Source organism: Oncorhynchus kisutch, linkage group LG15 (assembly GCF_002021735.2).
Source record: "Oncorhynchus kisutch isolate 150728-3 linkage group LG15, Okis_V2, whole genome shotgun sequence".
NCBI lineage: Eukaryota > Metazoa > Chordata > Actinopteri > Salmoniformes > Salmonidae > Oncorhynchus > Oncorhynchus kisutch.
The window spans coordinates 82184348-82256436 of NC_034188.2; the positions used below are offsets into that span (position 1 = coordinate 82184348).

Below are 72089 nucleotides of genomic sequence, written 5' to 3' on the forward strand. Positions count from 1 at the left end.
ACTTTGATACACTGTAAATGCTTTGTAATTACCCGTGCCTCACAGATCCTAACTGTGATTCATACTTATCTATTAAAACCCTGAAACATGGTGTACACTGTTCCCTGCTGCTCTCCCCCCTGACCCACCTCTCTCCCCCCTGACCCACCTCTCTCCCTCCTGACCCACCACTCCCCCTTCTGAGCCTCCACTCCCCCGCCTGACCCACCACTCCCCCGCCTGACCCACCACTCCCCTCCTGAGCCTCCACTCCCCCTCCTGAGCCTCCACTCCCCCTCCTGAGCCTCCACTCCCCCTCCTGACCCACCACCCCCCTCCTGACCCTCCACTCCCCTCCTGACCCTCCACTCCCCTCCTGACCCACCACTCCCCTCCTGACCCTCCACTCCCCTCCTGACCCTCCACTCCCCTCCTGACCCACCACTCCCCTCCTGACCCTCCACTCCCCTCCTGACCCACCACTCCCCTCCTGACCCACCACTCCCCTCCTGACCCTCCACTCCCCTCCTGACCCACCACTCTCCCTCCTGACCCTCCACTCCCCTCCTGACCCACCACTCCCCTCCTGACCCTCCACTCCCCTCCTGACCCCCCACTCCCCTCCTGACCCACCACTCCCCTCCTGACCCTCCTCTGCCACGTCACCCTGCCAAGTGCTTCCATATCCCTTTAACTCCTAAACATGTTCCTCAATAAGCAATCAGTCCGAGTGGTGGTCTAATGTACTGTGTGTGTGTGTGAGAGAGAGCGTATGTATATGTGTGTGTTTAAGTGTGTTGGAACACGTTTGAATCCATGTACGATTATTTGATTGACATTAAGTGATCCTGCTTTAAGTATGACTTTGTGTGTATTTATGGGTGTATATGTATGTATGTATGTATGTATGTATGTATGTATGTATGTATGTATGTATGTATGTATGTATGTATGTATGTGGGTGACTGTGTGCATGAACACATCCTGTACACACAGCTATATAAATATATTAACATTTTATAATTTATCAGTTTAAGCTAAATGACAAATGGCCTCTATATTGAGATGAATTCAGTAACTGGTAAGTACTGTGACCGTGTGATGCTGCATACCACGTCTTTACAGCCACACAGCAGATCTAGTCGTTACAGATCTAGTCAGATAGCGTATCTAGTCAGACAGTGGATCTAGACGTTACAGATATAGTCAGATAGCGGATCTAGTCAGACAGTGGATCTAGACGTTACAGATCTAGTCAGACAGTGGATCTAGATGTTACAGATCTAGTCAGATAGCGTATCTAGTCAGACAGTGGATCTAGACGTTACAGATCTAGTCAGACATTGGACCTAGATGTTACAGATCTAGTCAGACAGTGGATCTAGACGTTACAGATCTAGTCAGACAGTGGATCTAGACGTTACAGATCTAGTCAGACAGTGGATCTAGACGTTACAGATCTAGTCAGATAGCGGATCTAGTCAGACAGCGGATCTAGTCGTTACAGATCTAGTCAGATAGTGGATCTAGACGTTACAGATCTAGTCAGATAGCGGATCTAGTCGTTACAGATCTAGTCAGACAGTGGATCTAGACGTTACAGATCTAGTCAGACAGTGGATCTAGACGTTACAGATCTAGTCAGACAGTGGATCTAGTCAGACAGCAGATCGAGTCAGATAGTGGATCTAGACGTTACAGATCTAGTCAGATAGTGGATCTAGACGTTACAGATCTAGTCAGACAGTGGCTCTAGTCAGACAGTGGATCTAGTCAGACAGTGGATCTAGACGTTACAGATCTAGTCAGACAGTGGATCTAGTCAGATAGTGGATCTAGTCAGACAGTGGATCTAGACGTTACAGATCTAGTCAGACAGCGGATCTAGGCGTTACAGATCTAGTCAGATAGCGGATCTAGTCAGACAGTGGATCTAGACGTTACAGATATAGTCAGACAGCGGATCTAGTCAGACAGTGGCTCTAGTCAGACAGTGGATCTAGTCAGACAGTGGATCTAGACGTTACAGATCTAGTCAGACAGTGGATCTAGTCAGATAGTGGATCTAGTCAGACAGTGGATCTAGACGTTACAGATCTAGTCAGACAGCGGATCTAGACGTTACAGATCTAGTCAGATAGCGGATCTAGTCAGACAGTGGATCTAGACGTTACAGATCTAGTCAGACAGCGGATCTAGACGTTACAGATCTAAGAAACAGCTAGCAGCTGGAAGACAACCCTTGTTATCAGAAGAGGAAGATGAAGTGCAGATCAGAAGGAGAAGTGGAACAGAGATTGTGAACAGAGAGAAAAGAGGTATACTGTTCCAAGACAGTGTGCTTTGTTGGAAAAGGGTTCAAACAAACAGAAATCAATGAAATCAAAACCCTGTGCTGACATCTAATCCTTAGAAAATTTGGCAGCATAAATTGATGATGATAATGGCGTGATGATGAAGGTGGTGGTGGAAGTGTCCAGTACATTCCCACCATTGGATCTGGACCACACCAACAGAACACGGACCACAAGCAGAGCAACAGACACCCATGATTGGTCAATCACTCTGGAGTTCCAATGACAATGGGAAAATTGAAATGATGTAAAAAAAATAAACAAATAAAAAAAATGAAATAAATAAAACCAACAAAAGGAACCAGCGTAATAAATGGACATATTGGCAAATCAAAGAAGAAGAAAATATTTGTGTAACAAAAAAATCAGCTTTTATAAAACACTACAGAATGCAGCAAGTGTCCGTTGCTCTTTAGTTTTGTTGTTGCAGACAGATGTGAGGTTGCCATGGTGACCATAAGAAGCCCGTGTAAGACTGGAGTAGTTGCATACCTTGGACTCCAGATCTGAAACGACAGAGACGGGACCCAGAGAAGGAGTTTAAAGACATTGGATTGATTGCGAGCGGAATGTGGACATTTGGAATTCTGAGATGACTTACCTCTCGGGGGGCGGGGTCTACCAGTGGGGAGGGACATAGCTGTAACCAGGTGTGCCCTGGGACCGGTACTGTGGCATGGTGACGTGTTGGTGAGCACCCAGCTGAGCGTGCTGAGGCGTGGTCAACAGGGTTCCTACAGGACGACACATGCATCATCAGGGTAACATGTCATTTTGTCACTATTGTTTGGACCGTAACATTAGGGCCTATATGACGCAGACCAAACTAATTCAACTTACACCAAAAACACAATCATTTTAGCATAAGAATAATCCATTTTGCATAGGAAATTAAATAGAATAATTTTAAAAAGGTGTTTAATATGAAAATATATGTAATGTTCACGTGATGTCAACATGATGTAGCCACACCAGCTTCCTCAGTCATCCGTCCTACCTGCACTCATAGCCATGGTGGTCCCGGCAACCATCCCCATGGCAGCCATTCCGTTGTTTCTAGGGGCTTGGACCGGGGCGGGGTAGAGGGCTGAGGGCAGGCTGTTTGGCTGAACCACTGTGGTGTGGTGGATTACATGAGGCTGAGGCTGAGCAGCAAACACAGGCTGGGTGTAATACGCCTACAGACACAGAGACAGAGGTTAGAGTGTGACTGTGTTAGTGTGTGTCTGTGTGTGTTGATGTGTGTGTGCATGTGAGTAGTGTGTTGATTTACATAGGGCTGGGCCGCATACACTGGCTGGCCATAATACGCTGCTGCCTACAGGGAGACAGAGAGAGAGGTTAGGGTGTGTGTGTGTGCTTATCAGTACATAAAGGTCCTACTGAGGGTAGTAGACGTTGAGGGAGTAGGATGTGTGTGTACGCTGAGGTTAGGATTGTATATAGGTGTGTGTGTGTGTTTGTATAGAAGTTGCTGAGGGTAGGGGTAGGAGTAGGGTGTGTGTGTGTGTGTGTGTGTGTTTGTGTGAAGGGTATGTTGGCTTACCTGTGCATATAAGTTCTGCAGGTTCTGCATGCTCTGCAGGTTCTGCATGCTCTGCATGTTCTGCTGGGGGTAGGCACTTCTGATGGGGTACATGGCTGTTTGGTAGGGGTTGGGGGAGGGGGAGTATGGCGGAGGGGCTCCGTTCGTCTGGGTGGGGGGCACTTTATACGGAGTACCCGCTGTAGTGTATCCTACACACACACACACACACACACACACACACACACACACACACACACACACGCACACACACGCGCACACACACACACACACACAGAGAAAGAGAGAGATGAAACATAGATCCACCGGCCAAGACATGTATAAGAGTAACAAATCCTTCCACTCAGTCCTAATGTAGTACCTCAGCAGTGTTCATTTCATCAACAACAATAGTGACTCAAATATTTTTGAAACGCCTATTTTTCAGTGGCAATTGAGGAGACTTTAACTGACTAAATAGACCAAACTAAAGTAAAATGATTTCAGTTGACTAAAACGTGACAAAATCAACTCTGTGACCAGAATCAGACTAGTAAATATGGACAAGAGGTTATGGAGAGATTGACTAGTAAATGGACTGGACAAGAGGTTATGGAGAGATTGACTAGTAAATGGACTGGACAAGAGGTTATGGAGAGATTGACTAGTAAATGGACTGGACAAGAGGTTATGGAGAGATTGACTAGTAAATGGACTGGACAAGAGGTTATGGAGAGATTGACTAGTAAATGGACTGGACAAGAGGTTATGGAGAGATTGACTAGTAAATGGACTGGACAAGAGGTTATGGAGAGATTGAGAGCTTTTCAGAAATGACCCATAATGACCCAAAATAACCCACTGGCTCTATGTTTTTTTTCCTATCGTCCATTCATGAAGCATATTGTGGTCCGCTCTAACACTGGGCTACTTGCAGACCAGACCATTAACCATATGTTCAGGATACGCCTTGTTCAGTCATGTTACCTCATTAGCTAGCTACAGCTAACAACCTGCATTCAGCAGGATGAAACGTTCTGGAACGTTCAGATAGACATATGGTATGTAGAACAAACATGCCTCTGACATGTTGAATAAGGAATAAAGTTAGAAATTCTGATAATAGACCTATCTTCAAATATGTTGGTAGGACAAGGCTATGTATGCTTGTGCACATGGAAGTCAGTGATTTATGTTTACTATAGTTTAATGAGGCAATACAAATCTGATGTGACTAAAATGAAAGGGCATTTTGGCCCACTGTTTCTGTCATTTTGACAATAACTAGACTAAATCATTATTCAAATAACAAAACATGTGAATAAGACTTGATAATTTAGTCAAAATGACTACAACTAGAGAAAATAAAAAAAATAGTGCAAAAATGAACACGGCAATAGAATGCAATCCAGTCAGAGTATGACTAGTCAATGTCTCCCCCTAGTGGTAGAGCCTCATCATTTCAGTCTCCTCCTAGTGTTAGAGCCTCATCACTACAGTCTCCCCCTAGTGGTAGAGCCTCATCATTTCAGTCTCCTCCTAGTGTTAGAGCCTCATCACTACAGTCTCCTCCTAGTGGTAGAGCCTCATCACTACAGTCTCCTCCTAGTGGTAGAGCCTCATCATTACAGTATCCAAGTGGTAGAGCCTCATCATTACAGTCTCCTCCTAGTGGTAGAGCCTCATCATTACAGTCTCCTCCTAGTGGTAGAGCCTCATCATTACAGTCTCCTCCTAGTGGTAGAGCCTCATCATTACAGTCTCCTCCTAGTGGTAGAGCCTCATCATTACAGTCTCCTCCTAGTGGTGTAGCCTCATCATTACAGTCTCCTCCTAGTGGTAGAGCCTCATCATTACAGTCTCCTCCTAGTGGTAGAGCCTCATCATTACAGTCTCCTCCTAGTGGTGTAGCCTCATCATTACAGTCTCCTCCTAGTGGTGTAGCCTCATCATTACAGTCTCCTCCTAGTGGTAGAGCCTCATCATTACAGTCTCCTCCTAGTGGTAGAGCCTCATCATTACAGTCTCCTCCTAGTGGTGTAGCCTCATCATTACAGTCTCCTCCTAGTGGTAGAGTCTCATCACTACAGACTCCTAGTGGTAAAAGCCTCATCACTACAGTCCCCTAGTGGAAGAGCCTCATCACTACAGTCTCCTAGTGGTAGAGCCTCATCACTGCAGTCTCCTAGTGGTAAAGCCTCATCACTACAGTCTCCTCCTAGTGGTAAAGCCTCATCACTACAGTCTCGACGTAAAGTAGTAGTTTATTGTGTTTTTACACCACTGAGTATAGGCATTAGGCATCTAACATATCGCTTCCTCCTGTCCAGTGTTGTCAGATTAGAACAGGGAAAGGAAATTAAGCCACTGACATGATTTAGATTCACCACATGAATTACACAATATCTTATTAGCTACTTATATTGCTTTATGCTACATACATTAAACGTTTAGGCTATATATAGTGGGTTATTGAGATGTGCCTATGGTTATCCTAGGACTGCTCTATAGACCTCTTTCTGTGTTTGCAAACAGTGCCGCACGAGGCCGATGCGCACAACTTGGAAGGCAGCAACAAAAGCCTCTATTTACATGTTGCTTTTGAGTGCATTTCTCACTACTTTTGGATTATAATTGGATATTAAGGCTCGTATGAATGTCCTGCTTAATATAATGTTTGTGTCATCATCGCAAATCAACTGCATTATACTTAAAAAACAACTTCAACCAGTAATATTGCTCTTTGGCTAGCTTTTGCTACAGCCTATATCAATGAACGTTAGCATTCTAGCTAACAACCGCTGCATCCAAAATAGTTATTTTGAAAAGATCACAACCAAATATAATCTTCAAGCAAATATAATCTTCAAGCGAAAACAAAACATAATTGTAAGTGTACGAAAACCCAAGAAAGTTATTTTGTTTTGAAGTAAATGAGCATAAATTTAGGCTGTTGTTGAATGGCCGCAGAAGGCGATGGCTTCTTACTGCCACCATGAGTCGCACACATCTGTGCATGACGTCAGTGTGTGGTGTGCTGGAAAAGGGTCTCTTTGTGTAGTACTCTGCTAGAACCACCAGGGGATAGCTGACTACTCTATACCAGGGGTCTCCGACCTTTTCTAGCATGAGAGCTACTTTAATATAATGAAATATGTTGAGAGCTCATTCAAATAGGCACATTATTCTCTTCTCTTCTGGGTCCTTAGCGTACAAGAGAAAGTAGTGCAGTGTTTTCTGTCAATATACCTGTTCAAATAAAGGTTAATAAACAACTCTAAGGGGGTCCTATAAAATCAGTTCTATATATTCCCAAATGATGTTGTTTTCTCAGTTGTACATTTCCTGGTTTTAGATCGATTTTATATTTCACTCTCAAAATTACAATTGTTTATAGAGAAAATATGCAATTGGAGTCCATGTCAATGCTTAAACAAAACAAACACGTTTAGATTTCAGTGTAATTCCCCTTTAATTGCTCATCTAACGAGTGAGGAATGTGCCGGTCTAGCAATGGTTCAGTACTGCTGCTGCTCATTTCATGGCAAAGTGTACAAATAATACACAATAGATAAATGATTAACACTGAACAAAAATTGGCAATTGGCATGCTGACTGCAGGAATGCCCACGAGCTGTTGTCAGACAATTGAAGGTTAATTTCTCTACCATAAGCCGCTGCCAATGTTGTTTTAAAGAATTTGGGAGTATCCCCAACTGGCCTCAAACCGCAGACCATGTGAATGGCGTCATGTGGGTGAGCGGTTTGCTGATGTCAACGTTGTGAACAGAGTGCCCCATAGTGGCGTGGGAATTATGGTACGGGCAGGCATAAGCTATAGACAACGAACACAATTGCATTTTATTGATGGCAATTTGAATGCACAGAGATACTGTGACGAGATCCCGAGACCCATTGTTGTGCCATTCATCCGCCACCATCACCTCAGGTTTCATCATGATAATGCATGGCCCCATGTCGCAAATATCTGTACACAATTCCAGGAAACTGAAAATGTCCCAGTTTTTCCATGGCCTGCATAGTCAACAGACATGTCACCCATTGAGCATCTTTGGGATGCTCCGAATTGATGTGTACGATAGCGTGTTCCAGTTCCCGTCAATATCAAGCAACTTCGCACAGCCATTGAAGAGGAGTGGGACAACATTCCCCAGGCCACAATCCCTATCTTTTTATAAGGTATCTGTGACCAACAGATGCATATCTGTATTCCCAGTCATGTGAAATCCATAGATTAGGGTTTAATGAATTTATTTCAATTGACTGATTTCCTTATATGAACTGTAACTCAGTAAAATCTTTGTAATTGTTGCATGTTGCATTTACATTTTTGTTCAGTGTACTTATTATATAATTCTGCCAGGTAAGCCTACTTTGCAGTTAACATTTAATTGAGAAGGTGAAAGTATTTCTGTCAACCTACATCAACTGGCTACAGACATACTGATAGACAAACGTGTGCATCCCAGACAGACAGGGGCAATATTTATGGAAATGTATTGGCAGATTTTGAGTTTAGTTTGTTTTGTTAAGCAAATAGCGGCTAACCGGGGTTGGGATAAAAGTCAATGTTGTGTTGATTAGATAAAAGCTGGAAGCTTGCGTTGTCTGATACTTGTGAGATTTGATTGACAGTTTGCAGGGGAAATCATCAAATTGCCTGTACTTTCAGAATTGTTTGGTGAGCTACTCATATGTGGGATGCGAGCTACTGGTGGTTCCCGATTGACCTGTTGGGGACCCCTGCTCTATATGGTTTTTGTAGTACACAAGTAGTACTTTGTGTAGTAATCTGTTAGAACCACCAGGGGGCAGCTGACTTGTGTCGTACTTTGTGTAGTAATCTGTTAGAACCACCAGGGGGCAGCTGAAGATCATGCTGCGCTGCTGAGAGTATTATAGAACACAAAGCCAAGGACACAGGAACAAAGAGAGCGAGAGATGCTGAGGAGCTCCACCGTGCATCACCATTAGCCAGCTCTGAATGGCAATTACACAAGCATCAGCGTGCAGCCGATATCAGTCTGTGTTATTGTGTCCAGTCTGAAGGCCATGGGTGAATGAATATTATGTGGACAATATATTAATCAAGATGTTGCCCTCTAAATATGACCTGAGGGGGGTCGGCTATTCAGAACGTTGTAGTCTAGTGTTGTAGAAGAAAACATGTAGTCCTCAAGTAACCCACCAGAGAGTCACTAGGGCCGCAAGGTGGAGATGAGACAAGGTTGTTAGCTACAGATTACGGGAAAAGAAAATGAAAAGCCACTTGTAGCTTCGGATGCAATCATTTATTCGCCAACGTTTCAACAGCAAGCTGTCTTCTCCAGGGTAGCTTTACATTTCTACCAAACAATGGAACATCATTCGCCAAACCTTGGACACAATCACCTGAACTCTACATGGGGCGGCAGGGTAGCCTAGTGGTTAGAGCGTTGGACTAGTAACCGGAAGGTTGCAAGTTCAAACCCCCGAGCTGACAAGGTATAAATCTGTCGTTCTGCCCCTGAACAGGCAGTTAACCTACTGTTTCTAGGTTAAGAATTTGTTCTTAACTGACTTGCCTAGTTAAATAAAGAGCTACAGTAGTAACTACCTCCTCGTTAGCTGACAGCTACAGTAGTAACTACCTCCTAGAGTTAGCTGACAGCTACAGTAGTAACTCCTCTACCTCCTAGAGTTAGCTGACAGCTACAGTAGTAACTACCTCCTAGAGTTAGCTGACAGCTACGGTAGTAACTACCTCCTCGTTAGCTGACAGCTACAGTAGTAACTACCTCAGAGTTAGCTGACAGCTACAGTAGTAACTACCTCCTAGAGTTAGCTGACAGCTACGGTAGTAACTACCTCCTCGTTAGCTGACAGCTACAGTAGTAACTACCTCCTAGAGTTAGCTGACAGCTACGGTAGTAACTACCTCCTCGTTAGCTGACAATTACAGTAGTAACTACCTCCTAGAGCTAGCTGATAGCTACAGTAGTAACTACCTCCTAGAGCTAGCTGACAGTTACAGTAGTAACTACCTCCTAGAGCTAGCTGATAGCTACAGTAGTAACTACCTCCTAGAGCTAGCTGACAGCTACAGTAGTAACTACCTCCAAGAGTTAGCTGACAGCTACAGTAGTAACTACCTCCAAGAGTTAGCTGACAGCTACAGTAGTAACTACCTCCAAGAGTTAGCTGACAGCTACAGTAGTAACTACCTCCTAGAGTTAGCGGACAGCTACAGTAGTAACTACCTCCTAGAGTTAGCTGACAGCTACAGTAGTAACTACCTCCTAGAGTTAGCGGACAGCTACAGTAGTAACTACCTCCTAGAGTTAGCTGACAGCTACAGTAGTAACTACCTCCTAGAGTTAGCTGACAGCTACAGTAGTAACTACCTCCTAGAGTTAGCTGACAGTTACAGTAGTAACTACCTCCTAGAGCTAGCTGACAGCTACAGTAGTAACTCCTCTACCTCCTAGAGTTAGCTGACAGTTACAGTAGTAACTACCTCCTAGAGCTAGTGGACAGTTACAGTAGTAACTACCTCCTAGAGTTAGCGGACAGCTACAGTAGTAACTACCTCCTAGAGTTAGCTGACAGCTACAGTAGTAACTACCTCCTAGAGTTAGCTGACAGTTACAGTAGTAACTACCTCCTAGAGCTAGCTGACAGCTACAGTAGTAACTCCTCTACCTCCTAGAGTTAGCTGACAGTTACAGTAGTAACTACCTCCTAGAGTTAGCTGACAGTTACAGTAGTAACTACCTCCTAGAGCTAGCGGACAGTTACAGTAGTAACTACCTCCTAGAGTTAGCGGACAGCTACAGTAGTAACTACCTCCTAGAGTTAGCTGACAGCTACAGTAGTAACTACCTCCTAGAGCTAGCTGATAGCTACAGTAGTAACTACCTCCTAGAGCTAGCTGACAGCTACAGTAGTAACTACCTCCTAGAGTTAGCTGACAGCTACAGTAGTAACTACCTCCTAGAGTTAGCTGACAGTTACAGTAGTAACTACCTCCTTGAGCTAGCGGACAGTTACAGTAGTAACTACCTCCTAGAGTTAGCGGACAGCTACAGTAGTAACTACCTCCTAGAGTTAGCTGACAGTTACAGTAGTAACTACCTCCTAGAGCTAGCTGATAGCTACAGTAGTAACTACCTCCTAGAGCTAGCTGACAGCTACAGTAGTAACTACCTCCTAGAGTTAGCTGACAGCTACAGTAGTAACTACCTCCTAGAGTTAGCTGACAGTTACAGTAGTAACTACCTCCTTGAGCTAGCGGACAGTTACAGTAGTAACTACCTCCTAGAGTTAGCTGACAGCTACAGTAGTAACTCCTCTACCTCCTAGAGTTAGCTGACAGTTACAGTAGTAACTACCACCTAGAGTTAGCTGACAGTTACAGTAGTAACTACCTCCTAGAGCTAGCGGACAGTTACAGTAGTAACTACCTCCTAGAGTTAGCGGACAGCTACAGTAGTAACTACCTCCTAGAGTTAGCTGACAGCTACAGTAGTAACTACCTACTAGAGTTAACTGCCAGCTACAGTAGCAACTACCTCCAAGAGGTTGGGTGTGTGTTCTTACCCGGTGGGTACCCTGGACTACCTGTTTGGTAGAGGTTGGGTGTGTGTGTTCTTACCCGGTGGGTACCCTGGACTACCTGATTGGTAGAGGTTGGGTGTGTGTGTGTTCTTACCCGGTGGGTACCCTGGACTATCTGTTTGGTAGAGGTTGGGTGTGTGTGTGTGTTCTTACCTGGTGGGTACCCTGGACTACCTGATTGGTAGAGGTTAGGTGTGTGTGTGTTCTTACCTGGTGGGTACCCTGGACTACCCTTTTGGTAGAGGTTGGGTGTGTGTGTGTTCTTACCTGGTGGGTACCCTGGACTACCTGATTGGTAGAGGTTGGGTGTGTGTGTGTTCTTACCCGGTGGGTACCCTGGACTACCTGATTGGTAGAGGTTGGGTGTGTGTGTGTTCTTACCCGGTGGGTACCCTGGACTACCTGATTGGTAGAGGTTGGGTGTGTGTGTGTTCTTACCTGGTGGGTACCCTGGACTACCCGTTTGGTAGAGGTTAGGTGTGTAGGTGGGAGCAGCAGTAGGGTAACCTCCTGGGTAGCCTACAGACACAGGACAAGAGAGAGTCTTAAGGTGCCTGCATGCTTCCCATCTGAAACAGTTTGTACATATTGTTTGTTTGTTTTGGTCCCCGACGAGTTTTTTCCCCGGCTGTTTTTTCCCCGGCTGTTTTTCCGGAAGTCCACGCCCTTTCATCGATGATTGGTCACCAGTAGGGATTCTTCAATTAAGTGTTTGTTAAATTGAATCTGACTATTTTGAGGAAGTGCTCCTGGTTATGTTGTTGGTACGGTGTCTCAAGGAGGGACACACAGTATTAGTACCCCTTTCTTCTTGTTTTTCAGGGGAACATATTTTAAGGGAGTATGAGAGCACAGATGTTCACTTCGCCTAGCCGAGTTCTGCTAGGAGCAAACCCAACCTATGTATGCTGACGCCTTGAGAGAGACACCAGTAGGTAGAGAGTGGGTAGTTACTGAGCAGGATGTGCACAGATGGTGATCATTACACATTGTCTGTCTCAATAACACACACTCGGATGAACGCAACACACAGACACTGGCATTCAACACACTCTGGGGTGAATGTACAATTGTAAACGTTGACATAGGAATAGATGCATACAAAGAAACCCCTTAATCTTGGACACACAGCTATGACCTGTAGGGAGGGGTGTGTGTGTATATAAGGTCTCGGTCTTAATGTATGTATGCATATGGCTCTAAAACACAGCAGGAGGGGGAGAGCTCTCATGCTGAGTTAACACCTGGGTCGGTTTCTGTGTGTGTGTGTGTGTGTGTGTGTGTCTGTGTGTAGACACAACATAGTGCCTGTGTCACAAAGAAAAGAAATGCCACACACACTAGGAGCTCAGACGCAATAATTGAACAACCTAATATCCAACTGTCTTCATCTGGGTATTATACCCTGATGAAGACAGCTTGTCTGTCGAAACGTTGGATACTAGGTTAGTCAACTATTGCATCTGAGCTCCTAGGGTGTGCGGCTCTCCTTTCATTTCTCGAGTGTTCTACTTCGCAGGTGTGCGTTTATCACGCCTCCAGATTAGTCTGTGTCACAAAGAACACACTGCAAAGTGCATAAACACATGCAGATAGTGTCCTGATGTTTTGTTCAGCAGTCTACAGCAGGTAGAATAGTGTCGGTTGTAACTCTTCATTACACACACAAACACATATGGTTAACACACTGTCTGGTCCCAGTTGTCTGGTTGTGTGAAACACCTAAGTGGAGACAGCTAATTGTTTCACCAATTAGCAGACATTACAACCCCCCACTCTAACCACTAACGAGACACTGTGTCGGGGGAGGGTGAGAAATGAGAGGAGGAAGGAGAGGGAACGATGAAGAAAAGAGTGTAAATGAAGGAAGTAGACACAGAAGAACAGGAAGAGAGAAAGAGGATATATAGTATGTACACTATATAGACACAAAGGTAGGTGGACACCCCTTCAAATGAGTGGATTTGGTTATTTCAGCCACCTGCTGACAGGTGTGTTAAATCAAGCACACCCAAGCACATGCAATCTCCACAGACAAACATTGGCAGTAGAATTGCCTTACTGAAGAGCTCAGTGGCTTTCAACATGGCACCATCAGAGGATGCCACCTTTCCAACAAGTCAGTTCGTCACATTTCTGCCCTGCTAGAGCTGCCCCGGTCAACTGTAAGTGCAGTTATTGTGAAGTGGAAACGTCTAGGAGCAACAACGGCTCAGCCGCGAAGTGGTAGGACACACAAGCCCACAGAACGGGACCATTGGACTCTGGAGCAGTGGAAACGCGTTCTCTGGAGTGATGAATCACACCTCACCCTCGGGCAGTCCGACGGATGAATCTGGGTTTGGCGGATGTCAGGAGAACGCTGCCTGCCCCAATGCATAGTGTCAACTGTAAAGTTTGATGGAGGAGGAATAATGGTCTGGGGATGTTTTTAATGGTTTGGGCCTCTTAGTTCCAGTGAAGGGAAATCGTAATCTTAATGCAAAACACCAGTCTCAACGTCAACAGTGAAGAGACGACTCTGGGATGCTGGCCTTCTAGGCAGAGTTGCAAAGAAAAAGCCATATGTCAGACTGGCCAATAAAAATAAAAGATTAAGATGGGCAAAAGAACACAGACACTGGACAGAGGAACTCTGCCAAGAAGGCCAGTATCCCGGTGTCGTCTTCACTGTTGACGTTGAGACTGGTGTTTTGCGGGTACTATTTTAATTAAGCTGCCGGTTGAGGACTTGTGAGGCGTCTGTTTCTCAAACTCATTCTATTCTGGTTAGAGCCAGTTTGCGCTGTTCTGTGAATGGATTAGTACACAGCATTATACAAGATATTCAGTTTCTTGGCAATTTCTCGCATGGAATAGCCTTAATCTCTCAGAACAAGAATAGACTGACGAGTTTCAGAAGAAAGATCTTTGTTTCTGGCCATTTTGAGCCTGTAATCGAAACCACAAATGCTGATGCTCCAGATACTCAACTAGTCTAAAGGCCAGTTTTATTGCTTCTTTAATAAGCACAACACTTTTCAGCTGTGCTAACATAATTGCAAAAGGGTTTTCTAATGATCAAATAGCCTTTTAAAATGATAAACTTGGATTAGCCAACACAATGTGCCATTGGAACACAGGAGTGATGGTTGCTGATAATGGGCCTATGTATGCCTATGTAGATATTCCACTCAAAATCAGCCGTTTCCAGCTACAATAGTCATGTACAACATTCACAATGTCTACACTGTATTTCTTATCAATTTGTTGTTATATTAATAGACACATTTTTTGCTTTTCTTTCAAAAACAAGGACATTTCTAAGTGACCCCAAACTTTTGAATGGTAGTGTACAGTACAAGTCTAATGTTTGGACACACAAGGGTTTTTCTTCACTTGGACTATTTCCGACATTGTAGAATAATAGTGAAGACATCAAAACTATGAAATAACACATATGGAATCATGTAGTAACCAAAAAAATGCAGTCCAACTCATCCCAAACCATCTGAATTGGATTGAGGTCAGGTGATTGTGGAGACCAGGTCATCTGATGCAGCACTCCATCACTCTCCTTCTCGGTCAAATAGCCCTTACACAGCCTGGAGGTGTGTTGGGTCATTGTCTTGTTGAAAAACAAATTATAGTCCCACTAAGTGCAAACCAGATGGTATGGTGTATCGCTGCAGAATGCTGACATATATGCCTGGAATCTAATTAAATCACGGACAACTCTTCCTCCATGCTTCACAGTGAGAACCACACTTACAGAAATCACTTGCTCACCTACTCTGCGTCTCACAAAGACACGGCGGTTGGAACCAAAAATCTCAAATTTGGACTCGTCAGACCAAAGGACAGTTTTCCACAGGTCTAATGTACGTTGCTCATGTTTCGTGGACCAAGCAAGTCTGTTCTTCTTATTGGTATCCTTTAGTGGTGGTTTCTTTGCAGCAATTCGACCATGAAGTCTAAGGACCCTGGGACTAAACATCTCCCTCTGCAACTGGATCCTGGACTTCCTAAGTGTAGATAACAACACATCTGCCACGCTGATCCTCAACACGGGGGCCCCTCAGGGGTGCATGCTCAGTCCCCTCCTGTACTCCCTGTTCACTCATGACTGCACGGTCAGGCATGACTCCAAACCATCATTTAGTTTAACAATGACACAACTGTCTCAGCCTCCAGTATTTATGCTGCAATAGTTTATATGTGTCGGGGGGCTAGGGTCAGTTTGTTATATCTAGAGTATTTCTTCTGTCTTATCCAGTGTCCTGTGTGAATTTAAGTATGCTCTCTATCTTTTTCTCTCTCTCTCTTTCTTTCTCTCTCTGAGGACCTGAGCCCTAGGACCATACCTCAGGACTACCTGGCCTGATGACTCCTTGCTGTCCCCAGTCCACCTGGTCGTGCTGCTGCTCCAGTTTCAATTGTTCTGCCTGTGGCCATGGAAACCTGACCTGTTCACCGGACGTGCTACCTGTCCCAGACCTGCTGTTTTCAACTCTCTAGAGACAGCAGGAGCGGTAGAGATACTCTGAATGATCGGCTATGAAAAGCCAACTGACATTTACTCCTGAGGTTCTGACCTGTTGCATCCTCTACAACCACTGTGATTATTATTATTTGACCATGCTGGTCATCTATGAACATTTGAATATCTTGGCTATGTTCTGCTATAATCTCCACCCGGTACAGCTAGAAGAGAACTGGCAACCCCTCATAACCTAGAGAGGAACCAGGCTTCTTCCTGGTTCCAGCCTTCTTCTTGGTTCCACCTGTTGTATTCGGCGCATGTGACAAATCAAATTTGATTTGATTCACACAGTTTCCTCTGAACAGTTGATGTTGGGATGTGTCTGTTACTTGAACTCTGAAGCATTTATTTGGGCTGCAATTTCTGAGGCTGGTAACTAATGAACTGATCCTCTGCAGCAGAGGTAACTCTGGGTCTTCCTTTCCTGTGGCGGTCCTCATGAGAGCCAGTTTCATCATAGCGCTTGATGGTTTTTGCGACTGCATTTGAAGAAACTTTTAAAGATCTTGAAATTTTCCGGATTACTACTTTGAAGAATATAAAATATATTTTGTTTTGTTTAGAACTTTTTGGGTTACTACATGATATGTGTTATTTCATAGTTTTGATGTCTTCAGTATTTGATCCCCTGCTGATTTTGTACGTTTGCCCACTGACAAAGAAATGATCAGTCTAGAATTTTAATGGTAGGTTTATTTGAACAGTGAGAGACAGAATAACAACAAAAAAATCCAGAAAAACGCATGTCAAAAATGTTATAAATAAATTTGCATTTTAATGAGGGAAATAAGTATTTGACCCCTCTGCAAAACATGACTTAGTACTTGGTGGCAAAACCCTTGTTGGCAATCACAGAGGTCAGACGTTTCTTGTAGTTGGCCACGAGGTTTGCACACATCTCAGGGGGGATTCTGTCCCACTCCTCTTTGCAGATCTTCTCCAAGTCATTAAGGTTGAGGCTGATGTTTGGCAACTCGAACCTTCAGCTCCCTCCACAGATTTTCTATGGGATTAAGGTCTGGAGACTGTTTAGGCCACTCCAGGACCTTAATGTGCTTCCTCTTGAGCCACTACTTTGTTGCCTTGGCCGTGTGTTTTGGGTCATTGTCATGCTGGAATACCCATCCACGACCCATTTTCAATGCCCTGGCCTGGCTGAGGGAAGGAGGTTCTCACCCAAGATTTGACGGTACATGGCCCCGTCCATTGTCCCTTTGATGCGGTGAAGTTGTCCTGTCCCCTTAGCAGAAAAACACCCCCAAAGCATAATGTTTCCACCTCCATGTTTGACGGTGGGGATGGTGTTCTTGGGGTCATAGGCAGCACTCCTCCTCCTCTAAACACGGCGAGTTGAGTTGATGCCAAAGAGCTCCATTTTGGTCTCATCTGACCACAACACTTTCACCCAGTTGTCCTCTGAATCATTCAGATGTTCATTGGCAAACTTCAGACGGGCATGTATATGTGCTTTCTTGAGCAGGGGGACCTTGCGGGCTCTGCAGGATTTCAGTCCTTTACGGCGTAGTGTGTTACCAATTGTTTTCTGCCTTGAGATCATTGACAAGATCCTCCCGTGTGGTTCTGGGCTGATTCCTCACCGTTCTCATGATCATTGCAACTCCACAAGGTGAGATCTTGCATGGAGCCCCAGGCCGAGGGAGATTGACAGTTCTTTTGTGTTTCTTCCATTTGCGAATAATCGCACCAACCGTTGTCACCTTCTCACCAAGCTGCTTGGCGATGGTCTTGTAGCCCATTCCAGTGTAGGTCTATAATCTTGTCCCACCGTTCTCATGATCATTGCAACTCCACAAGGTGAGATCTTGCATGGAGCCCCAGGCCGAGGGAGATTGACAGTTCTTTTGTGTTTCTTCCATTTGCGAATAATCGCACCAACCGTTGTCACCTTCTCACCAAGCTGCTTGGCGATGGTCTTGTAGCCCATTCCAGTGTAGGTCTATAATCTTGTCCCTGACATCCTTGGAGAGCTCTTTGGTCTTGGCCATGGTGGAGAGTTTGGAATCTGATTGATTGCTTCTGTGGACAGGAGTCTTTTATACAGGTAACAAACTGAGATTAGGAGAACTCCCTTTAAGAGTGTGCTCCTCATCTCAGCTCGTTACCTGTATAAAAGACACCTGGGACCCAGAAATCTTTCTGATTGAGAGTCAAATACTTATTTTCCTCATTAAAATGCAAATCAATTTATAACATTTTTGACATGCGTTTTTCTGGATATTTTTGATGTTATGCTGTCTCTCACTGTTCAAATAAACCTACCATTAAAATTATAGACTGATCATTTCTTTGTCAGCGGGCAAACGTACAAAATCAGCAGGGGATCAACATCAGCAGGGGATCAAATACTTTTTTCCCTCACTGTATATAACACACATACACACACACACACACACACACACACACACACACACACACACACACACACACACACACACACATATATATAAACATATATATTTTGCATTATTTAAACCAAATTGAACATGTTTCATTATTTATTTGAGGCTAAATCTTTATTGATATATTATATTAAGTTAAAATAAGTTCATTCAGTATTGTTATAATTGTCATTATTACAGATAAAATGCAAAAAAAAATGTTTATTTTTTTTTATCACCCAATTAATCGGTATCTGCATTTATTGGTCCTCCAATAATCGGTATCGGCGTTGAAAAATCATAATCGGTCGACCTCTAGTCATAACATCCCTGTTATAGTGAATGGCTGTCATACTATGATTGTAGAGGAGACGGTTGTATAGGAGAAGGTTGTAGAGGAGACGGTTGTAGAGGAGACGGTTGTAGAGGAGCCTGTTGTAGAGGAGACGGTTGTAGAGGAGACGGTTGTAGAGGAGACGGTTGTAGAGGAGACGGTTGTAGAGGAGACGGTTGTAGAGGAGACGGTTGTAGAGGAGACTGTTGTAGAGGAGACGGTTGTAGAGGAGCCTGTTGTAGAGGAGACGGTTGTAGAGGAGACTGTTGTAGAGGAGCCTGTTGTAGAGGAGCCTGTTGTAGAGGAGACGGTTGTAGAGGAGACGGGTGTAGAGGAGACTGATGTAGAGGAGACGGTTGTAGAGGAGACGGTTGTAGAGGAGACGGTTGTAGAGAAGACTGATGTAGAGGAGACTGATGTAGAGGAGACTGATGTAGAGGAGACGGTTGTAGAGGAGACGGTTGTAGAGGAGACGGATGTAGAGGAGACTGATGTAGAGGAGACGGTTGTAGAGGAGACGGATGTAGAGGAGACTGATGTAGAGGAGACGGTTGTAGAGAAGACGGTTGTAGAGGAGACTGATGTAGAGGAGACTGTTGTAGAGGAGACTGATGTAGAGGAGACTGTTGTAGAGGAGACTGATGTAGAGGAGACTGATGTAGAGGAGACTGATGTAGAGGAGACTGTTGTAGAGGAGACGGTTGTAGAGGAGACTGATGTAGAGGAGACGGTTGTAGAGGAGACGGTTGTAGAGGAGACGGTTGTAGAGAAGACTGATGTAGAGGAGACTGATGTAGAGGAGACTGAAAAGAGGAGACGGTTGTAGAGGAGACGGTTGTAGAGGAGACTGATGTAGAGGAGACTGATAGATCAGAACGGGTCACTTCCTGAACGCCTGCTGTCGGCGTAGGGATTAGGAGTGTGAACGTTTAAATGTTAGCGATGCCAGTGTGTGTTCAGTCTGTTGCGTATAGAATACCCTTGCCTATTCAGTAATGATAAGTTTTGCTTTACTGAAGTTGCGAGACATTACAAGCCAATAAATGGCAAAATACAACATTACATTGTGAGGTAAAGCTTTTGATTGCCGAAAAGATCGGCCTAGTGCTGGGTTCTGCCTCCATCTGCCTGGTGGCCTGCCTGCCTATACCGTGCCCCTCCTCTCTCTCCGTCCCTTGCTAGCTCTCTATGAAAGATGCCAGGTTTGCGTTCATGGAAGTACGGCAACCAATCAGTCTCCTCCGTTCCAAAAATACTGAATATTAGGATTCGCACCCTACCGGAAGATGTGTTTTCGTTCTGCTACATGTCTTGGTAAATCACGGTATTTAACAAACTTTAAAGGACTTTTTTTAGGAGACAGTGGTCAGAGTACAGGAACTGTCATTCCTTTACAGACAAGCAAAATAACCATTCAGTGGCACAGAGTTAAATAACCATTCAGTGGCACAGAGTTAAATAACCATTCAGTTGCACAGAGTTAAATAACCATTCAGTGGCACAGAGTTAAATAACCATTCAGTTGCAAAGAGTTAAATAACCATTCAGTGGCACAGAGTTAAATAACCATTCAGTGGCACAGAGTAAAATAACCATTCAGTTGCACAGAGTTAAATAACCATTCAGTGGCACAGAGTTAAATAACCATTCAGTGGCACAGAGTTAAATAACCATTCAGTGGCACAGAGTTAAATAACCATTCAGTGGCACAGAGTTAAATAACCATTCAGTGGCACAGAGTTAAATAACCATTCAGTGGCACAAAGTAAAATAACCATTCAGTGGCACAGAGTTAAATAACCATTCAGTGGCACAAGCCGTAGCCTACGCGCTTTCAAGGGTATAGGGCCAGGGTAGATAGAACGTCCTTGGGTTAGGGTTAGCCTAAGGGTTAGCCCTAACCCTAAGGCCCTAGTGGTCATACATACGCAACAGGACCATTATTCTTATCGTTTTAACAGAAAGACCATAATAAATGGCAGTTTAAACGTTAAGCAAAATTGTGCATTTGCCACATTCCTAATAAGGATCCAGCATGGCACATCTTAGACCAGACAGATCTGTTTCCTTCTGTCCACCGTTAGCTAGCACAACCACGTCGGTTTGATTAGAGGGTGCTGATTGGTGTATGGGAGCAAGGTAATGTATGTGTGTGTCTCACCTGTGTAGGCCATGTTCTTGGGGTTACCGTACGGAGCTCCAGGCTGAACAGGACTGTAGACGGGATTCATGCTGCTGGATAATCTGTTCTTACTGGGGGGGGGGGGGGGGGGGGGGGGGGAAGGGGAGAAGGACATATTAGAGTGTATAGAAGGAAAAGACAACAGGACAAGCAGTCTCTTTCTCACACAATCTACATTGATAGAGAGGAGAAGAACAGCGTGAATCATACAGTTTATAACACCTCGTCATAATGTGTGTACTTACCTCTTTCTACTAGATAGGTCTTACTGGTGTGTGTGTGTGTCTGGTTGGTAGGTGTCCATACCTCGTGTGTGTTTGCTTGGTGCATAGAAAGTATGAGTGGGGTGCATGTGTTTGTTTTACCTCTCAAACATGTCTGGTGTGTGTGTGTTTTTACCTCTAGTACATGTCTGGTGTGTGTGTGTGTGTTTTTACCTCTAGTACATGTCTGGGGTGTGTGTTGTACCTCTAGTACATGTCTGGGGTGTGTGTTTTACCTCTCGTACATGTCTGGTGTGTGCGTTTTACCTCTCGTACATGTCTGGTGTGTGTGTGTGTGTGTTTTACCTCTCGTTCATGTCTGGTGTGTGTGTGTGTTTTACCTCTCGTACATGTCTGGTGTGTGTGTGCGTTTTACCTCTCGTACATGTCTGGTGTGTGTGTGTGTGTGTTTTACCTCTCATACATGTCTGGTGTGTGTGTTTTACCTCTCGTACATGTCTGGTGTGTGTGTGTGTGTGTGTTTTACATCTCGTACATGTCTTGGGGGGTGTGTTTTACCTCTCGTACATGTCTGGTGTGTGTGTGTGTGTTTTACCTCTCGTACATGTCTGGTGTGTGTGTGTGTGTGTGTTTTACCTCTCGTACATGTCTGGTGTGTGTGTGTTTTACCTCTCGTACATGTCTGGTGTGTGTGTGTGTGTTTTACCTCTCGTGCATGTCTGGTGTGTGCGTTTTACCTCTCGTACATGTCTGGTGTGTGTGTGTGTGTTTTACCTCTCGTACATGTCTGGTGTGTGTGTTTTACCTCTCGTACATGTCTGGGGTGTGTGTTGTACCTCTCGTACATGTCTGGTGTGTGTGTGTGTGTTTTACCTCTCGTACATGTCTGGTGTGTGTGTTTTACCTCTCGTACATGTCTGGGGTGTGTGTTGTACCTCTCGTACATGTCTGGTGTGTGTGTGTGTGTTTTACCTCTCGTACATGTCTGGTGTGTGTGTTTTACCTCTCGTACATGTCTGGTGTGTGTGTTTTACCTCTCGTACATGTCTGGGGTGTGTGTTGTACCTCTCGTACATGTCTGGTGTGTGTGTTTTACCTCTCGTACATGTCTGGTGTGTGCGTTTTACCTCTTGTACATGTCTGGTGTGTGTGTTTTACCTCTCGTACATGTCTGGGGTGTGTGTGTGTGTCGTACCTCTTGTGCGTGTCTGGTTGGTACATGAAACTGTATTTGTCAGTGGGGTGCCCGCTCGCCATTCTCGCTGTATGCAAATGAGGAAGAGGTGGGAGTGGATATGCAAATCTGAAATTAAAACAGCGACAGAACATGATTATAATGAACACAGCAAAGTAAACACATCAATCACAGTCATGGTAGAGGTATGTGTTTGTTTACGTTGAGGGATCTTATGCTGAATGGTTGTACTGGTGTGTGTGTGTGTGAGAGAGAGAGAGAGAGAGATACAGAGAGAGTGAGAGATACAGAGAGAGCGAGAGATACAGAGAGAGAGAGAGAGAGATACAGAGAGAAACAGAGAGAGAGATACAGAGAGAGCGAGAGATACAGAGAGATACAGAGAGAGAGAGATACAGAGAGACCAAGAGATACAGAGATACAGAGAGCGAGATACAGAGAGAGAGAGATACAGAGAGAGATAGAGAGAGCGAGAGATACAGAGAGCGAGAGATACAGAGAGAGCGAGAGATACAGAGAGAGCGAGAGATACAGAGAGAGAGATACAGAGAGATACAGAGAGAGAGATACAGAGAGAGATACAGAGAGAGATACAGAGAGAGATACAGAGAGCGAGAGATACAGAGAGAGAGAGAAACAGAGACAGACAGAGAAACAGAGAGAGAGATAGAGATGCATGTTCATGCTTGTATGTGGTAGGAATGGTTGTCTTAATTGATGCGTGTGTATGTACACCTGAGTGTACAAAACATTAGGAACACCTGCTCTTCCAAGTCACTGACCAGGTGAATCCAGGTGAAATCTATCATCCCTTATTGATATCACTTGTTAAAACAACTTAAATCAGTGGAGATGAAGGGGAGGAGACCGGTTAAAGAAGGATTTTTAAGCCTTGAGACAATCAAGACATGGATTGTGTATGTGTACCATTCAGAGGGTGAACGGGCAAGACAAAAGATTTAAATAACTTTGAACGGGGAATGGAATTAGGTGACAGGTGCACCGGTTTGATTGAGTCAAGACCTGCAACGCTGCTGGGATTTTCACGGTCAACACTTTCCTGTGTGTATAAAGAATGGTCCACTGCCCAAAGGACATCCAGCCAACTTGACCCAACTGTGGGAAGCTTTGGAGTCAACATGGGCCAGCATCCCTGTGGAACGCGTTAGACACCTTGTAGAGTCAACATGGGCCAGCATCCCTGTGGAACGCGTTAGACACCTTGTAGAGTCAACATGGGCCAGCATCTCTGTGGAACGCGTTAGACAACTTGTAGAGTCAACATGGGCCAGCATCCCTGTGGAACGCGTTAGACACCTTGTAGAGTCAACATGGGCCAGCATCCCTGTGGAACGCGTTAGACACCTTGTAGAGTCAACATGGACCAGCATCCCTGTGGAACGCGTTAGACACCTTGTAGAGTCAACATGGACCAGCATCCCTGTGGAACGTGTTAGACACCTTGTAGAGTCAACATGGACCAGCATCCCTGTGGAACGCGTTCAACACCTTGTAGAGTCAACATGGGCCAGCATCCCTGTGGAACGCTTTCAACACCTTGTAGAGTCAACATGGGCCAGCATCCCTGTGGAACGCGTTCAACACCTTGTTGAGTCAACATGGACCAGCATCCCTGTGGAACGCTTTCAACACCTTGTAGAGGCAACATGGACCAGCATCCCTGTGGAACGCTTTCAACACCTTGTAGAGGCAACATGGACCAGCATCCCTGTGGAACGCTTTCAACACCTTGTAGAGTCAACATGGACCAGCATCCCTGTGGAACGCGTTAGACACCTTGTAGAGTCAACATGGACCAGCATCCCTGTGGAACGCTTTCAACACCTTGTAGAGTCAACATGGACCAGCATCCCTGTGGAACGCTTTCAACACCTTGTAGAGTCAACATGGGCCAGCATCCCTGTGGAACGCGTTAGACACCTTGTAGAGTCAACATGGACCAGCATCCCTGTGGAACGCTTTCAACACCTTGTAGAGTCAACATGGACCAGCATCCCTGTGGAACGCATTAGACACCTTGTAGAGTCAACATGGACCAGCATCCCTGTGGAACGCTTTCAACACCTTGTAGAGTCAACATGGACCAGCATCCCTGTGGAACGCGTTAGACACCTTGTAGAGTCAACATGGACCAGCATCCCTGTGGAACGCGTTAGACACCTTGTAGAGTCAACATGGACCAGCATCCCTGTGGAACGCTTTCAACACCTTGTAGAGTCCATGTCCCGACGAATTGAGGCTGTTTGCAGCTCAATATTTGGAAGTTCTTAATGTTTTGTATTCGTGTGTGTGTGTGTGTGTGTGTGTGTGTGTGTGTGTATGTCCATGCAATGCACAGGAGGCAGCAAAGCAAACACACCACCAGCCGGTGAGAAGGCACAAAAACACAGAGAGAGACAGAAGGAGAGAGAATATAGGGGTTTGCCAAATCATCCACCAAGCAATGGATCAATACACAGATGAGCTAATCAAAGCAAATGTGTTGCGAGTCAAGTGTGTGTGTGTGTGTGTGTGTGTGTGTTCGCCTGTCAGTCAGTGTGGTGCTGTGTGTGTGTGCCCATCTATATTTTACTGCATTGTGTAGACTGCGTAAATGTTATTTAGTGTTGAGTTATTGTGTGTCTGTTGTGTGCTATTCTGCGGTGTGTGTGTTGTTCCACTCTGTGTCTGATTAATCCTTGACAGGATCACCTTGTTCTGCTGATAGAAAATGAAGGTGTCCCCGAGTGCTCTACATCCCTCCCTCCCTCCATGTCACTCCCTCCCTCCCCCATATCTCTCCCTCTCTCCCTCCCCCATATCCCTCCATGTCACTCCCTCCCTCCCCCATATCTCTCCCTCTCTCCCTCCCCCATATCCCTCCATGTCACTCCCTCCCTCCCCTTCCCTCTCTCCCTCCCTCCCTCCCTCCCTCCATGTCACCACTCTACCATTCACTAGCTCTATTGTTAGTGGGCCTATATTTCTACTTTCTTTACTGAAAATGTGTTGTGTTTTCAATAAATAGGCCTATGGTGTTGCATGTTCAAATAGAAAAAATATATATTTTTTAATGAGTGCATTAAATTTAAGCCTGATACTTCCCATAAACAGACAATTAAAATCACACTTAACCCTACCAGGTGGCAGGGTAGCCTAGTGGTTAGAGTGTTGGACTAATAACCGGAAGGTTGCAAGTTCAAATCCCCGAGCTGACAAGGTACAAATCTGTCGTTCTGCCACTGAACAGGCAGTTAACCCACTGTTCCTAGGCCGTCATTGAAAATAAGAATTTGTTCTTAACCAACTTGCCTAGTTAAATAAAGGTTAAAAAAATTTACATGTGAAAAATCCTGCCATTCACACCTAAAATCATACCATGCACACTTGTAAATCTACCATTCACACCTAAAATCATACCATGCACACTTGTACATCTACCATTCACACCTAAAATCATACCATGCACACTTGTAAATCTACCATTCACACCTAAAATCATACCATGCACACTTGTAAATCTACCATTCACACTTCAAATCTACTATTCACACTTAAATCCTACCATACCATAATAGATGAGCTAAAGGAATGAGATTGCTTTTCTTAAACTGCTTGTAAATGTTGTGTGTTTTTATTACGTTGTCTTTGTATAGTAAATGTTTTACAATGTGTAGATTCCATTAGCCAGACAAGTTTCAGAGAAGAAGAAAACATGTCTTGTGAAATGATGTTTTTCCCCCAAGTCATTGATGCAGACACCAGTTGATGTAAATGCATTTGACCGGGCACGCTTATCGATGCTTATCGATGCTTATCGACGCTTATCGACGCGTATCGACGCTTATCGACGCTTATCGACGCTTATCGACGCGTATCGACGCTTATCGACGCTTATCGACGCTTATCGACGCTTATCGATGCTTATCGACGCTTATCGACGCTTATCGACGCTTATCGATGCTTATCGACGCTTATCGACGCTTATCGATGCTTATCGACGCTTATCGATGCTTATCGACGCTTATCGACGCTTAGCGATCTACGGGTTCATTTGCATAATCTTGTGTCATTAGATTGTATATATTCTTTAAGTATATTATTTATCACATGTGCATATCATACAGAGCCTACAGATTGGGGATCTGTCAGCGGTTTTAAGCCCAATCATTGGGCAACAATTACAAATGCAATCGTGTGTTAAAAATAGTTTTTGGGCCACGATTAAAAATACCTATTATTTTTTATTTCTCAACTTGTAATTGAAGCGTGCTTCCCATTCGCCATTAAAATGGATTGTCAACAACAGGCAGGCTTCATCAGCGAGTCACACACCAGTTTGCAATGAGCTGGAGGCAGTATACATTTTGAAAACATACAGCAACTTAACGTTTTAATACATATTATGAGGCATGTTTAACCTGGCTTCAAAATAGCCTTGTCAAAATCAAACCAAATCTGTGGAGGCAATTGTTTTATAAATACTTCCACGTGTCATTGATACTAGCAGCCTGTTTTATAAAGACGTCCACGTGTCATTGATACTAGCAGCCTGTTTTATAAATACTTCCATGTGTCATTGATACCAGCAGCCTGTTTTATAAATACTTCCATGTGTCATTGATACTAGCAGCCTGTTTTATAAATACTTCCATGTGTCATTGATACTAGCAGCCTGTTTTATAAAGACTTCCACGTGTCATTGATACCAGCAGCCTGTTTTATAAAGACTTCCACGTGTCATTGATACTAGCAGCCTGTTTTATAAAGACTTCCACGTGTCATTGATACTAGCAGCCTGTTTTATAAAGACTTCCACGTGTCATTGATACTAGCAGCCTGTTTTATAAAGACTTCCACGTGTCATTGATACCAGCAGCCTGTTTTATAAAGACTTCCACGTGTCATTGATACTAGCAGCCTGTTTTATAAAGACTTCCACGTGTCATTGATACTAGCAGCCTGTTTTATAAAGACTTCCACGTGTCATTGATACTAGCAGCCTGTTTTATAAAGACTTCCACGTGTCATTGATACTAGCAGCCTGTTTTATAAAGACTTCCACGTGTCATTGATACTAGCAGCCTGTTTTATAAATACTTCCATGTGTCATTGATACTAGCAGCCTATTGTTTTATAAAGACTTCCACGTGTCATTGATACTAGCAGCCTGTTTTATAAAGACTTCCACGTGTCATTGATACTAGCAGCCTGTTTTATAAATACTTCCATGTGTCATTGATACCAGCAGCCTGTTTTATAAAGACTTCCACGTGTCATTGATACTAGCAGCCTGTTTTATAAAGACTTCCACGTGTCATTGATACTAGCAGCCTGTTTTATAAAGACTTCCACGTGTCATTGATACCAGCAGCCTGTTTTATAAAGACTTCCACGTGTCATTGATACTAGCAGCCTGTTTTATAAAGACTTCCACGTGTCATTGATACTAGCAGCCTGTTTTATAAAGACTTCCACGTGTCATTGATACCAGCAGCCTGTTTTATAAATACTTCCATGTGTCATTGATACCAGCAGCCTGTTTTATAAAGACTTCCACGTGTCATTGATACTAGCAGCCTGTTTTATAAAGACTTCCACGTGTCATTGATACTAGCAGCCTGTTTTTATAAAGACTTCCACGTGTCATTGATACTAGCAGCCTGTTTTATAAAGACTTCCACGTGTCATTGATACTAGCAGCCTGTTTTATAAAGACTTCCACGTGTCATTGATACTAGCAGCCTATTGTTTTATAAAGACTTCCACGTGTCATTGATACCAGCAGCCTGTTTTATAAAGACTTCCATTCTATTACTCTCAGGTTCTATGTTATACCTGCTCACATTAGATTTCGCTTCACAATGAGCTTTTTTTTAATCATCGTGATTTATTCAAACGGTAATGTGCAACTGCCAAAGATAAACCAACTTTCTGAAGAAAAATCCTGAAATAATAAATATCCTATAAATCACATTGGATAAGCATGGCCTGTCCGCAAGGAACTTGAAACAATGTTACAACTATAAACTTGGTCCAGCTCAATTGTACTAGCAAACTTGCAGAACATATTCTGGGCACTCAGTGTTTCCCGCGCCAGTGAGCTTCAGACAGACAGACAGTGCTGTAGACTATTTGCGCAAGGGACAATAAGTAATCAGGTAGGCCTATTTTATGACGTTTCCACTGGATCAGAGCATGACATTTTTTCCCATTTCATGATGACTGGTTATGGAAAGGGAGAGAGCTGGAAAGATTTTTCAAATAGGCTACGTTGAGGAACTATTGTTATTCTCAATGGTTGTAAAAACAGACTTTGTTTGCTTGCCGAAATAAACCAAAACTGCCTCCTGAGTGACACAGCGGTCTAAGGCACTGCATTGCATTTCTTGAGGCGTCATTACAGACCCGGGTTTGATCCCAGGCTGTGTCACAACTGGCCGTGACCGGGAGTCCCACAGGAGGGCACACAATTGGCCCAGCGTCATTCGGGTTGGGGGAGGGTTTGGCCGGGGGGGGGGGCTTTACTTGGCTCATCGCGCTCTAGCGACTCCTTGTGGCGGGCTGAGCGCCTGCAGGCTGACCTCTGTTGTCAGTTGAATGGCGTTTCCTCAGACACATTGGTGCAGCTGGCTTTCGGGTTAAGCGGCCAAGTGTTAAAAAGCACGGTTTGGCGGGACATGTTTCGGAGGACGCATGAATTGACCTTCGCCTCCTGGGCCCGTTGGTGAGTTGCAGCTATGAGACAAGATTGAAATTGGGGAGAAAAAAGGGTAAAAAACATTGTAGCTTAGGTTGTGCACTCTGCAAACAAAGTGTCCACTCAGACAATGAAAACAGGAAGACTGGAATGATAATATTGAACACATTAACAGAAATGACTGAAACCAAATAAACATTGTACATTAAAAAGGATGGCAATTAACAGTAAATCTACTACTGGTGAACCATCCTCGCGGTCTCCACAATGGATTAGTCCACGGAGATGAATCAGACCGGTGTCTCGTGTGCCACAGTTTTTTTTATATATGTGCCAATTCTCGACCAACAGCCTATTGACCAAACAATAGACTAAATGGGGACGGCCTTTTTCAACTACTTTCTACTACTTTGTGTAGACGTTCGTTAGTGATGCAAATGACGGAATTACCGTTTTCAGATGTATGAAATGCAATGTAAAGGTAACTACAAAGCAGCCTATGCCTACCTGGCAGAGCCATGATTATTTACATCAATCCAGTGGCCATTTGTTTTGAAACGTCCATCACAAGCGAGCTGCAGAAACACAGCTAGCCAAACACAACTGTCTGGCTGGTGTGCATCGGAATTAAAAGGTAACTGTCTCAGATTTTCTCAAACAATGGTCCCTTGATGTGGTTTTGTTGTGGACTTAGAACATCCAATTCTGTTGTTTTTTCTATTAAGTGTCCACCCCTCATCACTGTCAAACGCTCCCTAAAACACTTCAGCGAGCAAGACTTTCTAAACGACATGGCCCGGGTATCCTATAATAACTACAACCTAAAACTTCTTACCTGGGAATATTGAAGACTCATGTTAAAAGGAACTACTAGCTTTCATATGTTCTCATGTTCTGAGCAAGGAACTTAAACGTTAGCTTTCTTACATGGCACATATCGCACTTTTACTTTCTTCTCCAACACTTTGTTTTTGCATTATTTAAACCAAATTGAACATGTTTCATTATTTATTTGAGGCTAAATTGATTTTTATTGATGTATTAAGTTTTAAAAAAGTGTTCATTCAGTATTGTTGTAATTGTCATTATTAATTTTAATTTTTTAAAATGTTTTTAAATTATTATTATTATAAAAAATTTTTTTAAATCGGTCGATTAATCGGTATCGGCTTTTTTTGGTGCTCCAATAATCAGTATCGGCATTGAAAAATCATAAATCGGTCGACCTCTAAAACATACCCTCGTAAAACTGACCATCCTACCGATCCTTGACTTCAGCAATGTCATTTACAAAATAGCCTCCAACAATCTACATCCGTTTTGTCACCAAAGCCCCATATACTACCCACCACTGCGACCTGTATGCTCTCGTTGGCTGGCCCTCGCTTCATATTCGTCGCCAAACCCACTGGTTCCAGGTCATCAACAAGTCTCTGCTAGGTAAAGCCCTGCCTTATCTCAGTTCACTGGTCACCATAGCAGCACCAACCCATAGCACGTGCTCCAGCAGGTATATTTCACTGGTCACCTCCAAAGCCAATTCCTCCTTCGGCCACCTTTCCTTCCAGTTCTCTGCTGCCAATGACTGGAACGAACTGCAAAAATCACTGAAGCTGGAGACTCATATCTCCCTCACTAGTTTAAGCACCAGCTGTCAGAGCAGCTCACAGATCACTGCACCTGTACATAGCTCATCTGTAAATATCCCATCCAACTACCTCATCTCCATACTGTTATTAATCTTGCTCCTTTGCACCCCAGTATCTCTACTTGCACACTCATCTTCTGCACATCTATCACCCCAGTGTTTAATTGCTATATTGTAATTACTTCGCCACTATGGCCTATTTATTGCCTTACCTCCCTTATCTCACCCCATTTGCACACATTGTATATAGACTTTTTCTATTGTATTATTAACTGTGTTTGTTTATTCCATGTGTAACTCTGTGTTGTTGTTTGTGTCGCAGTGCTTTGGTTTATCTTGGCCAGGTCGCAGTTGTAAATGAGAACTTGTTTTCAACTAGCCTACCTGGTTAAATAAAGGTGTTATCAACTAGCCTACCTGGTTAAATAAAGGTGTTATCAACTAGCCTACCTGGTTAAATAAAGGTGTTATCAACTAGCCTACCTGGTTAAATAAAGGTGTTATCAACTAGCCTACCTGGTTAAATAAAGGTGTTATCAACTAGCCTACCTGGTTAAATAAAGGTGTTATCAACTAGCCTACCTGGTTAAATAAAGGTGTTATCAACTAGCCTACTTGGTTAAATAAAGGTGTTATCAACTAGCCTACCTGGTTAAATAAAGGTGTTATCAACTAGCCTACCTGGTTGAATAAAGGTGTTATCAACTAGCCTACCTGGTTAAATAAAGGTGTTATCAACTAGCCTACCTGGTTAAATAAAGGTGTTATCAACTAGCCTACCTGGTTAAATAAAGGTGTTATCAACTAGCCTACCTGGTTAAATAAAGGTGTTATCAACTAGCCTACCTGGTTAAATAACGGTGTTATCAACTAGCCTACCTGGTTAAATAAAGGTGTTATCAACTAGCCTACCTGGTTAAATAACGGTGTTATCAACTAGCCTACCTGGTTAAATAAAGGTGTTATCAACTAGCCTACCTGGTTAAATAAAGGTATTATCAACTAGCCTACCTGGTTAAATAAAGGTGAAATACATTTTTAAAAGTTACGTTTAAAAAAAATTGTGCCCTCTCGAGGATTTCTCCGAAAATAATACATGGCACTTTGAAATCTGCAATAAAATGTAAAATAAATAAATACATTCTTTGCGATTACAGTAAATCTATCCAAATCAATGTGAGAACACAAGGGCATGGTAATTTAAGAGATGGCTAGACATTACCAGCCTGGTTCTGAATGCAGGTACATTATGAGACACAGGCCAGGTCATTATAAATTATCACATTTTTATTAAAAAAAATGTTTACGGTTCAAATTTGTATTGTTTATTTCACTTTTGTTTATCATCTATTTAATGTAAACATGTGTTTCCCATGTCAATATAGCCCCTTAAATTGAGAGAGGGAGAGAGAGAAAACAAGGCCAGGTGTAAATGATACATCTGCTGACTGCTGAGAGGAACACAGGAGCAGCACAGGAGGCCAGAAGAGTCTGTGTCACTCGGTGGGAACCCTGTGTGTTCCACTGTGTAGTCCCGCTGGTTAACTAGCTACCGCTGGCCAAAGGACAGGTTCAGAGGCAGCCGCTGACACACACACACACACACACACACACACACACACACACACACACACACACAATTAGTTGACTCGTGCATTTTAATGTTGGGCTTGAACCTGCACACCGTCTGGTTCTCTAGAACCCAGGTTCCATGCTAAGTGTCATTGATTGGAATTGAAGGAGTGAGAGTGGAAGTGAAGAAGAGAGATGGCGTGGCTGAGTCACTGATTGGAACCCACTCAACCTCAATCAATCAGATATATTCCGCCCTCTGTTTATCCCTTCCATACTCTCTTTCGGTTTCTCTCCTTCCCGTTTGCCCCCCCCCCCCCCTCCCCCGTATCCATGGTGACGGCTGGCTCACACTTGATAGAGGAGGTCGTCAGTACAATCTAATTGCAGTGTTTCTAATTCAATAACACAGTGGGAACCAACCACTGTGATACCACTAATACACCTCCACACACACACACACACAGATAGTCTGCTACCATTACTGGTGCCACTCAAATCCAACATTAAATAGGGTGTTTTTTCTTTTCTCTCTGGTAGTTAGACTAATTGATAGTTTATTGTTCATTAATTGGCCAGAGATTCAGTAGTCAGGAAACAGGGGAAAACCTCTTGTAAAATGGAGTGAAACGTCTACCCAGAATTCTACCATCACCTCCTCCTTATCAACATCACCTCGTTTCTCCTCCTCTCTCTCTGTCTACCATCCTCTTATTTAGTCAACCTCTCCCTCCCTCCACCACCTCCTTTCTCCTCCTCTCTCTCTGTCTACCATCCTCTTACTTAGTCATCCTCTCCCTCCACCACCTCCTTTCTCCTCCTCTCTCTCTGTCTACCATCCTCTTATTTAGTCAACCTCTCCCTCCCTCCACCACCTCCTTTCTCCTCCTCTCTCTCTGTCTACCATCCTCTTATTTAGTCAACCTCTCCCTCCCTCCACCACCACCTTTCTCCTCCTCTCTCTCTGTCTACCATCCTCTTACTTAGTCATCCTCTCCCTCCCTCCACCACCTCCTTTCACTTCTCCACAGAAACCTACCTCCACCTCTCCTCTCACTTCTCCACAGAAACCTACCTCCACCTCTCCTCTCCTCTCACTTCTCCACAGAAACCTACCTCCACCTCTCCTCTCCTCTCATTTCTCCACAGAAACCTAACTCCACCTCTCCTCTCTCCACAGAAACCTACCTCCACCTCTCCACAGAAACCTACCTCCACCTCTCCTCTCATTTCTCCACAGAAACCTACCTCCACCTCTCCTCTCACTTCTCCACAGAAACCTACCTCCACCTCTCCTCTCACTTCTCCACAGAAACCTACCTCCACCTCTCCTCTCCTCTCATTTCGCCACAGAAACCTACCTCCACCTCTCCTCTCCTCTCATTTCTCCACAGAAACCTACCTCCACCGCTCCTCTCCTCTCACTTCTCCACAGAAACCTACCTCCACCTCTCCTCTCCTCTCACTTCTCCACAGAAACCTACCTCCACCTCTCCTCTCCTCTCACTTCTCCACAGAAACCTACCTCCACCTCTCCTCTCCTCTCACTTCTCCACAGAAACCTACCTCCACCTCTCCTCTCCTCTCACTTCTCCACAGAAACCTACCTCCACCTCTCCTCTCCTCTCACTTCTCCACAGAAACCTACCTCCACCTCTCCTCTCCTCTCACTTCTCCACAGAAACCTACCTCCACCTCTCCTATCCTCTCACTTCTCCACAGAAACCTACCTCCACCTCTCCTATCCTCTCACTTCTCCACAGAAAGTGGAGTGTGTGTGTGTCAGAGTATGACTATGAGTGTGTGTGTGTGTCAGAGTATGACTATGAGTGTGTGTGTGTGTCAGAGTATGACTATGAGTGTGTGTGTGTATCAGAGTATGACTATGAGTGTGTGTGTCAGAGCATGAGTGTGTGTGTGTGTGTCAGAGTATGAGTGTGTGTGTGTCAGAGCATGACTATGAGTGTGTGTGTGTGTCAGAGTATGACTATGAGTGTGTGTGTGTCAGAGTATGAGAGTATGAGTGTGTGTCAGAGTATGACTGAGTGTGTGTGTGTGTGTGTGTGTGTGTGTGTGTCAGACTATGAGTGGGTGTGTGTGTGTGTCAGGGTATGACTGAGTGTGTGTGTCAGAGTATGACTATGAGTGTGTGTGTGTGTGTGTGTCAGAGTATGAGTGTGTGTCCCCGAGTATGAGTGTGTGTGTGTGTCAGAGTATGACTGAATGTGTGTGTGTGTGTGTGTGTCAGAGTATGACTATGAGGGTGTGTGTCAGAGTATGAGTGTGTGTGTGTGTGTGTGTGTGTGTGTCAGAGTATGACTATGTCTGTGTGTGTCAGAGTATGACTGTGTGTGTGTGGGGGGGGGGGGTCAGAGTATGAGTGTGTGTGTGTCAGAGTATGAGTGTGTCAGAGTATGACTGTGTGTGTGTGTGTGTGTCAGAGTATAAGTGTAGGTGTCAGAGTATGAGTGTGTGTGTGTGTGTGTGTGTCAGAGTATGACTATGAGTGTGTGTGTGTCAGAGTATGAGTGTGTGTGTGTCAGAGTATGAGTGTGTGTGTGTCAGAGTATGACTGTGTGTGTGTCAGAGTATGACTATGAGTGTGTCAGAGTATGACTATGAGTGTGTGTGTGTGTCAGAGTATCAGTGTGTGTGTCAGAGTATAAGTGTGTGTGTCAGAGTATGACTGTGTGTGTGTGTGTGTGTGTGTGTGTGTCAGAGTATGACTGTGTGTGTGTGTGTGTGTGTGTCAGAGTATGACTATGTGTGTGTGTGTGTGTGTGTGTCAGAGTATGGCTATGTGTGTGTGTCAGAGTATGACTATGTGTGTGTGTCAGAGTATGACTATGTGTGTGTGTCAGAGTATGACTGTGTGTGTGTGTGTGTGTGTGTGTGTGTGTCAGAGTATCAGTGTGTGTGTCAGAGTATAAGTGTGTGTGTCAGAGTATGACTGTGTGTGTGTGTGTGTGTGTGTGTGTGTGTGTGTGTGTGTGTGTGTCAGAGTATGACTGTGTGTGTGTGTGTGTGTGTCAGAGTATGACTATGTGTGTGTGTGTGTGTGTGTCAGAGTATGGCTATGTGTGTGTGTCAGAGTATGACTATGTGTGTGTGTCAGAGTATGACTATGTGTGTGTGTCAGAGTATGACTGTGTGTGTGTGTGTGTGTGTGTGTGTGTGTGTCAGAGTATCAGTGTGTGTGTCAGAGTATAAGTGTGTGTGTCAGAGTATGACTGTGTGTGTGTGTGTGTGTGTGTGTCAGAGTATGACTGTGTGTGTGTGTGTGTCAGAGTATGACTATGTGTGTGTGTGTGTGTGTGTCAGAGTATGACTATGTGTGTGTGTCAGAGTATGACTGTGTGTGTGTGTGTGTGTGTCAGAGTATGAGTGTGTGTGTCAGAGTATGACTATGTGTGTGTGTGTGTGTGTGTGTGTCAGAGTATGACTATGTGTGTGTCAGAGTATGACAATGTGTGTGTGTGTGTGTCAGAGTATGACTATGTGTGTGTGTGTCAGAGTATGACTATGCGTGTGTGTGCATGTGTGTGTGTGTCAGAGTATGACTATGTGTGTGTGTGTCAGAGTATGACTATGTGTGTGTCAGAGTATGACTATGTGTGTGTGTGTGTGTGTGTGTGTGTGTGTGTGTGTGTGTGTGTGTGTGTGTGTCAGAGTACACAGCACCAGCAGCAGGAAGACCTATGAAAGGGTCTCTGAACGGTAAATCCGTGGACCTCTCAGAGGCTAAACTGGATTCCAGAGTCACATCCAGCCTGAAATATGCTTGTGTGACTATCGTTGGTCATGTTGTTCAACGATGGTCACACAAGCATATTTTAGGCTGGGTGCGACTCTGGAGTGTGTGTGTGTGTGTCTGGGGCAAGGGAAATGGGAGTGTCTTCACCGAACAGCCCTTAGTTTTAAAATGGTTGATGTTGAGTGTTTTTGGTCCCTTGGTTGTGAGAAGCCCATTCTTCCCCTAAGCCTTCCATTCAGCAGATCACTACCTCCATTTGTAAAGACTATTCTTCACAGGACAATCACACTGAACAAACACAGAAAAACAGATGTAGTGATCTTTAAATTCCTACAGGCATCCTGAGTGATCGACACCTTTCTTTGTGTCAGAGCTCTAATTCACACAACTACCATGTCACAGAACCACATGATTGGACATACGAGGGGGTCACGATTAAGTGTAACACACCTGATCCCAGACTCAGCTGTGCGTGCGGTGGCCCTCGGGGAACAACAATAACAGAGAGAGCAGCTGTTCCTAGCCTGGTAATGTGCATAGCTACATGCTAACAGCTACCACTGGAAGAAGAAAAAAAACACACTTCGGGGTTAAGGTTTGTGTATTATATATATTCCGGACTCTGCTCGTGTCCGATATTTCTTAATTTCCTTCTTTTTACTTCCTTTTTGGATGATGTGCATATTGTTTTGTATTGCTAGGGTACAGCTAGAAACAAGCCTTTCGCTGCACCTGCGATAACATCTGTGTACACAACCAATAAACTTGGATTTGGTTTGATTCAAGAGGTGAGCTATTTTATTCCTGTTTGGAACAGCAGGGAGCCTGAAGCTGTCATATTCTGGGAAGAACAGCTAAAGAAGATGACATGGAGCTGCACTAATCAATTATAAATCAAACAGGCCCCTAGATGGCTTCCACTTAGACCAGCCCAGGGCTGGGCCTGTGGGCCTGCAAAAAAAAATACTGGGAGCCAACATGGCTCCCCCAGAGAACATGAATGAGGGTGAGGCAGAAGCGTGTGAATCAAATATGAACTCTTGGTTCTTTAAAAACTGGGGTCTAGACTAACATCAATATTCATATTCTTTAAGCTTACGGCGGTGTCCTGATTCAGGGATTCCGTTAGGCGGTAATTGCCGGCCGGTAAATAAAAATGAACATTCCATAAATTGTATCCGGTCCGGGAGGAAAAACAACATTAGGTCGGCCATCAGTGTTTCACCCACCACTTCATAATATGAGCTGGAGGCCGTATGCATTTTCAAAACATACTTCATTGATTGAAAATCCGACCATCGAAAGGTGTAGGCAATTATTTTATAAAGAATTTATCCTACCATTTCTACCATTTCTACCATTCCTACCAGTCTGTTATGATTTTCATATGTGCGTTTTTGTGGAACTATTTTATTTCAATAATAAGGTTTTTCGATCCTCAAAATCAGTGTCACGTGGTTAATCCTAAAAATCTTCATTAAATGATAAAAATATAAAACCTAACAATCAACTAAAGCACCAGCCTCTGCCATATGGACGCATTGATACACCCTAATCATTTTCTATTTAACTAGGCAAGTCAGTTAAGAGCAAGTTCTTATTTTCAATGACGGCCTAGAAACAGTGGGTTAACTGCCTTGTTCAGGGGCAGAACGACAGATTTTTACCTTGTCAGCTCGGGGATTTGATCTCGCAACCTTTCGGTTACAAGTCCAATGCTCTAACCACTAGGTTACCTGCTGCCCATTGGTGGGCTAAATAGCATAAATGAGCACATGGTACTCAGAAATAGGGCTACGGTGAGGACCTATTAGGAGGGAATTCGCAATGGATGTTAAAAAAAGCAGACTTTGTGAGATGAAGAAATAATGAGTGAGAAGCTCAGCTTATTAGTGGTGGATGTGGTGACTAAGCCAATCAGAAATCAAACATCCCAAAATGGGCACTTTCCTACATTTGTGAGCAGTAGGCCAGGTAGGCTACGCGTGCTCAGGGGCATGCACTCATTATTCATCATTAACCAGACAGAGAAACCAGACCCATGCTCATATGGAGCTCTACAAACAAAAGACAATGAGAAAATGGACAACTCGTGGTATGAAATAAACCAAAACTCACGTTGTCACAAGTGTAGCAGGTTGTGAACTCTGCAAACAACGTTTCCACTCCGAGAACGCTACAATGACTGTAGGCCACAATGACTGTAGGCCACAATGACTGTAGGCCACAATGACTGTAGGCCACAATGACTGTAGGCCACAATGACTGTAGGCTACAATGACTGTAGGCTACAATGACTGTAGGCCACAATGACTGTAGGCTACAATGACTGTAGGCCACAATGACTGTAGGCCACAATGACTGTAGGCCACAATGACTGTAGGCTACAATGACTGTAGGCCACAATGACTGTAGGCCACAATGACTGTAGGCTACAATGACTGTAGGCTACAATGACTGTAGGCTACAATGACTGTAGGCCACAATGACTGTAGGCCACAATGACTGTAGGCCACAATGACTGTAGGCCACAATGACTGTAGGCCACAATGACTGTAGGCCACAATGACTGTAGGCTACAATGACTGTAGGCCACAATGACTGTAGGCTACAATGACTGTAGGCTACAATGACTGTAGGCTACAATGACTGTAGGCTACAATGACTGTAGGCTACAATGACTGTCGGCTACAATGACTGTAGGCTACAATGACTGTAGGCTACAATGACTGTAGGCTACAATGACTGTCGGCTACAATGACTGTAGGCCACAATGACTGTCGGCTACAATGACTGTAGGCTACAATGACTGTAGGCTACAATGACTGTCGGCTACAATGACTGTAGGCTACAATGACTGTAGGCTACAATGACTGTAGGCTACAATGACTGTAGGCTACAATGACTGTAGGCCACAATGACTGTAGGCTACAATGACTGTAGGCTACAATGACTGTAGGCTACAATGACTGTAGGCTACAATGACTGTAGGCTACAATGACTGTAGGCCACAATGACTGTCGGCCACAATGACTGTAGGCTACAATGACTGTAGGCTACAATGACTGTAGGCTACAATGACTGTAGGCTACAATGACTGTAGGCTACAATGACTGTCGGCTACAATGACTGTAGGCTACAATGACTGTAGGCTACAATGACTGTAGGCTACAATGACTGTCGGCCACAATGACTGTAGGCCACAATGACTGTCGGCTACAATGACTGTAGGCTACAATGACTGTAGGCTACAATGACTGTCGGCTACAATGACTGTAGGCTACAATGACTGTAGGCTACAATGACTGTAGGCTACAATGACTGTAGGCTACAATGACTGTAGGCCACAATGACTGTAGGCTACAATGACTGTAGGCTACAATGACTGTAGGCTACAATGACTGTAGGCTACAATGACTGTAGGCCACAATGACTGTAGGCCACAATGACTGTCGGCCACAATGACTGTAGGCTACAATGACTGTAGGCTACAATGACTGTAGGCTACAATGACTGTAGGCTACAATGACTGTAGGCTACAATGACTGTCGGCTACAATGACTGTAGGCTACAATGACTGTAGGCTACAATGACTGTAGGCTACAATGACTGTCGGCCACAATGACTGTCGGCTACAATGACTGTAGGCTACAATGACTGTAGGCTACAATGACTGTCGGCTACAATGACTGTAGGCTACAATGACTGTAGGCTACAATGACTGTAGGCTACAATGACTGTAGGCCACAATGACTGTAGGCTACAATGACTGTAGGCTACAATGACTGTAGGCTACAATGACTGTAGGCTACAATGACTGTAGGCTACAATGACTGTAGGCCACAATGACTGTCGGCCACAATGACTGTCGGCCACAATGACTGTCGGCTACAATGACTGTCGGCTACAATGACTGTCGGCTACAATGACTGTAGGCCACAATGACTGTAGGCCACAATGACTGTAGGCCACAATGACTGTAGGCCACAATGACTGTAGGCCACAATGACTGTAGGCCACAATGACTGTAGGCTACAATGACTGTAGGTTACAATGACTGTAGGCTACAATGACTGTAGGCTACAATGACTGTAGGCCACAATGACTGTAGGCTACAATGACTGTAGGCTACAATGACTGTAGGCCACAATGACTGTAGGCCACAATGACTGTAGGCTACAATGACTGTAGGCTACAATGACTGTAGGCTACAATGACTGTAGGCTACAATGACTGTAGGCCACAATGACTGTAGGCCACAATGACTGTAGGCCACAATGACGTAGGCTACAATGACTGTAGGCTACAATGACTGTAGGCTACAATGACTGTAGGCTACAATGACTGTCGGCTACAATGACTGTCGGCTACAATGACTGTAGGCTACAATGACTGTAGGCCACAATGACTGTAGGCCACAATGACTGTAGGCCACAATGACTGTAGGCCACAATGACTGTAGGCCACAATGACTGTAGGCCACAATGACTGTAGGCTACAATGACTGTAGGCCACAATGACTGTAGGCCACAATGACTGTAGGCTACAATGACTGTAGGCTACAATGACTGTAGGCTACAATGACTGTAGGCCACAATGACTGTAGGCCACAATGACTGTAGGCCACAATGACTGTAGGCTACAATGACTGTAGGCCACAATGACTGTAGGCCACAATGACTGTAGGCTACAATGACTGTAGGCTACAATGACTGTAGGCCACAATGACTGTAGGCTACAATGACTGTAGGCTACAATGACTGTAGGCTACAATGACTGTAGGCTACAATGACTGTAGGCTACAATGACTGTAGGCTACAATGACTGTCGGCTACAATGACTGTCGGCTACAATGACTGTCGGCTACAATGACTGTAGGCTACAATGACTGTAGGCTACAATGACTGTCGGCTACAATGACTGTAGGCCACAATGACTGTCGGCTACAATGACTGTAGGCTACAATGACTGTAGGCTACAATGACTGTAGGCTACAATGACTGTCGGCTACAATGACTGTAGGCTACAATGACTGTAGGCTACAATGACTGTAGGCTACAATGACTGTAGGCTACAATGACTGTAGGCTACAATGACTGTCGGCTACAATGACTGTAGGCTACAATGACTGTCGGCTACAATGACTGTCGGCTACAATGACTGTAGGCTACAATGACTGTAGGCTACAATGACTGTCGGCTACAATGACTGTAGGCTACAATGACTGTAGGCTACAATGACTGTAGGCTACAATGACTGTAGGCTACAATGACTGTAGGCCTAATTAATAATACAAATACATGAACAGAAATGTAACCAAATGACAGGGATTAACAGTACATTTACTACTGGTGACATATGTAATGGGGAATTGATCAAAAACAATAAAGAGGGCTAACAATTCACATGAAACAACAAATGCGCAAGAATTGGTGGGAGACAAGCTGAGTGGATTCTGGAGAGCTGAGCTCATGCATTCTGGAACGAGACCCGCCTGCCTATAGGCTAACTTCGCCACACGCCCCTACCCTTCTTCTTGGGTCAACTTTTAAAATTATACTCAAGACACATTATCTTCACAAATATAAAAAAATGTTTTTCACCGACAGCTGCAACTCAATAATCATCGAGGCCTTTTGCCACGCGTGCTGCCTATGAAAGACTTCCTCACATACCCTTCTCTGTACATGAATGCAGTAAGAAGCCAAGGTAAGTTGCTAGCTAGCATTAAACTTATCTTATAAAAAACAATCATCAATCAATCATAATCACTAGTTAACTACACATGGTTGATGATATTACTAGTTTATCTAGCGTGTCCTGCGTTGCACATAATCGATGCGGTGCGCATTCGCGAAAAAGGACTGTCGTTGCTCCAACGTGGACCTAACCATAAACATCAATGCCTTTCTTAAAATCAATACACAAGTATATATTTTTTAAACCTGCATATTTAGTTAATATTGCCTGCTAACGTGAATTTCTTTTAACTAGGTAAATTGTGTCACTTCTCTTGCAACAAGGTCAGGGTATATTGAGCAGTTTGGGCCGCCTGGCTCGTTGCGAATTGTGTGAAGACTGTTTCTTCCTAACAAAGACAGCCAACTTCACCAAACGGGGGGGTGATTTAACAAAAGCGCATTTGAGAAAAAAGCACAATCGTTGCACGACTGTACCTAACCATAAACACCAATGCCTTTCTTAAAATCAATACACAGAAGTATATATTTTTAAACCTGCATATTTAGCTAAAAGAAATCCAGGTTAGCAGGCAATATTAACCAGGTGAAATTGTGTCACTTGTCTTGTGTTCATTTCACGCAGAGTCAGGGTATATGCAACAGTTTGGGCCGCCTGGCTCATTGCGAACTAATTTGTCCGAATTTTACGTAATTATGACATAACATTGAAGGTTGTGCAATGTAACAGCAATATTTAGACTTATGATAAAATACCGAACGGTTCCATATTTCACTGAAATAATAAACGTTTTGTTTGAGATGATAGTTTCCGGATTCGACCATATTAATGACCAAAGGCTCGTATTTCTGTGTGTTATTATGTTATAATTAAGTCTATGATTTGATATTTGACAGAGCAGTCTGACTGAGAGGTGGTAGGCACCAGCAGGCTCGTAAGCATTCATTCAACCAGCACTTTCGTGCGTTTGGCCAGCAGCTCTTTGCAATGCTTCACGCATAGAGCTGTTTATGACTTCAAGCTTATCAACTCCCGAGATTAGGCTGATGTAACCAATGTAAAATGGCTAGCTAGTTAGCTGGGTGCGCGCTAATAACGTTTCAAACGTCACTCGCTCTGACACGTGGAGTAGTTATTCCCCTTGCGCTGCAAGGGCCACGAATTTTGTGGATCGATGGGTAACGCTGCTTCGAGGGTGGCTGTTGTCGATGTGTTCCTGTTTCGAGCCCAGGTAGGGGCGAGGTGAGGGACGGAAGCTATACTGTTACACTGGCAATACTAAAGTGCCTATAAGAACATCCAATAGTCAAAAGTTATATGAAATACAAATGGTATAGAGAGAAATAGTCCAATAAATACTATATTAACTACAACCTAAAACCTCTTACCTTGGAATATTGAAGTCTCATGTTAAAAGGAACCACCAGCTTTCATATGTTCTCATGTTCTGAGCAAGGAACTGAAACGTTAGCTTTCTTACATAGCACATATTGCACTTTTACTTTCTTCTCCAACACTTTGTTTTTGCATTATTTAAACCAAATTGAACATGTTTCATTATTTATTTGAGGCTAAATTGATTTTTATTGATGTATTATATTAAGTTAAAATAAGTGTTCATTCAGTATTGTTGTAATTGTCATTTTTACAAATAAAACATTTAATCGGTATCGGATTTTTTTGGTCCTCCAATAATTGGTATCGGCGTTGAAAAACCATAAACGGTCGGCCTCTAATAGACATCCCGTCTTTACTCAGCCTAGACAGCCACCCTGGGGAATTCCTGATTCCACCGGGATTATGTTGGAGAGGCTTCCAATAAACAACACCCTCTGTGTTCGGTCTTATTTTTGACCCCTTTATCTCCACAACTGGTAGTTATAGTCTCGTCTCATCGCTGCAACTCCCGTACGGACTCGGGAGAGGCGAAGGTCTCGAGCCGTGGGTCCTCCAAAACACAAAACACGCTGCTTCTTGTCACAGTGCTCGCTTTTAATTTTATTTTTTACCTTTATTTAACTAGGCAAGTCAGTTAATTAAGAAAAAAATCTTATTTTCAATGACAGCCTAGGAACAGTGGGTTAACTGCCTGTTCATGGGCAGAACGACAGATTTGTACCTTGTCAGCTCGGGATTTGAACCTGCAACACTATACAACTGGCGACCGAAGTCATCGTGCACGCGCCCGGCCAACCACAAGGAATCACTAGAGCGCGATGGGACAAGGACATCCCGGCTGGCCAAACCCTCCCCTAACCGGACGATGCTGGGCCAAACCCTCCCCTAACCCGGACGATGCTGAGCCAAACCCTCCCCTAACCCGGACAATGCTGGACCAATTGTGCGCCGCCTCATGGGTCTCCCCGTCTCGGCCGGCTGCGACACAGCCTGGGATCAAACCCAGATCTGTAGAGAAGCCTCTAGCACTGCGATGCAGTGCCTTAGACCACTGTGCCACTAGGAAGGCCCCTCTGTGTTCTGTTAGACAGGTAGCTCTTTATCCACGGTATAGCAGGTGGTGTAAAGCCATAACACAAGGTGTTCCAGCAGCAGACTATGATCGATAATGCCAAAAGCCACACTAAAGTCTAACAAAACAGCCCCCACAATATTTGTATTATCAACTTCTCTCAGCCAATCATCAGAGCTGTGCTTGTTCCCTATGAGCGTGCTGTAAGTCTGTTGTCAATTTATTTGATATTAAATAGCATTGTATCTAGATTGTGCACTCTGCAAACAACATATCCACTCTGACAATGAGAACTATAAAAGATGAATAATAATATATTGAATGCATCAACAGAAATTACAGTAACCAAACAAACATTGAGGATGAGAAATTATGGGAATTAACAGTAAATCTACTACTGGTGAACCACCCCCGTGGTCTCCACAATGGACTAGTCCACTGAGACTGGCATCACTCAAGACAGGCGTCAATCAAGACATGTGCCATACATTTTGTATAACATTTTTTGTTGTTGCAACTGCTCGACTAAAAAGTGACTGGTCGACCAACAGCCTATCGCCCAGTCAATCGACCTGTCAACTACATGGGGTCAGCCCTACCAAATGAGCAACCCATCCTAGTTGTTGTATCTTTAGATCTACCATCTTTCTCTAACATCTACCGTGCTGTTTAGAATGCTGTTTTTCCCCTTTCCCTGCCAATTACATTTAGGCAAATGTTTGAAAATGCTGTTTCATTGGCTGCTTCATTACAGGAGTTGCATGTTTTTGTTCAGAATAATTACCATAATCTACATGTGAATTCTGTCATTGTGATCACTGTGGGTGGATGCACTAATGAATACGTGTCTGGTACATTTCTCAAATAGCCGGTAAATTAAAAATCTTCTCATCATGTTGTCCAGCGCCACATTTTCCTAAGGGATGTACCAGGATGTAGTTGGTGTTACCAGAGAAAATAGAGGGAGTCCCTAGACACACACCGCTCTGTAGTAGTGTCTCAGAGAGCAGACTAAACAGACGACAAGCCAACTGGTCACAGCATGGCTGGACAGCATGACTGACTCACAGACCTGGCCTTGGACTTCAGCACCTCTGTCCGTCTGGTCGGACAAGCTCACCTTTTGGGGATACTACAGAGAATATGGTCTAGGCCAGAACTGACCTCTCACGAGTAGAGGTCGACCGATTATGATTTTTCAAAGCCGATACCAATTAATCGGCCGATTTGTATTTATTTATTTGTAATAATGACAATTACAACAATAGTGAATGAACACTTATTTTGACTTAATATAATACATCAATAAAATCTATTTAGCCTCAAATAAATAATGAAACATGTTCAATTTGGTTTAAATAATGCAAAAACAAAGTGTTGGAGAAGAAAGTAAAAGTGCAATATGTGCCATGTAAAAAAGCAAAAGTTTAAGTTCCTTGCTCAGAACATGAGAACATATGAAAGTTTGTGGTTCCTTTTAACATGAGACTTCAATATTCCAAGGTAAGAGGTTTTAGGTTGTAGTTAATATAGTATTTATAGGACTATTTCTCTCTATACCATTTGTATTTCATTAACCTTTGACTATTGGATGTTCTTATAGGCACTATAGTATTGCCAGTGTAACAGTATAGCTTCCGTCCCTCTCCTCGCCCCTATTTGGGATCGAACCAGGAACACATCGACAACAGCCACCCTCGAAGCGGCGTTACCCATAGCTCCTCAAAAGCCGCGGCCCTTGCAGCGCAAGGGGAATATCTACTCCAAGTCTCAGAGCGAGTGACGTTTGAAACAGTATTAGCGCACACGCAGCTAACTAGCTAGCCATTTCACTTTGGTTACACCAGCCTATAGGCTGGTAGGCTTGAAGTCATAAACAGCGCTGTGCTTATGAAGAGCTGCTGGCAAAACGCAAGAAAGTGCGGTTTGAATGAATGATTACGAGCCTGCTGCTGCTCAGTCAGACTGCTCTATCAAATCAGACTTAATTATAACATTATAACACACAGAAATACGAGCCTTTGGTCATTAATATGGTCGAATCCGGAAACTATCATTTCAAAAACTAAACGTTTATTATTTCAGTGAAATACAGAACCGTTCGGTATTTTATCTAACGTGTGGCATCCATAAGTCTAAATATTCTTGTTACATTGCACAACCTTCAATGTTATGTAATAATTACGTAAATTCTGGCAAATTATTTCGCAATGAGCCAGGCAGCCCAAACTGTTGCATATACCCTGACTCTGCGTGCAATGAACGCAAGAGAAATGACACAATTTCACCTGGTTAATATTGCCTGCTAACCTGGATTAGTAGTTATAACCAGTGATTATGATTGATTGTTTTTTATAAGATAAGTTTAATGCTAGCTAGCAACTTACCTTGGCTTCTACTGCATTCGCGTAACAGGCAGGCTACTCGTGGAGTGCAATGGTTAGAGCGTTGGACTTGTTAACTGTAAGGTTGCAAGATTAGAACCCCTGAGCTGACAAGGTGAAAATCTGCCCCTGAACAAGGCAGTTAACCCACCGTTCCTAGGCTGTCATTGAAAATAAGAATGTGTTCTTAACTGACTTGCCTAGTTAAATAAAGTTATAAAAAAATATAAAAAAATGTAAAATTGTTATGAAAACTTGATATCGACCCTAATTAATCGGCCATTCCGATTAAATCGGTCGACCTCTACTCTCAAGGTAAGAGGACATAGAGGCATTTTCTATTAAAACTCTGATTTGGCAGATACTACACAGGCCGATGAGTGATTGTCACCAAGAAGAAGCAGCACTGTCAGGTAGGGCAAGAGATAACAAGGCAGAGAGGTGGGCCAGTACACGTTGTGACACCTGACTGGACTAGCCGTGGGTTTATTTCCAGGTATAAAAGGAATAACACAGGAAACAAATTATCCTGGATCAGAACTAGGGCCACACACACAGATAGTTGAGAGTGAGACCACAGAGAAATGCACTCGTGGCCCAGCTTCCACTCTGGCACCTCCGCCACGAGAACAGAAAGACACACAGGATTGTTTGATCCTGGCACACACACACCGAGAGATGTTTAACACACACACACACACACACACACACACACACACAAACAACGAGTCAAGAAGCACACTAATCTTGCACTACAACAAATTATGCTGAGGACACTGACACCCAATGACAGCATCGTTTCACCTAAAGATTAACAAGCAGTCAAAGGACATAATTGAGATAAACTGGAATGAACATTCTGTTAACACTTCTGTCAAATCATTTCTACAGATATTGACGATTTAGCCTATTTCAAAATCGACCTGCCACTCTAATATCAAAACACACAACCCTAGAGATCAAAACAAGACATCAACAATAAATGTTCTGAAGTCATAAAGCTCTTCAAATACACATCTTTCAGTCCTTGACAGCTTAGCATTCATTCAATACACAAAGAGGTCTAAGTAATAATGCTGCCTCTGATGGGACGATGGAACTGATCCACTGGTCCTATTCACAAGCAGAACGATCAGACAGCGGTGCAGTCTATTCCCGTCCGCAGTCCTGTAGGCCCTTATTCTGCCTCCCTGTGACAGTTTTATGGCTGCATTGTTTGAGCTGTTTACCATTCAAGCATACAACAGTTTATAACTCAAGCACACAAAGGTAGGCCTACACGTGGTTTCAGGCTTTATCGGGTTAAATCATTGTAGTTTGAGTTCCGTTCCTTTCTCTGTAGCGAATATTTTAATGGCTGTTAATACAGGGTCTTTACTTTGTGTCGAGGTATGCAGTTATGAATAAAAGGCACAATGACATTAATTGTCCCACTTACTTTGCGATAGCTAGACGCCTGTGTTGTCAATACTGCTTGGCCATGAATGATTTTCAGTGATAAGTAATAACGTTATAACACGGCATAGTTATTCAACCATATATAGACAACATTTACATGTCCTAATTATTATGACTGTCGTGATTGATTGCACAAATTCCCACACGGGTTATAACACCAGCCAGTAGTCACAAAACCAGCGATAAATCCCTATTATAAACCGGATAATCCGAAATTCGCAGATTAGGCTCACATCAATACAATAATCCAGAAAGGATTCGGGCTGTTCACGATTCTCTTTTAACACGCATCTGAAAAATTGCTGATTGCCTTGTTAAATCTCAACAACACCAGGTTAAATGAGAACAACGCAATGGCCACTTCAGTTATTGCTGGTTTGAGAACGGCAAACAAAAATTACATTTAATTTTTGACAAAGCGCTTTGGGAAAGTGATTTAGATCAAAAAAACATCCACAGCAATGGTTTAAGCGAGTTACATTCCAACATTATTAAACAGAACAGAGATGGTTTGACAAAAATGGGCACATAAGCTTTAGACACCATTTTGAAAAACCACTCTGCTCTTTACTGCGCTGCGTGGAATGAAAAATGCGTGACTAGTTATTGAAAACTAGCAAGGCACTAGACAATTCCAACGCCATCATACTGTATCCCATCACGTTTACTAACATAGTTGCATCAGTCACACACTGTCCCTTCTCGTACAATCTGTCAATCGATAACTAGATTGACTAGCTATTTTATCTCAAGCGATGGAGGAAATGCATTACATTTCGTCACACCAAGCTATCAAGTCCATCACTGAAATGTTATTTTTGTCCACCAACTAGGCTAGCTAGCTCGCTAATGCTAGCTATCCTCCATCATCATTGTATTTTCCGAGTACCATGCCATATCCGTGTCGGACAATTGACGGGAAAAGGGGGAAAGAGTATAGATGACACAACAACAATATTTAGCGGGTGATCCTTACCAATGTCTGATTGACAAATGTTGCTCTCTAAATTCCTTATTTTGTTCAGGTATCTTCAAACTCGTTGGCACTGGCAATGTATACGGTGTCGGCGCTCTAGCTTCTCACTACAGCGATTTCGAGCTTGCAGCGGCGTTGGGAACACCGCGGAATGGGGGATGGGGATGCCGAGAGAGGGAGGGATGGGGGACTGGGGGGAGCGAGGGGCCAGCAGCAGGCAAACATTGAACGTTGATGGGCTTTTCAGGCTCGCAAAATTACACCGCCTCTAGAACTACAACTTCAGCTTTAACGTGAGTATAACTATATTAGTTTGGAAGTAACTAATTTTGAAGACAAGTTCAACCTGCCTCTCTCGCACACAACATTTCTGATTCCCAGGCCCATGGGCACCCCTACAATGAACACATACCACTACTTTCCCCAATGCTACACATTCCTTTGTCTCATGCCCTTCTGCACACTTCCCACACCTAGGATCCTCCCTCCAACACATTGCTGCAACATGCCCATAAACTTGACACTTGTCACAACATAATGTATTCGGCACAAAAGCTCATATGGGCTAACTTATATATCCAAACAATTATCACAAGACCACTTCTGGTTACCCTCACTGATTCCACAGCACCCAACTCTGTTTTCATCCACCCAGAAACCACAAATAGGTCAGTCAAAAGGCAAGGGTCCAAAAACTTCACTCCTACTGTCATAGACTCATCTTTATCCTGACCCCTGGTGCAAGCCTCGGGCTCCCGAGAACTTCACCACACCTGAGAACTTCACCACACCTGAGAACTTCACCACACCTACCACCTCTTATACTTGGACATCATTCACTTCCATTTCTCCTCCGGTCTTCAGCTCACTCTGCTTACACTTTCTACCATTCTTCTTCAGCAAACCATCTCCCTTTTCCCCACCATTTTTAACTGACTAAAGCTCACTCTCTTCCTCCCTCTCTCTCTTAGACCTCCTCTGCCTGTCTTTCCCCCCCCCCATTCCTCCTCTGTATTCTAAATATACTGCACTTCTCCTGACATACATCTTGTTCTTGCCTTCTCAAGGGACGCCATTTAACCGGCTGTCACAATCTCTGTACAATCAGCACGAACTCCTCGGGATGTAGCGCTCAACAGAGCATCCCACTTATGAAGCAGCTTCTTCGTCTTGAGGTGCTTCTTTTCCTGACCACGGTTCTTGCTTTGTTCTTCTTCTTCCTTGGGTAGTTAGTTAGATATCAGACACTTAATATACTGCCTGGCAAGTTTGATGTGTTAGTAGCCAACTAACGTTAGGTAACTAGCTAACATACCAAGTAAAATTGTATTTGTCATATGCACCCAATACAACAGGTGTAGGTAGACCTTACCGTGAAATGTTTACTTACCAAGCCCTTAACCAACAATGCAGTTTTAAGAAAAGTAAGTGTGAAGTAAAAAATATAAGTAAAAAAATAAAAGTAACAAATAATGAAAGAGCAGCAGTAAAATAACAGTAGTGAGGCTATATACAGGGGGTACCGGTACAGAGTCCATGTGGAGAGTATATACAGGGTCTACCAGTACAGAGTCAATGTGGAGGCTATATACAGGGGGTAGCGGTACAGAGTCAATGTGGAGACTCTATACAGAGTCAATGTGGAGGCAATATACAGGGGGTACCAGTACAGAGTCAATGTGGAGACTATATACAGGGTCTACCAGTACAGAGTCAATGTGGAGGCTATATACAGGGGGTACCGGTACAGAGTCCATGTGGAGAGTATATACAGGGTCTACCAGTACAGAGTCAATGTGGAGGCTATATACAGGGGGTACCAGTACAGAGTCAATGTGGAGACTATATACAGGCAGTACCGGTACAGAGTCAATGTGGAGACTATATACAGGGGGTACCGGTACAGAGTCAATGTGGAGGCTATATACAGGGTCTACCAGTACAGAGTCAATGTGGAGGCTATATGCAGGGGGTACCGGTACAGAGTCAATGTGGAGGCTATATACAGAGTCAATGTGGAGACTATATACAGGGGGTACCGGTACAGAGTCTATGTGGAGACTATATACAGGGTCTACCAGTACAGAGTCAATGTGGAGACTATATACAGGGTCTACCAGTACAGAGTCAAAGCTCTCGCCAGTTCGAACAACGCGACTCTAACCAGAGCATAACGGACCTATTTATTTTTCATCCCCGGATTCCCACCGCAAACGGAAATTTTTTCAGCTGGATTTTTCAGCTGGATCTTCACAACTAGCTATCTAGCTAAACCGCAACCCCGGATGATTACTCCTGGCTAGCGTTTCCACCCACTTAGCTTGAAACTAGCCCGGCCTGCGCACCTGTGCTACCACCGTAGCATACTCCTGAGCTACAATACCCGGGCCCACGACCGGTCTATCGATGTCACCGCATGAAGAGGAATAAACAGACTCACCCCATCGCGACGTCCCCCAAAGGCTAACTCTCTAGCCCTCGCTATCTCCCTGCTTGCTAATTCGGCCTGCTAACTGCTAGCTTGTCCAGCTCCGGTCCGCTAACTGCTACCTTGTCTAGCCCGGGCCTACAAACTGTTAGCTTATTAGCACAGGCCTGCTAACCGCCTGAATCGCCGCGTCCCAAAACTCTCACTGGACCCATATTTACTTTCTATCTCTTTTGACTTTTAATTTGTTTATACCTTCCGGAAACCTGCCTCACCCAATGTGATACGGAATCGCTATTATTTTTTAAATATTTTTAGAACACACTCAAGAACCTCCAGAAGCTAACCAGCTAACTAGCTACAAGCTATTTAGTCAATGTTAGTTTTTTTTACCTGGATAACACTCGCCAGTCCAGCTTCCCTGCCCCATCCACCGCTGCCCCCTGGACACTGACCTCTTGGCTACATAGCTGATGCACGCTGGACTGTCCATTAATCACGGTACTCCATTCTGCTTGTTTGTTTTATCTGTTGGCCCCGATGCCTAGTCTACGCCATTTTACCTGCTGTTGTTGTGCTAGCTGATTAGCTGTTGTCTCACCTACTGTTTTAGCTAGCTTTCCCAATTCAACACCTGTAATTACTGTATGCCTCGCTGTATGTCTCTCTCAAATGTCAATATGCCTTGTATACTGTTCTTCAGGTTAGTTATCATTGTTTTAGTTCACAATGGAGCCCCTAGTTCCACTCTTCATACCCCTGATAACTCCTTTGTCCCACCTCCCACACATGCGGTGACCTCACCCATTACTACCAGCATGTCCAGAGATACAACCTCTCTCATCATCACCCAGTGCCTGGGCTTACCTCCGCTGTACCCGCACCCCACCATACCCCTGTCTGCACATTATGCCCTGAATATATTCTACCATGCCCAGAAACCTGCTCCTCTTATTCTCTGTCCCCAACGCTCTAGGCGACCAGTTTTGATAGCCTTTAGCCGCACCCTCATACTACTCCTTCTCTGTTCCGCGGGTGATGTGGAGGTAAACCCAGGCCCTGCATGTCCCCAGGCACCCTCATTTGTTGACTTCTGTGATCGAAAAAGCCTTGGTTTCATGCATGTCAACATCAGAAGCCTCCTCCCTAAGTTTGTTTTACTCACTGCTTTAGCACACTCTGCTAACCCTGATGTCCTTGCTGTGTCTGAATCCTGGCTCAGGAAGGCCACCAAAAATTCAGAGATTTCCATACCCAACTATAACATCTTCCGTCAAGATAGAACTGCCAAAGGGGGAGGAGTTGCAGTGTACTGCAGAGATAGCCTGCAAAGTAATATCATACTTTCCAGGTCCATACCCAAACAGTTCGAACTACTAATTTTGAAAATTACTCTCTCCAGAAATAAGTCACTCACGGTTGCCGCCTGCTACCGACCCCCCTCAGCTCCCAGCTGTGCCTTGGACACCATTTGTGAATTGATCGCCCCCCATCTAGCTTCAGAGTTTGTTCTGTTAGGTGACCTAAACTGGGATATGCTTAACACCCCGCCAGTCCTACAATCTAAGCTAGATGCCCTCAATCTCACACAAATCATCAAGGAACCCACCAGGTACAACCCTAACTCTGTAAACAAGGGCACCCTCATAGACGTCATCCTGACCAACTGGCCCTCCAAATACACCTCCGCTGTCTTCAACCAGGATCTCAGCGATCACTGCCTCATTGCCTGTATCCGCTACGGAGCCGCAGTCAAACGACCACCCCTCATCACTGTCAAACGCTCCCTTAAACACTTCTGTGAGCAGGCCTTTCTAATCGACCTGGCCCGGGTATCCTGGAAGGACATTGACCTCATCCCGTCAGTTGAGGATGCCTGGTCATTCTTTAAAAGTAACTTCCTCACCATTTTAGATAAGCATGCTCCGTTCAGAAAATGCAGAACTAAGAACAGATACAGCCCTTGGTTCACCCCAGACCTGACTGCCCTCGACCAGCACAAAAACATCCTGTGGCGGACTGCAATAGCATCGAATAGTCCCCGTGATATGCAACTGTTCAGGGAAGTCCGGAACCAATACACGCAGTCAGTCAGGAAAGCTAAGGCCAGCTTCTTCAGGCAGAAGTTTGCATCCTGTAGCTCCAACTTCAAAAAGTTCTGGGACACTGTGAAGTCCATGGAGAACAAGAGCACCTCCTCCCAGCTGCCCACTGCACTGAGGCTAGGTAACACGGTCACCACTGATAAATCCATGATTATCGAAAACTTCAATAAGCATTTCTCAACGGCTGGCCATGCCTTCCGCCTGGCTACTTCAACCTCAAGTTCTGGGACACTGTGAAGTCCATGGAGGGGGAGACACCCTGGACCCAAACTGTTACAGACCTATATCCATCCTGCCCTGCCTATCTAAGGTCTTCGAAAGCCAAGTCAACAAACAGGTCACTGACCATCTCGAATCCCACCGTACCTTCTCCGCTGTGCAATCTGGTTTCCGAGCCGATCAGGGGTGACCTCAGCCACACTCAAGGTACTAAACGATATCATAACCGCCATCGATAAAAGACAGTACTGTGCAGCCGTCTTCATCGACCTTGCCAAGGCTTTCGACTCTGTCAATCACCATATTCTTATCGGCAGACTCAGTAGCCTCGGTTTTTCGGATGACTGCCTTGCCTGGTTCACCAATTACTTTGCAGACAGAGTTCAGTGTGTCAAATCGGAAGGCATGCTGTCCGGTCCTCTGGCAGTCTATGGGGGTGCCACAGGGTTCAATTCTCGGGCCGACTCTTTTCTCTGTGTATATCAATGATGTTGCTCTTGCTGCGGGCGACTCCCTGATCCACCTCTACGCAGACGACACCATTCTATATACTTTCGGCCCGTCTTTGGACACTGTGCTATCTAACCTCCAAACAAGCTTCAATGCCATACAACACTCCTTCCGTGGCCTCCAACTGCTCTTAAACGCTAGTAAAACCAAATGCATGCTTTTCAACCGGTCGCTGCCTGCACCCGCATGCCCGACTAGCATCACCATCCTGGATGGTTCCGACCTAGAATATGTGGACGTCTATAAGTACCTAGGTGTCTGGCTAGACTGCAAACTCTCCTTCCAGACTCATATCAAACATCTCCAATCGAAAATCAAATCAAGAGTCGGCTTTCTATTTCCGCAACAAAGCCTCCTTCACTCACGCCGCCAAGCTTACCCTAGTAAAACTGACTATCCTACCGATCCTCGACTTCGGCGATGTCATCTACAAAATGGCTTCCAACACTCTACTCAGCAAACTGGATGCAGTCTATCACAGTGCCATCTGTTTTGTCACTAAAGCACCTTATTACCACCCACCACTGCGACTTGTATGCTCTAGTCGGCTGGCCCTCGCTACATATTCGTCGCCAGACCCACTGGCTCCAGGTCATCTACAAGTCCATGCTAGGTAAAGCTCCGCCTTATCTCAGCTCACTGGTCACGATGGCAACACCCATCCGTAGCACGCGCTCCAGCAGGTGTATCTCACTGATCATCCCTAAAGCCAACACCTCATTTGGCCACCTTTTGTTCCAGTACTCTGCTGCCTGTGACTGGAACAAATTGCAAAAATCGCTGAAGTTGGAGACTTTTATCTCCCTCACCAACTTCAAACATTAGCTATCTGAGCAGCTAACCGATCGCTGCAGCTGTACATAGTCTATTGGTAAATAGCCCACCCTTTTTCACCTACCTCATCCCCATACTGTTTTTATTTATTTACTTTTCTGCTCTTTTGCACACCAATATCTCTACCTGTACATGACCATCTGATCATTCATCACTCCAGTGTTAATCTGCAAAATTGTAATTATTTGCCTACCTCATGCCTTTTGCACACATTGTATATAGACTCCCCCTTTGTTTTCTACTGTGTTATTGACTTGTTAATTGTTTACTCCATGTGTAACTCTTTGTTGTCTGCTCACACTGCTATGCTTTATCTTGGCCAGGTCGCAGTTGCAAATGAGAACTTGTTCTCAACTAGCCTACCTGGTTAAATAAAGGTGAAATAAAAAAATTAATAAGAAAATGTTGGAGACTATATACAGGGGGTACTGGTACAGAGTCAATGTGGAGACTATATACAGGCGGTACCGGTACAGTGTCAATGTGGAGACTATATACAGGGGGTACCGGTACAGAGTCAATGTGGAGGCTATATACAGGGGGTACCGGTACAGAGTCAATGTGGAGGCTATATACAGGGTCTACCAGTACAGAGTCAATGTGGAGACTATATACAGGGTCTACCAGTACAGAGTCAATGTGGAGACTATATACAGGGTCTACCAGTACAGAGTCAATGTGGAGACTATATACAGGGGGTACCGGTACAGAGTCAATGTACGGGGCACCAGTTAGTCAAGGTAATTGAGGTATATATACATGTAGGTAGAGTTAAAGTGACTTTTTTTCACCTTTATTTAATACTTTGTAGCGCCACCTTTTGCTGCGATTACAGCTGTAAGTCGCTTGGGGTATGTCTATCAGTTTTGCACATCGAGAGACTGACATTTTTTCCCATTCCTCCTTGCAAAACAGCTTGAGCTCAGTGAGGTTGGATGGAGAGCATTTGTGAACAGCAGTTTTCAGTTCTTTCCACAGATTCTCGATTGGATTCAGGTCTGGACTTTGACTTGGCCATTCTAACACCTGGATATGTTTATTTTTGAACCATTCCATTGTAGATTTTGCTTTATGTTTTGGATCATTGTCTTGTTGGAAGACAAATCTCTGTCCCAGTCTCAGGTCTTTTGCAGACTCCATCAGGTTTTCTTCCAGAATGGTCCTGTATTTGGCTCCATCCATCTTCCCATCAATTTGAACCATCTTCCCTGTCCCTGCTGAAGAAAAGCAGGCCCAAACCATGATGCTGCCACCACCATGTTTGACAGTGGGGATGGTGTGTGTTGCTTTTATGCCAAACATAACGTTTTGCATTGTTGCCAAAAAGTTCAATTTTGGTTTCATCTGACCAGAGCACCTTCTTCCACATGTTTGGTGTGTCTCCCAGGTGGCTTGTGGCAAACTTTAAACAACACTTTTTATGGATATCTTTAAGAAATGGCTTTCTTCTTGCCACTCTTCCATAAAGGCCAGATTTGTGCAATATACGACTGATTGTTGTCCTATGGACAGAGTCACCCACCTCAGCTGTAGATCTCTGCAGTTCATCCAGAGTGATCATGGGCCTCTTGGCTGCATCTCTGATCAGTCTTCTCCTTGTATGAGCTGAAAGTTTAGAGGGACGGCCAGGTCTTGGTAGATTTGCAGTGGTCTGATACTCCTTCCATTTCAATATTATCGCTTGCAAATCAATCAAAATCAAATCAAATCAAATGTATTTATATAGCCCTTCGTACATCAGCTGATATCTCAAAGTGCTGTACAGAAACCCAGCCTAAAACCCCAAACAGCAAGCAATGCAGGTGTAGAAGCACGGTGGCTAGGAAAAACTCCCTAGAAAGGCCAAAACCTAGGAAGAAACCTAGAGAGGAACCAGGCTATGTGGGGTGGCCAGTCCTCTTCTGTCTGTGCCGGGTGGAGATTATAACAGAACATGGCCAAGATGTTCAAATGTTCATAAATGACCAGCATGGTCGAATAATAATAAGGCAGAACAGTTGAAACTGGAGCAGCAGCACAGTCAGGTGGAAGTTGAAACTGGAGCAGCAGCATGGCCAGGTGGACTGGGGACAGCAAGGAGTCATCATGTCAGGTAGTCCTGGGGCATGGTCCTAGGGCTCAGGTCAGTTGAAACTGGAACAGTAGCATGGCCAGGTGGACTGGGGACAGCAAGGAGTCATCATGTCAGGTAGTCCTGGGGCATGGTCCTAGGGCTCAGGTCCTCCGAGAGAGAGAAAGAAAGAGAGAAGGAGAGAATTAGAGAACGCACACTTAGACTCACACAGGACACCGAATAGGACAGGAGAGGTACTCCAGATATAACAAACTGACCCCAGCCCCCCGACACATAAACTACTGCAGCATAAATACTGGAGGCTGAGACAGGAGGGGTCAGGAGACACTGTGGCCCCATCCGAGGACACCCCCGGACAGGGGGGTGTGGAGTGCTTGCACAGTGCAGATGTTGAAAGCTTGGGAAATCTTTTTGTATCCAAATCCGGCTTTAAACTTCTTCACAACAGTATCTCGGACCTGCCTGGTGTGTTCCTTGTTCTTCATGATTCTCTCTGCGCTTTTAACGGACCTCTGAGACTATCACAGTGCAGGTGCATTTATACGGAGACTTGATTACACACAGGTGGATTGTATTTATCATCATTAGTCATTTAGGTCAACATTGGATCATTCAGAGATCCTCACTGAACTTCTGGAGAGAGTTTGCTGCACTGAAAGTAAAGGGGCTGAATAATTTTGCACGCCCAATTTTTCAGTTTTTGATTTATTAAAAAAGTTAAAAATATCCAATAAATGTCGTTCAAGGGGGGCCGAATACTTTCGCAAGGCACTGTACACAAGTCTATATACGATGTGAGCAAATGAGCTGAGATAAGGGAGGTAAAGGCAAAAAAAAGGCCATGGTGGCAAAGTAAATACAATATAGCAAGTAAAACACTGGAATGGTAGATTTGCAGTGGAAGAATGTGCAAAGTAGAAATAAAAATAATGGGGTGCAAAGGAGCAAAATAAATAAATAAATAAATAACATAAATACAGTAGGGAAAGAGGTAGTTGTTTAGGCTAAATTATAGGTGGGCTATGTACAGGTGCAGTAATCTGTGAGCTGCTCTGACAGTTGGTGCTTAAAGCTAGTGAGGGAGATAAGTGTTTCCAGTTTCAGAGATTTTTGGAGTTCGTTCCAGTCATTGGCAGCAGAGAACTGGAAGGAGAGGAGGCCAAAGAAAGAATTGGTTTTGGGGGTGACCAGAGAGATATACCTGCTGGAGCGCGTGCTACAGGTGGGTGATGCTATGGTGACCAGCGAGCTGAGATAAGGGGGGACTTGCAGGGTCTTGTAGATGACATGGAGCCAGTGGGTTTGGCGACGAGTATGAAGCGAGGGCCAGCCAACGAGAGCGTACAGGTCGCAATGGTGGGTAGTATATGGGGCTTTGGTGACAAAACGGATTGCACTGTGATAGACTGCATCCAATTTGTTTAGTAGGGTATTGGAGGCTATTTTGTAAATGACATCGACGAAGTCGAGGATTGGTAGGATGGTCAGTTTTACAAGGGTATGTTTGGCAGCATGAGTGAAGGATGCTTTGTTTTGCGAAATAGGAAGCCAATTCTAGATTTAACTTTGGATTGGAGATGTTTGATGTGGGTCTGGAAGGAGAGTTTACAGTCTAACCAGACACCTAGGTATTTGTAGTTGTCCACGTATTCTAAGTCAGAACCGTCCAGAGTAGTGATGTTGGATAGGCGGGCAGGTGCAGGCAGCGATCGGTTGAAGAGCATGCATTTAGTTTTACTTGTATTTAAGAGCAATTGGAGGTCACGGAAGGAGAGTTGTATGGCATTGACGCTTGCCTGGAGGGTTGTTAACACAGTGTCCAAAGAAGGGCCAGAAGTATACAGAATGGTGTCATCTGCATAGAGGTGGATCAGAGACTCACCAGCAGCAAGAGCAACATCATTGATGTATACAGAGAAGAGAGTCGGTCCAAGAATTGAACCCTGTGGCACCCCCATAGAGACTGCCAGAGGTCCGGACAGCAGACCCTCCGATTTGACACACTGAACACTATCAGAGAAGTAGTTGGTGAACCAGGCGAGGCAATCATTTGAGAAACCAAGGCTGTCGAGTCTGCCAATGAAGATGTGGTGATTGACAGAGTCGAAAGCCTTGGCCAGATCAATGAATACGGCTGCACAGTAATGTTTCTTATCGATGGCGGTTAAGATATCGTTTAGGACCTTGAGCGTGGCTGCACCCATGACCAGCTCTGAAACCAGATTGCATAGCAGAGAAGGTATGGTGAGATTCGAAATGGTCGGTAATCTGTTTGTTGACTTGGATTTCGAAGACCTTAGAAAGGCAAGGTAGGATAGATATAGGTCTGTAGCAGTTTGGGTCAAGAGTGTCCCCCCCTTTGAAGAGGGGGATGACCGCAGCTGCTTTCCAATCTTTGGGAATCTCAGACGACACGAAAGAGAGGTTGAACTGGCTAGTAATAAAAGAAAGGGTCCAGATTGTCTAGATGCATAGATGATGAACAGAGTTTCAGCAATGTAAAAGAGGGGGAGGGGGGGCAATGCAAATAGTCCGGGTAGCCATTAGCTGTTCAGGAGTCTTATGGCTTGGGGGTAGAAGCTGTTAAGAAGCCTTTTGGACCTAGACTTGGCGCTCCGGTACCGCTTGCCGTGTGGTAGCAGAGAAAACATTCAATGTCTAGGGTGGCTGGAGTCTTTGACAATTTTTAGGGCCTTCCTCTGACACCGCCTGGTATAGAGGTCCTGGATGGCAGGAAGCTTGGCCCCAGTGATGTACTGGGCCGTACGCATTACCCTCTGTAGTGGCTTGCGGTCGGAGGCCGAGCAGTTGCCATACCAGGCAGCGATGCAACTAGTCAGGATGCTCTCAATGGTGCAGCTGTAGAACCTTTTGAGGATCTGAGGACTCATGCAGAATCTTTTCAGTCTCCAGTTACATACTGCTGTAAAAAAAAATTATAATAATAATATTTCACCTTTATTTAACCAGGTAGGCTAGTTGAAAACAAGTTCTCATTTGCATCTGCGACCTGGCCAAGATAAAGCAAAGCAGTGTGACACAGATGACAACACAGAGTTACACATGGAGTAAACAATAAAAACAAGCCAATAACACAATAAACAAATCAATGACACAGTAGAAAAAAATAAAGTCTAAATACAGTGTGTTCAAAAGGCATGAGGAGGTAGGCAATAAATAGGCCATAGGATCGAATAGTTACAATTTAGCAGATTAACACTGAGCAGATAAATGAGCAGATGATGATGGGCAAGTAGAGATACTGGTGTGCAAAAGAGCAGAAAAGTAAATACAATAAAAACAGTATGGGGATGAGGTAGATAGATTGGGCGGGCTATTTGCAGATGGACTACGTACAGCTGCAGCGATCGGTTAGCTGCTCAGATAGTTGATGTTTAAAGTTGGTGAGGGAAATAAAAGTCTCCAACTTCAGCGATTTTTCCAATTTGTTCCAGTCACTGGCAGTGGCCAAATGAGGTGTTGGCTTTAGGGATGATCAGTGAGATATACCTGCTGGAACGTGTGCTACGGGTGGGTGTTGTTATCATGACCAGTGAACTGAGATAAGGCGGAGCTTTACCTAGCATAGACTTATAGATGACCTGGAGCCAGTGGTTCTGGCGATGAATATGTAGCGAGGGCCAGCCGACTAGAGCATACAGGTCTCAGTGGTGGGTGGTATATGCTATGCAGTTCTTAAGGATAGTGTAGCTAACAAATTGAAAACTTATTTGAAAAGTTATTACTTTATTACATTGCTCCACATTTTTTAAACATTTGTCATAATTAGTTAAAGCAATGAATTTGGATCCGCTCTCGTCAGACTTTGATTGCATATTTTTCGCCATTTTCTTCAAATCTGAAAGCGTTTTCTGAAGAATTGCGCTATGGGCCCTAAAAGCACCGAAATAGTGTCCACTGCATATATACTTCGTATTTTGGTGAATTTAGTACGACATCCAGGAACTTTTGGCATACTAACTATATCCATACTACGACCAATAAGCATAGTATATACTCAGTTCACATCACAAATAGTACAGTTAGTGCGGTCAGTATGAGTATTTGAACACAGCTTTTGTCTACTGTATGTGAATGATGGAAGAATCTTTGCCGAGCTGTAGTTCTATTTGAGTGAGGGTGGTCACTTAGGCCTGCACATCAACCAGTACTGGGACCATTGGAGACTTGGGATACTTGCTGTCAGAGTGCTGCTTGAATGTCTTTGGGGTTTCATCTATAAAGGTCATGTACAAAATGGAGGAAGTTGACAATCTGTGATTGAATTCAAAGTTAACACAAATGATTAAGTAAGCAATACGATGCAACAAACTACTACACAGTTGAAAGACTGTGCCACACAGGCCAGTACAATAGCCTACACATGGAGAGGAACCTAAAGACATATACAGTATCACCCGACAGACAGGGCAGGTGTGGACCAGTGCTGCCTTGGCTGCAGTCTTCTGGTTCGCAGCTGCTCCCTTCTTGGCAGCCGCTGCCATGTCATCAGTCAACAAGTTCAACTTTAACTTGAGAGTGGAGCAATGACATAAACAGGTGGATAACTCCAGATCTGAATGGCAGGAGTGTGTATAAGCTTTAGTTCCAGCTCATACCGGATTACAGATAATAGTCAGTCGCTGTGATTCGGGATGTTTTTTTTTTTTAAGTCAGGTGTTAGAGCTGGGCTGGGACAAAACCCTTCATACACTTCTGCTCTTCAGGATTTCCTGCAATGACTGAACCAGACCAAAGGAGGAGAATAGTGTTCCAGGTTGAAACAGCTGACCTTGTTGAAAGGTGATACGACTCGGGCGCACCCATTGGTTCTGGAATAAAGAAGGTGCAAATAAATGTTGTAATTTGGCATCAATAACATGACAGTAATTCTACCTCAAAAACAAACCAATACCTTTGAATTTAAAACCCGCCGTAGTAGGTAGGACTAAATAAGGTTACATACAATTACCTACTAGCTATAGCGGACTACGGCACTGCATCTCAGTGCTTGAGGCATCACTACAGACACCCTGGTTCGATTCCAGGCTGTATCACAACCGGCCGTGATTGGGAGTCCCATAGGCGGCACACAATTGGCCCAGCGTCGTCCGGGTTTGACTGGTGTAGGCCGTTATTGTAAATGAGAATTTGTTCTTAACTGACTTGCCTAGTTAAATAAAGGTTAAATAAATAAATACAAATGAAATACTATGGATCTGCTGTCAAGAGGGTAACAGAAAACATATCCATGTTGTCCCACAGTAAAGTAAGCACACTGTTGACTCGAGGATGATAATCAGTTCATCTCTGAAACCTCTCAAAAAGCCAGACTGAAATAATACAGCTATCTAGGGTAGCTACAAGTCAAGTAGCTAGTACTTGAAGTAGGCTACCCACCCCTCAACCACAGACACAAACAGACATTATCAAGAACTGTTAGTGTGTAAAAGGCAATGACTTTAAATGTCTAGACAAATAGATGGCTAATGTAGCCATCTAGCCAGGCGAATGCTGTTAACTAGCTAACCATGAGCTAGCTAGCTAGATAACAGGCATTTTCAATTTAAAACTTGCCCAAGACAGTTCACACAATTGTCAATTTAAACAACTTTAGCCAATAAATACAGGTGAAAATATTGATAAAATATAAAATTCACCTTGTCCTAGAGAGATTTACAAGGTTATCAAAATGTCACGCCAGGGAGAGCCTGCACGAAACACAGCCCTTATTTTAAGTGTTTCTAAAATCTACAATGGATCAAATGAATGGTGTAAAAACGATTTGAACCATTTCCATTTTTGACTGCTAAGTTTTATGGGTATTATGTCTCATACTGTGGTAGACTATATTACTAAGTAAGCTAGATCTCCACAGGGTTTTCTAAAGCTAGCTTCCAATTCCAGCTCAGGTTTCATCCATACTGTTACGGTGGATATTGCTCCAGCAGGCTTGTAACTGTGTGCATGTCGCACATGGCTAGCATTGATGCTAAAACAATCCATGGGCAAGTCAGTGCCACATTTTAATTTATGCCAAAATCTAAACTAAAGAAAAGTTATTTTGCAAATTCAACCAGTCGGACGAGGACAGGGAGGACCATCCTCCTCAGTGAATTTCATAAAAATTTAAATAGTAAAACATTTAAAAAGTTATCCTTTTTAGATAAAACTATACTAACTATAATCACGTCACCAAATAATTGATTAAAACACACTGTTTCGCAAACAAGGTCTACAGTAGCCTCAACAGCAATCTGTAGTGTAGCACCGTGGTGTAGCCGGAGGACAGTTAGCTTCCGTCCTCCTCTGGGTACATTGACTTCAATACAAAACCTAGGAGGCTCATGGTTCTCAACCCCTTCCATAGACTTACACAGTAATTATGACAACTTCCGGAGGATGTCCTCCAGCCTATCAGAGCTCTTTCAGCATGAACTGACATGTTTTCCACCCAATCAAAGGATCAGAGAATTAATCTAGTACTGAAAGCATAAGCTACAGCTAGCTAGCACTGCAGTGCATAACATGTGGTGAGTAGTTGACTCGAAGAGAGAGAAAGACAATAGTTGAACAGTTTTGAACAAATTAATTTCTTCCAAAATGATGGAGAAGCAAGAGAGAAATAGAGAGTGTCATTTTTCTTCACTTTCAGTTTCACTTAATTAGCTAGCAAATGCAGTGAGCTAGTTTAGCCTACTGAAACACCTCACTCAAACAGAGGGATGCTATGTTAGCTAGCTGGCTATGACTTACCAACAGAACACTGGAACTCTTCCAAGTCAAGGTATGCTTCTGGTATTACTAATTTATTGTCACTGGGACGCGCCGGTGTAACTGCGTACTGACTGTACACTATAACCTTACTGCATTATTGTAGCGGGTTTACTAACGTGTTAGTTCTATTAGCTATGCTGACTATGACTAATTTGTTGACAACGATGTAGGATGTGTTTAGTTGTTTGGCTTGGAAAGTTTTTTTCGCCTGGTCACATACAGCTGATGTGTTGTGTATTGAAGTCAACAAGTGAATGGAAGAGGTGAGAGGAGGAGAGATGCGAGAGTTTGAGTCCAGGTTTGAGTCCAGGCTCTGTCGTAGCCGGCCGTGACCAGGAGAGCCATGGGGCGGTGCACAAATGGCCCAGCGTCGTCTGAGTTAGGGTAGGATTTGGCCGGCAGGGAAGTTCTTGTCCCATTGTGCACTAGCGACTCCTGTGGCGGACCGGGCGCAATGCACGCTGACACGGTTGCCAGGTGTACGGTGTTTCCTCCGACACATTGGTGCGGCTGGCTTCCGGGTTAAGCGAGCATTGTGTCAAGAAGCAGTGCGGCTTGACTAGGTTGTGTTTCGGAGGACGCACTGCTCTCGACCTTCGCCTCTCCCAAGACCGTACAGGAGTTGCAGCGATGGGACAAGACTGTAACTACCAATTAGATACCACGAAATTGGGGAGAAAATGGGGATTTAAAAAAAACAAAAAACAAATGTAGAATTAAGGACATGCTCATGAAAGAAAAGTGATCCTCCTTCATCTTAAACGGCACTGAATTCAACAGACTATTGGTTGAAATAGACTTTCAGTGTGGTCACCTTTTCCCCACCCACTTCAAAAATATTTATTAAGTCAAAGGTTTTAGTGTGTTTGTAGTTTTAAATGCATTTGACATTACCAAAAGTAATGTAATGTGATAGGAATTAACATAAAATACTCACAATTTTTTGGGGGATTAATAAAACATTTAATCAGTTGTCTTCCTCAAGTAAAGTGGAGGAGGATGCAATCTTTGCAAGAAGGAGGGAATCTGATTTCATTGGTCCTCAGCTCGCGGCTCAGACACTTCATTGAGAATCTACAAATCATCATGCGCCATAAATAACTACTCATTATTATTTGTAGGTCAGTCACCATTTACCCACAACATCATAGCTTTGGTTGTCTTGAACACAGCGTATTATTTGTGTGAGGGCAACCATTTTGGGGACCATGCAGTCTACCCCATTTGCTCTTATGTCCTGACCAACTTCACATGCATGTTGTTTTTGCTGTTGACTTTACATTAAAAAGAGCAGGTTTCTTTTGGTGTAGGCTACGACCAAACAGTAGCTTGTGGTTAACAAATAGTCTGTTTAATTAGAGAATTCTACAACACGTTCTGGACCTTCTTTAATTCCTGCGTTTATGGATTACTGAGGTCATTACTAGAATACATGTTTTTCCATGAGTCAGGTAATTCTTTCACATGAAATGATTGGATGGAAACCTGGTTATTGTTCCTTTTAAATTGACAGTGGTTGTCATGGTAATGTCAGGTCATGTGCAAAAACACCACTTCAGAGCAAATAAATGCGATCTGAGCATCCAGGTTGCATAATGAAGATTGGGTTTGTATCCGGATTCAGATCCACAATGGCTGCGTTTACACAGGCAGCCCGATTCTGATCTTTTTTCCCTCTACTTCGCCTTTTACCAATCACATAATATTTTTTCACATCAGATCTTTTTCAGAGCTGATTGGTCAAAATACCAATTACTGAAAAAAATATAAGAATTGGGCAGTCTGTGTAAACACAGCCGTATGGAAGTGGTATTAAACAGGAAGTTAATACAACATCAGATTCCCCATGTGTTTTTTTGCTGTTTACACATTAGGTATTAGATCAGATTTATATCAGATATGCAAATAAGTGGCAAAATATCTGAATTAGGCTGCCTGTGTAAAGGCAGCCGTTGTTACACAGTAGTTGAATGTGTTTATATTCTGCACCACCTAGCGTATGAGGTATGACATGAGAAGAATTATTGCGTGTGTCACTTCCTCCCTCTGGTGGATTTCAGCATTCATTTCAGAAATACATTTTCAAACAGGGAATCTGAGTGCTAAACAATAGTGTGTGTGTGTGTGTGTGTGTTGTTTGTGTGTTTTTGTGTGTGTGAAGAAATACACGCCTGTTTAGACTATTGAGGTGCACCAAGAGTCTGCTGTTCTCGAGTGATGAATGTATAGTCTGATACAGGAGCAGGTCTGTTGCTGCTTTGATGCAGAGTCTCCTCTAGAGGGCGATGTGACTCCACAGCACCTGAGACGGACAGACACATCTTCCTGGGGACCACCCTCTCAGTGAAGCCCGGAGGTTTGCATGGCATCAGTAACACTGACACATTCACAGCTGAGCATGCCCATGTGGGTGGGAGAGTTAGTCTTGACAAAGAACAGGTGTTCTCTCTCATAATTTAAAGGGGCTCCCGAGTGGCGCAGCGGTCTAAGGCACTGCATCTCAGTGCTAGAGGCATCACTACAGACTCTGGTTTGATTCCAGGCTGTATCACAACCTGGTCATGATTGGGAGTCCCATAGGGCGGTGCACAATTGGGTTAGGGTTTGGCCGGGGTAGGCCGTCATTGTAAATAGGAATTTGTTCTTGACTGACTTGCCTAGTTAAATAAAAATTTGAGTCAGGACTCCAGAGACCTGTTGACGATCAGGTGAATTTACTTTATAGGGGATAGTTGAAAAAGAGAGATCAGGGATTCTTCTCTGCTGTCCAGTTCTTTCATGACCATGCAGATGAAGGAGGCGAGACAAGGGAAGAAGCGTCCTTAGACTTTGTCTCCTTTCCTAAACCAGTCTGTCTTTAGACAAGGGCAGATTTATCTAGCAGACACTCTGAGGAATCCCACAACCTCTGCACCTGTTGCACTGTGCTGCAATCCAGTAGTGAACTGCTACTCCACTCTGTGCACAAGGAGCACAGAGGTATCTTCATCTAGCCAATGAGCACAGACGTATCTTCGTCTAGCCAAGGAGCACAGACGTATCTTCGTCTAGCCAAGGAGCACAGACGTATCTTCGTCTAGCCAAGGAGCACAGACTGAGCCAAATGGAATGTGTGTTTCTATGGTGACCAGCTCATCATGGCATGGTAAATGTGACTGAGGCAAATAGAATGTGTGTTTCTATGGTGACCAGCTCATCATGGCATAGTAAATGTGACTGAGGCAAATGGAATGTGTGTTTTTATGGTGACCAGCTTATCATGGGGGCGGCAGGGTAGCCTAGTGGTTAGAGCGTTGGACTAGTAACCGGAAGGTTGCAAGTTCAAACCCCCGATCCGACAAGGTACAAATCTGTCGTTCTGCCCCTGAACAGGCAGTTAACCCACTGTTCCTAGGCCATTATTGAAAATAAGAATTTGTTCTTAACTGACTTGCCTGGTTAAATAAAGGTAAAATTTAAAAATCATGGCATAGTAAATGCTCATGTGACTGAGCCAAATGTGTTTCTATGGTGACCAGCTCATCATAGCATGGTAAATGTGACTGAGGCAAATGGAATGTGTGTTTCTATGGTGACCAGCTCATCATGGCTTGATAAATGTGACTGAGGCAAATGGAATGTATGTTTCTATGGTGACCAGCTCATCATGTCTTCCACTCACGTTCCTCTTCTTGTCCCTCTCTTCTGGCTGACTGACACCCCAGGCACTTTGATCACTCTTCATGTTTGTACTGTTCTGTAGAGACTGGTAATGACAGTGTGGGGGAGAATGAGATAGAGGCAGAAAAAGAGAAAAAACCCATCCCTGCCTTTGTTTTGTGTGAGCGGCGTGGCTCACAGAAAGGGGAATCTGATGTCTGCCAACCCTCGGGACCACCACAGTCTCTCTCTGACTTCTAAAAGTCCTCCAGCGGTCTGACACACACACACACACACACACACACACACACACACACACACTTTCAGTACTCTTAACCAGACATACACACCAAGCTACCAATGGAAAAGTAGAGGGGGAAAGACAAAGGGGGAAACCTAAGGATGAGAAGAGAGTGGGGGGAGAGGATAGAGAAAATAAAGGACAAAGAGAGGCAGAGATAGGGAGAGCGAGAGAGTGAAACCAAAGACGGGGGAGGATGGGGGGATAGAGAGGGGGAGAGAAAAAGAGAGATAATAAAGGGAGGATAGAGATGTACTTTGGAAGAACAAGACAAACATGAGACAGCTGTCAAGGTGACAACAAGTACAGATGGCAGCTCTCTTCAGAAATATGCGTGTGTTTGTCGTTTGACGTATGGCTGGGTTGAGACTGAGGTTAAACGCATTGGTAAGTAGAGGCAACAGCCACACTGTACGTGCCTCAGGTAGTTCCCGGAAACATCAAGGACTCATTACTGCTTGCATCAGCAAAAGTCGCCTGCTTTAGAAGACATTGGACAGATCTACAGTGGTTTCCTCGCCTCACTTCCTTTCCTTACTCTCCACTCACATGAAAACATAGGATAGGTGAAAGCAACATGGATGCCTACCAGGTATTTGCTCCAGTCACCTGTTGAATGATTTCACATTAGTAATGAAAAGAGAAGTTTCAAGGACTCTCAATGAGAGGAAGTCACCATATCCTACTGAGATGGTCACACTCTGATCTGTTTCACCTGTCTTTGTGATTGTCTCTACCCCCCTCCAGGTGTCGCCCATCTTCCCCATTATCCCCAGTGTATTTATACCTGTGTTCTCTGTTTGTCTGTTGCCAGTTTGTTTTGTTTCGTCAAGCCTACCAGCATTTTCCCCTCCGTTTCTGTCTCTCGATTGTTCCTGTTTTCTAGTTTTCCCAGTTTTGACCTTTTCTGCCTGCCCTGAGCCTGCCTGCCCTGAGCCTGCCTGCCATCCTGTACCTTTGCCCCACATATCTGGATTACTGACCTCTGCCTGCCTTGACCTACTGATTGCCTGCCCCTGTTGGATTAATAAACTGTTGTTAATTCGATGTTGTCTGCATCTGGGTCTTACCTGAAACGTGATAGAGATGTGTCAGTGTTCTGTGCTCCCAAACACAAACCTGTAGACTTTATTAGAAGTGTTAAGGTACAACTGGGATTTGAACAGGCAACCTTTCTCCTGGTCTTCTCCTGTTAAAGAGGAGGATGTTGCTGGATCAAACAACTCCAGTCAGCTAACCCGTTGCATCATTAAAGATGCAAGCCAGAAGGAATGCCCCCTTCCAGAGGGAATACACACACATGCACCACGTGCACACACACACACACTCGCGCGCACAGACGGAAACACCCCAATCACACTTCGACCCTCACATTTCTGATAGAAGCAGGGCGGTTCAGAAACAAGTGAAAGACCAAACTGATTGGTGTGTGTGGGGGGTTGGTTAGCATTGTGTATGGAAGACTTTAAGGTTGCGACCTGACTTGAAAAATTTGACACAGACACCATAAACTCTCTTATATAACAGAACGAGACACTCACAGATCTGACAATCAAAAGAAATGAACAGGTTCTGCTCTCTCTTTCTCCCTTTCCCCCATTTCTCTTTCTATGTTATGTCTGTTGGTCTCTCTCCTCTGAGCGCAGGCAGGACTTCAAAGGGGTCAGTCGAGAAATGAGAGCTATCTAAATGGAAAACATAAGAGCAGTGAATGAAGCTGTACTGTCTGTCTCTGTCTCCCTGCACTGTAATGATGTGTGCAGAAGTGAGGAGATGGTGCTCTCAGAAAGAGCCATTTAAACAGTAATGATGTGTTCAGAAGTGAGGTGATGGTGCTCTCAGAAAGAGCCATTTAAACAGTAATGATGTGTTCAGAAGTGAGGAGATGGTGCTCTCAGAAAGAGCCATTTAAACAGTAATGATGTGTTCAGAAGTGAGGAGATGGTGCTCTCAGAAAGAGCCATTTAAACAGTAATGATGTGTTCAGAAGTGAGGAGATGGTGCTCTCAGAAAGAGCCATTTAAATAGATAAAACAAGATAGTGTGCCAGTAAAAAGACATATTTTCTTTGTTCAAGCATGATGAAGACCTGCAGTGGTGGACAACACGACTTATATCATGACCAGGCATAGCCTTTACGGAGTACTAAGAGAGAGAACTATGGACTCCTCCACTGGGTTCTGAGAGAGAGAACTATGGACTCCTCCACTGGGTTCTGAGAGAGAACTATGGACTCCACTGGGTTCTGAGAGAGAACTATGGACTCCACTGGGTTCTGAGAGAGACTAAGAGAGAGAACTATGGACTCCACTGGGTTCTGAGAGAGACAGAACTTCAGACACCCCCACTGGGTACTGCCGTTCATCTCCCAACACACACACACACACACACACACACACACACACACACACACACACACACACACACACACACACACACACACACACACACACACACACACACACACACACACACACACACACACACACACACACACACACACACACACACACACTCAAATGAACCTACACACCTTCCTCACCAAACTCCACAGCAGGAGACACCACAGCAGACACTGCAGGATACACCGCAGTAGATATAGCAGGAGACACCGCAGGAGACACTGCAGGAGACACTGCACGAGACCCTGCAGGAGACACTGCAGGAGATGCAGCAGGAGACAGACCCAACAGGGGACACAGCAGGAGACAAAGCAGGAGACACAGCAGGAGACGCAGTAGGAGACAGACACAGCAGGAGACACTGCAGGAGACACAGCAGGAGACACAGCAGGACACAGACACAGCAGGAGACACCGCAGGAGACACAGCAGGAGACAGACCCAACAGGGGACACAGCAGGAGACACAGCAGGAGACACAGCAGGAGACACCGCAGGAGACAGACCCAACAGGGGACACAGCAGGAGACACCTCAGGAGACGCAGCAGGAGACAGACACAGCAGGATACAGATGCAGCCGGATACACAGCAGGAGACAGACACAGCAGGAGACAGAAGGAGACAGAGACAGCAGGAGACAAGGACAGCAGGAGACAGAGACAGCAGGAGACAGACACAGCAGGAGACAGACACAGCAGGAGACAGACACAGCAGGAGACAGAGACAGCAGGAGACAGAGACAGCAGGAGACAGAGACAGCAGGAGACAGATACAGCAGGAGACAGAGACAGCAGGAGACAGAGACAGCAGGAGACAGGGACAGCAGGAGACAGGAGCTGGGTAACACTCATATTTGTCATCTTTTTTCCTCACCTCTTCTTTTATATATCAGAGACAGGATTCAAGAGGCGACAGTCAGAGAACACCTCTATGTTGAGAACTCTTTACAATGGTTTAGTGTTCATAACTGTTCATAACTGTTCATAAGTACAGTCATACGTACAGTAGTGTAAGGGAATAGACCAGTGAATAATCTCCCTCATTCACTTTCTCTGCTCACTCTCTTCTTCCCTTTATCCCTCCTATCCTCCCTCCTCCTTTTTGGAAAAGCTACAAATCTGAAACAACGTGAGCTAGGTCTAATCATCTGTTTAATGAAGTCCGTTCGTTTACTTTGTTAATGACTGCATTACACCGGCTACTGACACGCAGGCACAAAACACACACACACACACACACACACACTGCTCTTAGATCAGAAAGACATTGGGTCAGACAGCAATTAAAATAGTGTCTTGTGCTCAGGGTGGTGAGACTACTGACATGTGTTACCCTGAACAGTTTATAATGAGGGCTAAAGATATTTTAAAAGACTGAGTCTAACCCTCTGGAACTTCATGTTTGTAACATATTAAGGCCCCACTAGGCTACCAAACACTACATGCATTTCATCAATGTGTTGTTTAACTGAGTCGATTCCTAAATGTTCTGCACTGTGACCCACCTAAGGGATTTAGAGTTCTGTTGTGAGCCACCTAAAGGATTTAGAGTTCTGTTGTGATCCACCTAAAGGATTTTGAGTTCTGTTGTGACCCACCTAAAGGATTTAGTGTCATTGTGACCCACCTAAGGGATTTAGAGTTCTGTCATGATCCACCTAAAGGATTTAGAGTTCTGTTGTGACCCACCTAAAGGATTTAGTGTCATTGTGACCCACCTAAAGGATTTAGTGTCATTGTGACCCACCTAAAGGATTTAGTGTCATTGTGACCCACCTAAAGGATTTAGTGTCATTGTGACCCACCTAA

At 44.2% G+C, this 72089-nt stretch overlaps 1 protein-coding gene across 3 annotated transcripts; it reads right to left on the reverse strand.

Moving 5' to 3' along the window:
• Nucleotides 1-549: 549 nt before the first annotated feature.
• Nucleotides 550-49180, reverse strand: LOC109878867 (protein FAM168A-like). 3 transcript variants are annotated; one of them, XM_031791192.1, is made up of 9 exons: nucleotides 48994-49178; nucleotides 22332-22439; nucleotides 20892-20983; nucleotides 11914-11994; nucleotides 3880-4070; nucleotides 3607-3651; nucleotides 3331-3511; nucleotides 2935-3067; nucleotides 550-2839 (listed from the first exon to the last, which is right to left on the reverse strand). In XM_031791192.1, exons 2-8 carry the CDS (start codon nucleotides 22391-22393, stop codon nucleotides 2952-2954), a joined length of 768 nt encoding a protein of 255 aa, XP_031647052.1. In that variant the 5' UTR covers nucleotides 22394-22439; nucleotides 48994-49178; the 3' UTR covers nucleotides 550-2839; nucleotides 2935-2951. The 3 variants fall into 3 exon arrangements, with proteins under 3 accessions (XP_031647052.1, XP_031647054.1, XP_031647053.1); XM_031791194.1 differs by lacking the exon at nucleotides 22332-22439 and having other exon boundaries at nucleotides 48994-49180; XM_031791193.1 differs by lacking the exon at nucleotides 3607-3651 and having other exon boundaries at nucleotides 48994-49180.
• Nucleotides 49181-72089: the final 22909 nt, after the last annotated feature.

What these genes read in the sequence shown, in the direction of transcription:
- LOC109878867 (XM_031791192.1), bottom strand. Translation starts at nt 22,393, where the DNA reads ATGGCGAGCGGGCACCCCACTGACAAATACAGTTTCATGTACCAACCA. An exon ending in CAACCAGACACGCACAAGAG is followed by an intron (nt 20,984 to 22,331) that starts GTACGACACACA and finishes CCCCCCCCCCAG; the next exon opens with TAAGAACAGATTATCCAGCA. An exon ending in TGCAGAACTTATATGCACAG is followed by an intron (nt 3,652 to 3,879) that starts GTAAGCCAACAT and finishes GTCTCCCTGTAG; the next exon opens with GCAGCAGCGTATTATGGCCA.